The 72,089-nt window shown below is 43.2% G+C and overlaps 2 protein-coding genes across 6 annotated transcripts in view; both read right to left on the reverse strand.

Annotated features, from left to right (window-relative positions):
- Positions 1-19,919: 19,919 nt before the first annotated feature.
- Positions 19,920-55,283, reverse strand: Mettl3 (methyltransferase like 3). Its single transcript, XM_045732856.2, has 11 exons — positions 54,985-55,283; positions 53,163-53,427; positions 52,603-52,733; positions 49,302-49,429; positions 46,972-47,098; positions 40,207-40,384; positions 35,684-35,853; positions 31,291-31,435; positions 25,639-25,786; positions 21,646-21,821; positions 19,920-20,453 (listed from the first exon to the last, which is right to left on the reverse strand). Exons 1-11 carry the CDS (start codon positions 55,169-55,171, stop codon positions 20,342-20,344), a joined length of 1,767 nt encoding a protein of 588 aa, XP_045588812.1. The 5' UTR covers positions 55,172-55,283; the 3' UTR covers positions 19,920-20,341.
- Positions 55,284-64,354: 9,071 nt separating this feature from the next.
- The window catches only part of sona (sol narae), a 213,665-nt gene continuing 205,930 nt past the window's right edge, over positions 64,355-72,089 (reverse strand). For 4 of the 5 annotated variants that reach the window (XM_069334325.1, XM_045732874.2, XM_045732868.2 and 1 more), the window contains exons 15-18: positions 72,059-72,089; positions 71,594-71,692; positions 70,738-70,952; positions 64,355-67,547 (exon numbers count right to left, since the gene is read on the reverse strand). The exon at positions 72,059-72,089 is cut by the window's right edge and continues 139 nt beyond it. In XM_069334325.1, the coding sequence (XP_069190426.1) occupies positions 67,396-67,547; positions 70,738-70,952; positions 71,594-71,692; positions 72,059-72,089 (497 nt within the window). In that variant the 3' untranslated portion in view covers positions 64,355-67,395. The remainder of the gene's footprint in view (positions 67,548-70,737; positions 70,953-71,593; positions 71,693-72,058) is intronic. The other variant, XM_045732882.2, reaches the window with a different exon arrangement.

A 72,089-nucleotide genomic window follows, 5' to 3' on the forward strand; every position in this document is an offset into this window, starting at 1 on the left:
TTGGTATCTCTCTCGTCTTCTTTCTAGCGAGTACATTTGGAGAACTTTGGGACGATCCCAATAATTTAGGTGCTTTATCTCGTTTATGCGTGCCGTATATGTTCTCTGTATTCCCTCTATTTCAGCAATCTCTCCTGCTCTGAAGGGGGAAAGTGAGCACTGAGTAGTATTCAAGACGGGACAACACAAGTGACTTGAAGAGTACAACCATTGTGATGGGATCCCTGGATTTGAAAGTTCTCGTAATCCATCCTATCATTTTTCGGGCTGACGCAATATTTACTTGGTTATGCTCCCTAAATGTTAGGTCGTCAGACATCATTATTCCCAAATCCTTTACATGTTGCTTTCCTACTATGGGCAAATTTGATTGTGTTTTGTACCCTGTAATATGTTTAAGGTTCTCATTTTTACCGTATCTGAGTACCTGGAATTTATCACTGTTAAACATCATGTTATTTTCTGCTGCCCAGTCGAAAACTTTATTAATATCTGCTTGTAGTTTTTCAATGTCTTCAGCAGAGGTAATTTTAATGCTGATTTTTGTGTCATCTGCAAAGGATGATACGAAGCTGTGCCTTGTATTTGAGTCTATATCTGATAGAAGAATAAGGAAAAGCAGTGGTGCAAGGACTGTACCTTGAGGTACAGAGCTTCCCCAAATAAGAACGAGTCTTTAATGAACCTTTTTTTTTTTTTTTTTTTTTATAAATTACACAAATACAAGAACACACAAAACAACGCAAACCTGTACACATCAAGTACACCAATGAAGGAACAGTACACAGGAACAGTACACAGGAATAAACAGTCTGTACACTAAACAATAACAGTAACCGCAAAACAAACACAAGCGCTGAACAAAATAAAAACGCATTGAAGCAATGGGCTAAACAGTACAGGGAAATAAGTGCTAAAACAGTACATGGAAACAATAGGCTAAACAGTTCATATCTACATAGCAACACAGAACATGGCCAAGAAAATTACATGAAAAATAAATTAACAATAAAGTACATAAATAACATTTAAACACACCTGTAACCAATAACACAAACATACACAGACGTGGATATATAATCACGTGCACAAAACCACGCCTACCACACACCCAGAAGAACAATGGAGCATAGGACCATACACGCGCTACCCAGGAAAATGACATACACCAAATGAGAAGAAATTATGTACACACACACTAAACACACTCTAAACAACAAGACAAACACACTCATACCACCCACACCACCACGGCACACCACACTGCACCCAAGCACGCAAAATAATGGGTTACAGGCCAAAGCGAAACACGGCCACAAAAGGAACAGTAGAAAACAGTACAGCAGAAAACCCAGGCCCACGCAGGAGCCAAAACCCCCCTCAAAACCACACACCCACACGCATACGGACACAACCGGCACCCGGAGGTACGGAAAACACACCACACACACACAGGAGCAGCAGTATCTCAAGGGGGGAGACACAAACACACGCAACCCCCGCCAAGGACACCCCAAGAAGCGGAAAGGGAGCGCATAGCAAAGCAAACCCCGAAACCTCCCAACCCCTCTAAACCCCCCCATCAACACCCCAACCTCACCCAAGACGAGAACATCACCTTGCCACCAAGGCACCCGCCGACCCAAAGGCAACCCCACGAACATAGGCATCTGTGAACCACCGACCAAACTCCTCCGGAAAAGCGCGCTGCAACCACCACCAGGTAAACCGCATGCGCCCCCGCAAAAATCCTAAAATTCGGGCAATCCCAAAACCCTCCCGCCTCCCAACCCACACACAAAACACATAATCAGCAACCAAAACACATAATGTATTACGCACCCGCAGCGGATAAGCCGGAAAATACAAAAACAAAAACTGCAAAACATCACCCCGACAACCCGGACCACAAAACACCTCCAGGACATCCCGAAACCAGTCCACCAACCCCTGTAACCGGACACAAAAATAAAATACATGCACCTGCGATTCACATAAACCACAATGAACACACGCCCCAGAATCACCCCAAATAAGAACGAGTCTTTAATGAACCAATAATGATCCCCAGCTTGAATGTTTGAAGTTGTTAATTTCAAATCTAATTCACAAACCAAATACAACATTCTATTGCTGCAAAAGAACAACAGGTACAACAGAGCAACATTTGCAACAGAATTGGCAGTGAAGTAGTAATCGTCCGTCAGTCAAGAACTGTTAATGGCCGCTCCACAACTACAATATACAGTATATGCAATAACAGACTAAGAAACCCAACAACTTAAAGTTCCTGACACAACACTGGATGATGATAAATATTTGCTTTCAATTGACTTAAAATATTGCTCGTTAAAGAGGATCTGGTCTGTACAGAGCTACTAAACTCAACCAAGGATGTGGTAGAGGTACTTGGAATCAAAGTAGAACAAATAAACCCTAGTTGTTATTCTAATATATAAACCGCCAAATGCAACAGCTGAGGAATTCAAAGCAGATACACAAAATAGAGAATATTCTTGATAACCTGGCAAACCCAGTACCAGATATTATCGTCCTTGGAGACTTCAACCTGACCATTTTAAGATGGAGAATAACAAACAACAATATCACAGCAGGAAACCAACCTGGAAATAATCCACCGCAGGTCAGAGAACTGTTGAGTTTATGCGACAAATTCTCGCTCAACCAACAGATTACAGAACCAACTAGGAACGAAAACACAATAAACCTGATATTCACAAACAATGATGGTACAAAGGGTTGGCTGTTCGATGGGCCACATCGACCCTATCACACACATCTGACTTGATGATCACCCAATCCCATACTTCTGACTATAAGTATCCGCCGCTTTGCACCTTCAGTAAGAGCAACGTCTCAACTTTCTCGCCTTCAACATTCTTCAGGATAGGAGGAACATTTCCTGTAATTCACAGTTATCCTCACAAACCAGCTTCTGGCGCTGGGTCCTGGGAAGTCAAGGTCTCTAGAGGCTGAGAAAAGCGACCCGTTCTCAAACATGTGTGCGCGCTCCCTGCCAGGGCTCTTTATTATTCAGGCCAATTATTCAGGTACGCTTATCAGCCTTTTACGGAAATATATATAGATAGAAGATAGGCAATACAGAATGGTCCCATACACATAAGCTAACAGTGCACTAAAATGATTTATTAGAGTTAATAGCTGATGTTTTGAATAACTGTATAATGTTAAGTGAAAACGACGATTTGTCATTTTACCCAAATCCACCTGCAGTTTGAAAATTACTATGAATATTGGAAATATGACTTTTGACTTATTTTTTAGCGGAATTCTGGGTAATTGCACATATTTGGAGTTTTAAATTACGACTTTTTATACCGAAAATATGCAAATTAGTATAAGAGTCGCAACGTGGCTAATGATATGATGACCAAACCACTCCAAAAGATGATAATCTACTTGATAATGGCCCAGGCCGGACCGAAACGTCGTCGTCTCCTCTTCTGGTGTGGGGGGTTTGGTCATCATGCAAATTAGTGAAAACAGCGATGTCATATTTTGCCCAAGTAAGTAATTATCAAAAAGCGCCAAGCCAGGAAGACCATGTAGCACCGTCAGATGTGCGGGATATTCAAAAGGAGCTAAATATCACCAAGGATGCCAATACTAGAACAAAAGTGCATAAGATGAATTATATCAATGGTATCCGATTCACCAAGGATTCTAACGAGTGACAGGTGACTGCGAGGGACAGTAGGGAAGCATGACGCACGCACATCCTGGAGGTCAAGACATTCAACAAAGGTAAGGACAATGCAGTTTGGACAATAAGGAGCAGGGAAGTGCTCCATTAAGTGTTCGTGAGTTAAACGTGTATGGCCAATATGTAACCTCGCCAAAGCAGTTTCCCACCGCCAATTACAGTGGTAGAAGGAACACCATAGGAACACACTATCCTGAAGAGCAAGCAATTTGTTACCAGTAATAGAAAACCAACGACCCTGCCAATGGCCACCAACTGAAAATGAATAACTGGGTAGAAGTCGAAATAAGAAACACCTTTGCGGGAATTGAAACAAGTCCAGATGCTCCTTAGACTCAAAGTCCAAGACTCCTTAGCGGCAGCATCTGCACACACATTTAAGGAAACGCCAATATGGCTGGGAACCCAGCAAAACTTGACTGTCTTAAAATGCTGGAGGGAAGGGGGAGAAAGAAGACCATCGAGTAGTTTGTTGATACGTGTATGGCCGACCTAGCGCAGGGTGGCACGGTGACCGCGCCTCAGTTTACCAGTGCCTCCCACCTAGTGACAATCCTGCTTTAATTCTTTGTAAAGAATTTCAATGTTTTTCGGATTTTTGGGTATTTGAACATAAAAGTTATTATTATGTATCTTGCCATGGGTCCCAAGAAAGCTAGTGGTAAGGTTCAATTCAAGAAAACACACGTGAGGATGACCATAGAGGAAAATCAAGGGATCATTTGTAAACATGAAAATGGTACACGGGTTGTTGAACTGGCTAGGCAGTACAACAAATTTATGTCAATCATATGCACTCTTAATTGCTTAGAAAACGATATGCACTGTTATTTGCTTAGAAACAGGACATTATGAGTGCTAAAGTGGCAAAAGGCATATCAACAACCTTAACCTTTTTAAGGACACTGTGATGCCTTACTATGGATAAGTGTTACAACGTAGGGAAAAACAAGCCTCTATGGATAGATTTTTGGTGAGAAAAACCAAGCAGTGAGCCACAAGCAGGTCCTAGTGGTATGCAGGCAAAACATACCAAAAAGAGAGAGTACCCTAGAGAAGTCATCATGATGATCATAACATCAGGCAGTGCACTGCCTGATGTTATGATGGAAGGGGACTCCCCTTCCAAACACTAACACCTCTCCTCCCCCCCCCCCCCCCCTCCCTCCTCACCATCTTCCATACACCAACAAGTCATCAATAAAGGTAAGCAATAACGTACATACTTTAGTACTAAAGATTTGGCTGAATTATATAAAAAAAAATTCTTTTAAGTTAGATAAAATTTTTGGGGGGTGTGGAACGGATTAATACAATTTTCATTATTTCTTATGAGAAAATTCACTTCGGCTTACAAATTTTTGGGTTACGAACCATCTCTGGGAACGGATTAAATTCGTAAGCTGAGGTACACTATTTGGAGTCTTAAATTACCACTTTTTATACCGAAAATATGCAGATTAGTGAAAATGACAACTGGTCATATTTTGCCCAAATCCCCCTGCAGTTTTCAAAATACGATTCCTATCGGAAATATGATCCTTGAGCATTCTTTTTTTTGTGTGTGTGTGGGGGTGGGGTGGGGGGGGGGGGGGAATTCAGGGTGATCGCACATATTTGGAGTTTTAAACTGGGAAACATGGGGTAATAATAAAAACTATTTTTCTATATTTTTATTTCTCCTGAACTTTAAGCAACTCTATAAAAAATCATCTGCCGAGGCGTAGAAACATGGCATGTTTACATTCTGGGCTGTCCTCGGGTAGATACTTGTCATGGAATCCAGAGAGAAACTCCTCCACCTTGAAGCCAAAACGCTGATACAAAATGATACACATTTCATTGTGTATGAGTTATTTTTTTTTTTAATTCTACTTAAAACTAACGTAGATATATGACCGAACCTAACCTACCCTACCTAACCTAACCTAACATACCTTAACCTAAGCTAAACTAATATAACTAGGTCAATAATTTATGTTCTTAATATAATAATAATAATTCAAATTGGAAACAAATTACTGAAAATAAAGAAAATCACTCGGCCTATTAGGCAAATCGGGCCTTGCATAGTAGGCCGAGAAGTGCGTTCTGGCTACTAGGTACGACATATATATATTGTATATATATAAATAAATAAATGGTAGCCAGGTCATTTTTCTATAACTTTTATATCCTGCAATATTTAATTATCACTTTATTAATACTTTTAAATAATTAACACTTTTTTTTGGTAGTTTAAAGTTGAAGCAGAATGTCATAGGCTGTGTGCCTATGAAAGATGATTTATCAAGTGGGTGGAACCTTTAGATCATCCCTTCCTGTGATTGGCTGTTGTGGTGCATGTCAACAAAGAGTTCCTACCAATGACATGCCAGCACGGGAATTTTTACTTCAAGACCTTATGGGCTGCTGTTGCGCTATTAATGGTGCATGGGTGACGCAACAAATGGCGCTAGGGTGTAGGATGGCGCATTTTGTAGGGTGACTTGTTAATGGTGTAATTTGATGTCAATAGATGGCAGAAGCTGTATCTTATGGCTACTGTTGACCAGCTGGTCAATAGTGCTCTTTTCTGCCGAGAGATGGCATCAGCTGCATTATTATTATTACTTCCGAATTGCATTTAAACATTGACCTACAAATCCCGTAGCTAGATAAGGTTTTATATTACGTAACTGGAGTTCTGCAATTACCTTTTTTTATATACTGTTGAGTTAGAATAATATAATGTTTGGTTAGGTTGTTCGTCGTATATCCGTTGTTAACTGTTGCTGGATTTATTGTAAATTATATTAATTGTTCAGTTAATTGTAATTACCTTGTTTCATTAATTGTTGTTCTTAACTCCCTTTAGTTGGCGCCAGTGTAGTACTCTAATGTACTCCTCTGCTGCACTACTCTACTGTACTACTCTACTGCACTACTCTACTGCAATACTCTACTGCAATACTCTACTGTACTACTGTGGGGGAGAGTGGGGGAGTATGGGAGAGTATGGGGGTTGGTGGGGGAGAGTGGGGGAGTATGGGGGAGAGTGGGGGAGTATGGGGGAGAGTGGGGGAGTATAGGGGAGAGTGGGGGGAGTATGGGGGAGAGTGGGGGAGTATGGGAGAGTGGGGGAGTATGGGGGAGAGTGGGGGAGTATGGGGGTTGGTGGGGGAAAGTGGGGGAGTATGTGGGAGTGGGGGAGCATAGGGGAGATTGGGGGACTATGGAGGAGTATTTGGGAGAGGGGGGAGAGTATTGGAGAGTATATCCTAGTAGGATTTGTAAAATTTCTAGTAGGATTCCTAATAGGATTTCTAGTAGGATTTCAAGTGGACTCCTAGTATGATTTCTAGTAGGATTTATAGTAAGATTTCTAGTAGGATTTCTTTGTGATTTCTAGTAGGATTTATATGGGATTCATTGTATGATTTCTAGTAGGATTCCTAGTAGGATTTCTAGACAGATTTCTAGTAGGATTTTTAGGGGACTCCTAGTAAAATTTCTAGTAGGAATCCTAGTATGATTTCTAGTAGGATTTCTAGAAGTATTTCTGGTAGGATTTCTAGAGGATTCCTTTTAAGATTTCTAGTAGGATTCCTAGTAGGATTTCCAGTAGGATATGTAGGGGATTCCAAATAGGATTTCTAGGATTCCTAGTAGAATTTCTATTAGGATTTCTAGGCAATTTCTTGTAAGATTACTAGTGTTGTTCCTAGTAAGATTTATAGGGCATTATTTGTAGGATTTCTAGAAGGATTCCTAATAGGATTCCTAGTAAGATTTTAGGTGGTTTCTAGTAAGATTTCTAGGGGATTACTAGGAGGATTTCTAGTAGGGTTCCTATTAGTATTTCTAGTAGAAATTCTAGTGGATTCCTATTAGGATTTCTAGTTGGGATTTCCACGATATTGTAGGATTTCTAGTAGGATTACTAGTAGGATTTATATTAAGATTTCTAGGTGATTTCTAGTAAGATTTCTAAGATGAATTCTAGTGGGGTTTCTAAGGGGATTCTTAGTAGGATTCCTAGTAAGATCCTACTAGAAATCACAGAAATCCTACTAGAAATCCTACTAGGAATTTCCTAGAATTCCTACTAGGAATCCCATTAGAAATCACCTACAAATCCTAATGGAAATCCTACTAGAAATCCTACTAGGAATCCCCTAGAAATCCTACAAATCCTACTTGGAATCCTACTAGAAATCCTACAAGGAATTCCCTAGAAATACTACTAGTAATCTTTCTATAAATCACCTAGAAATCCTACTAGAAATCATACTTAGATTCCCTTAGAAATCCTACTAGAATCACCTAGAAATCTTACTGGAAATACTACTAGTAATCCCCTAGAAATCCTACTAGAAATCCTACTAAGAATACCCTAGAAATCCAACTAGAAATACTGCTAGGAATCCCACTAGAAATCTAGAAATTCTACTAAAAATTCCCTAGAAATCCTATTAGAAATCACCTAGAAATCCTACTAGGAATCACCGAGAAATCCTACTAGAAATCCTAACAATCCTACAAGAAATCACCTAGAAATACTACTAGAAATCTTCATATGAATCCCCTAGAAATCTTACAAGAAATACTACTAGGAATCCAACTAGAAATCACCTAGAAATCCTACTAGTAATCCCACTGGGAATCCTCTAGAAATCCTACTAGAAATACTACTAGGAATCTTAGAAATCACCTAGAAATCCCACTAGGAATCCCCTAGAATTCCTACTGGAAATACTACTAGGAATCCTATTAGAAATCACCTAGAATTCCTACTAGAAATCCTACTAGAAATTTCCTAGAAATAGCCTAGAAATCTTACTTGGAATCCTACTAAAAATTCCCTAGAAATCCCATTAGAAATACTACTAGTAATCTTTCTATAAATCACCTAGAAATCCTACTAGGAATCCTACTAGAAATCCTACTATGATTCCCCCTAGAAATCCTACTAGAATCACCTTGAAATCCTAGTAGAAATAATACAAGTAATCCCCTATAAATCCAACTAGAAATCACCTAGAAATCCTACTAGAAATCCTACTAAGAATCCCCTAGAAATCCTACTAGAAATTCCACTAAGAATCCCCTAGAAATCCTACTAGAAATACTGCTAGGAATCCCACTAGAAATCATCTAGAAATTCTACTCGATATCCTACAAAGAATCCTACTAGAAATCCTACTAAACATCCCCTAGAAATCCTATTAAAAATCACCTATAAATCCTACTAGATATCCTACTAGGAATCACCTAGAAATCCTACTAGAAATCCTAGCAATCCTACTAGAAATCACCTAGAAATACTAGAAATCCTCATATGAATCCCCTAGAAATCCTTCTAGAAATACTACTAGGAGTCCCACTAGAAATCTTACTAGAAATCATCCTAGAAATCCTACTAGAAACCTTACTAGGAATCCTAGTAGAAAACCTACTAGAAATTCCTTGGAATCCTACTAGAAATCATACTAGAAATCACCAAGATATTCTACTAGTAATCCTACTAGAAACCTTACTAGGAATCCTAGTAGAAATCCTACTAGAAATCATCCTAGAAATTTCTATTCTAGCATAATATAGCATAGCTTAGCATAACATTGCATCACTCTCTCCAAACTGACTCACGAGAGTTCAAATTATTAAAAGGTTAGGCACACCACAAGATCTTAATTATTCAAATTGACTGATGACTTGTTATAAATGTAAAACATTTCTTTATTGCATGTTAAATGTGTTCTTTATTATATGTTGCAGTGTGCATCCATTGTTTTATTCAAGTATATAAATATTCATTGGTGTTGTTTAGAGAGTTAAATGAACTGTTGGAAGAGTAAGGAATTATCAAAAGAAGGCACCAAACCGGGAAGGCTATGTAGCACCATCAAAGTGCGAAATAATCAGAGGGCGCTAATTATCACCAAGAATGCCAATACGAGAACAGAAACACATAAGGCGAACGATATCAAAAGTATCCGATTCACCAAGAATTCTATCGAGGGACAAGTGACCACGAAGGGGCGGTCTGAAAGCAAGACACACACTTGTCCTGGAAGTCAGGACATTCAACAAGGATATGCATGACAGTAAGAGGGACAATGCAATTAGGACAATAAGGAGCAGGGCGGTGCTCCATCAAGTGACCATGAGTTAAGCGAGTATGGCCAATACACAACCTCGCCAGAGCCGTTTCCCATCGCCGGTTACGGTGGTAGGAGGACAGCCACGAGGACACACAACTCTTAAGAGTACGCAGTTTGTTACTAGTAACAGACGACCAACAAGCCTGCCAACGGGCAAGAATGGAGGAATGGATAACCGGGTAAAAGTTGAAATAAGGAATACCATTACAAGAGATGGGACAAGAGCGGACAGCTTCCCTGGCGGCAGCATCCGCACGCTCATTTAAAGAGACACCAATATGGCTGGAAACCCAACAAAACTCAACCGACTTAAATTTACTGTGAACAGGAAACAGCCAATGCTGGATCTCGACAACCACTGGATGAACCAGATTAACCCTCAAACCGCTAGGGGTCCAAATGGATTTAACACCCACAGGCGCAACAAAAAAAAAATTCAAAAAAATTCTTTTGTCTAATAGATGTGTTCATTTTTGTTCCCTGATCACCGAAAAAAATAACAAAAAAATCGTAGGTGGCACATTTTAGCCGCAATGGGGTAGGGAAGTGTGGCAAAAAAAGGGGCGCTGACAAAGCCTTCGCCAGACGAGGTCTACTCCGCTCGAGCTGTCAGGCGGCAGTTGCAACAAATATATTATTACCTAATAATTTCAATGTCTCTGATTTTTTCTTAGTTTTTTTGCAGTAATATTATTCAATAGAGTGAATTGTGATATATTTATATAATAAAATGTGTGAACCATCACTGTACTCAAAATTATGGTGTGCATATTAGTGATTCAATTATTATGTTCATAAAACAATAAACAAATAGTTTTGCTGTTATCACATTATATACACAGGTTATATATAGGTATCTGCATGTTTTGCTCACCATAACGAACCACTAAGTTGGTATTGTGAGTCAAAATGTAACGAGGAGTGACCGCCACACACCAGCCAGCCACTCGCTGCCATTCCCTCCCTCAACAACACCTCACTCGCCCTCATTCTCCTCCCACAATACTGTTTTTGCATTTATTCACTATACACAGACGTTATATATAAGTATTTACATGTTTTGTTCACCATAACTGTACATCTACGCTTGTATGGTGAGTAAAGGCACAAAGACGTAGCTACTCACACAGTCAGCTGGTGGCGGCCGCCCTCAAGGCCAGACGCACTAATATTTTTCCTCCAACAATATTGTTTGTGGTGTTATTACGCTATATACACACATTATATATAAGTATCTACCTGTTTTATTCACCATACCTGTACAAATAAGCTGGTATAGTGCCCAAAGACCACAGTGGCCACCAGTAAACAACATGACAAGTCAGGTGCGTCGTACAGACGACACACTTCCTTCACCAAAATGGCGGCTCCCAACCTACTCCTCTTGCTGTTATTACACTCTATACACACGTTATATATAAGTATCTACATTTGTGTTCACCATAGCGAACAACTAAGCTGGTATGGTGAGTGCAGTCAATAAAAGGTGGCCACACAGTCAGAAGACGACGCCACCACCCTCCCTCCCACAGCATTACTCCTCCCTCTATGGAGCACAGCGCTAAATATCACCACAATCCTGCTATCAGAATCCTGGTCAGTTTTATCACAGTCAGGGGACTTCTGTAATACTATTCTGTAATACTATTCTGTAATACTTCTGTAATACTTCTGTAATACTATCATCGCTAAATAATAGCAATATTATATTATTGTATTATATTATTGTATTATTATTGTATTACTTATATTATTGTATTATAGAAGTATTACTTCTGTAATACTATTCTGTAATACTCTGTAATACTTCTGTAATACTTCTGTAATACTATCATCGCTAAATAATAGCATTATCATTTATATTATGGCATTTGTAGGCGATGCTGTGGTCACAAGCTGAACAGCGGTACTGTGACCTCGTGCTGCGTGCGCCAGCCTTGGTGGCTTGCTCAATACTCAAGCTCTTACACCCAAGAATGTTGGCCTTTATTTTTTTTCTAGGTGGCATCTGGTAACTATTGGTCGTGGCTGTACTATAGCTGCCCCTATCCCAGGCGGGGTGTTTAAATTATAGCGCTAGACACGAAATCATATATATATGATATGAGCGGTTTAAGGGTTAAAGGACCCGAGAGCCATGAGGGCACTACGAGAGTCGCCAATCTTCCTTTGTAATTGTTGTTAACGAGAAAGCAGGAGACAAAGAGCATAGAGAATAGCATAAAGTTCCGCTGTGAAGATAGTCTCTGGAGGTAAGTGACACATAAAAGTGCAATCAGGAAAAACAACAGAGTAGCCAACACTGTCCACAGACTTAGACCCATCGGTGAAGACGGAAACGGAGCGGGAGTGAGAAGAAAAGTGCTCAAGAAAAAGGCGTTTTAGAACCGTAGGAGGGGTAAAAGCTTTAGTGACGCGGGTTAAGGACGTACAAAACTGCAGAAGGGGGACTCTCCACAGGGGCAAAGAAGAAAGAACACGAGGAGAAATATTAGAAATACGAATGGAGAGAGAATCCGGTTGTCTCACTTACAATGGTGTGAGACAACCGGACAGAAAGAGAGAAAGGTGGTGAAGAGGAACAGGAACCGCAGGAGGGGTAAAAGTTAAAGCATGACAGAGGCGAGAGGAAGGACGTTGCATGGACCACACAAGATAGCGAAGACAGTAGCGATCACGGCGGTCCTGGAGGGAGAGGAAGCCAGTGTCAACATACAAGCTGAGGACGGGAGTCGAACGAAAGGCACCAGAACAAAGGCGCAACCCAGTATGGTGCAAAGCATCAAGATGGTGAAGAGTAGAAGGAGAAGCAGACGAGTAAGCAGGGCAACCATAATAGAGCTTAGACAGGACGAGAGAGGAATGTAAAGCGAGTAGAGTGCACCTATCCACTCCCCAAGAAGCATGGGACAACACCCGAAGGAGGGTAAGGGCCTTAGAGCATTCAACACGGAGGTAAGAGACCTGGAGCGACCAAGACAAACGAGTGTCAAAAATCAACCCCAAAAGCTTCGCTGAATCTTTGTAGTCAAGGGGATGACCATAAAGTGACAAAGAGGGACGAAGAACGACCCGTTTCCCCGTAAAAGTCATGGCACAAGTCTTAGTAGTAGAGAACTTGAAGCCATGATCAGTGGCCCAAGACGACACGGCATCAATCGAAAGTTGAAGCCAGCGTTGAAGGAGAGGCAAATCATCACCCCGACAGCAAAGGGTAAGATCATCGACATAGAGAGCAGAGAAGACACCTGAAGGAAGAGAGGAAAGAAGACCATTGAGGCCAACCAGAAAAATAGTAGTGCTCAGAACACTACCCTGGGGCACACCCTCGCATTGCTGAAAAGAGGCAGAGCGGTACCAAGCCTCACCCGAAAGGAACGACGAGAGACGAAGCTGCGGAGAAAGAGAGGGAGATAACCACGAAGGCCAAAAGAATGAAGCTGGGATAGAATATGATATCGCCAAGTGGTGTCGTAAGCCTTTTCCAGGTCAAAAAGGATAGCAACAATGGAGGTCTTCGCAGCAAAAGCAGTACAAATATAGACCTCCAAGTCCACCAGGACATCTGTTATGCTGCAGCACTTGCAGAAACCAAATTGAGAAGGGGAGAGGTGTTGATGGTGTTCTCAGAACCACATCAGACGAACGTTAACCATACGTTCGAAGAGTTTGCAGACAACTTGTGAGGGCAATAGGGGGAAAGTCCTTAAGGGATGTTCCAAGAGACCCTGGTTTGCGAACAGGGAGGACAACAGCATCGAGCCAGTCCTCGGGGACTGACGACGACTCCCAGATCCGATTATACAGACTCAGTAAATACCGAGACGTGCATGGAGGGAGATGGCGAAGCATCTCATAATGAATGCCATCGGAGACCGCTGCAGTAGAACCGCAGAGGGCCAGGGCAGAACGAAGTTCAGAGAGAGAGAAGGGATCGTTAAAGGGAAGTCGAAGATGAGTACAGAAATCTAAAGGACGAGAATCAAGGACAGGTTTACGAAGAAGGAAAGATTGAGGAAGATGAAAACCAGAGCTAACAGAAGAAAAGTGGGAACCCAGTTCGGTAGTAACCTGCAACTGGTCCGCCACAAGAGTACCACGGAGGTGAAGGACCGGTGAGACATCGGGAACAAACTTACCCGCTATCTTGCAGGATATGCTTCCAGATCTGCGGCAGAGGAGATTCAAACGTAATGGAGGAGACATAAGATGCCCAACATTTATGTTTAGCCATACGGATGGCCCTTCTGGCCACCGCACTTGCCTTCCAAAATAAAAGAAAAGAATCGGCCGTCTGCCAACAGCGGTGTCTCTTCCAGGCTGCACGCTTACAGCGGACAGCCCGAGCACAGTCTGCATTCCACCAGGGAACGCACTTCCGTGGTCCTCGAGAGGAAGAGCGAGGAATAGAGCAGAGGGCAGCGTCGAAGACGGTGTCGTGAAAAAGGAGGAGAGCGCGAGGAAGAGGCAGAAGGGAGAGGTCAGAGAGAGCAGCACTGAGGGTAAATAGGTTCCAGTCTGCTTTAGCAAACTGCCACCTAGGGAAGGAGAGGGGAGGGTGAAAAGAGAAAAAGGTAACAAGGATGGGGAAATGGTCACTGCCATGAAGGTCATCAAGAACCTGCCACGTGAAATCTAAGTACAGGTAAAGAGAACACGAGCAAAGAGAAAGATCAAAACAGGAAAGGGTACGAGTCTGAGAATCCAAATGCGTGGGCTCACCAGAATTCAGAAGAGACAGGGAAGAAGAGAGGATGAATGGCTCAAGAAGGCGACCCCCAGGTGTTCGTCAGAACATCACCCCAAAGGGAATGACGGCAATTGAAATCACCTGGCAGGAGCACAGGCTCCGGCAAGGAGTCCAGTAGGTGTTTCAGATCGGGAAGAGAAAGCGGGACACTTGGGGAGAGATAAATGGAACAAACGGTGTACCATTTCCTCACAAAGATACGAGCAGCAGAACAATGGAGAGGCGAAGGAAAAAGTAAGGGGACAAAGGGAACATCAGAGCGAATCAAGAGAGCAGAAGAGTTAGGAGCCCCAGCAACAGCTGGTGGGGGGAGGGGGGGAAGAGACAGAAAGGAATAGCCACGAAAGCAACCAGGACAAGCACCAAGCATCGGCTCCTGGAGACAGACACAAAGGGGCGAAAACCGCGAAATCAGAAGTTGGAGTTCAAGGAAATTGGCATAATAACCCCGAACGTTCCATTGAAGAATAGACATCGACGAGAAGAGAAAAGACAACAACAGAAAACAAGGTAGAAACAAAGGTGAAAGAGGAACATAGCACATTAAAGATCAGGGTCAGGATCAGAGTCAGCAAAGTCAGGGGGGAAGGCCATGGGTAAACTGAGCAAAGACGGAGGGAAGGAAGCGGGAGAACAGACCAGAGGTGGACGGGCGAGGTCCAGAGAAGGGGGAAGAGGAGGAGACAACCGAGAGGAGCAGTCAAGGACAGCAGCAGGAGGAGTAGAAGAAAGAGGGGAGCGCATCTCAGCAAAGGCAGCAACCGAGAGGGAAGTGGGGGCCAAAGAGACCTCCATAGCAGGAACTGGGGGGCGCAACCACCAAAATGGGAGGGGAAGGAGTGAGAGTCAGAAGTAGGGGCCAAGGAAGAAAGCGAAGCCTTCTTACCTGCCAGGGAGGAGGAAGGAGAGGAGCCAGGCTTACGCTTCTGACTCAAAGAAACGGGTGTCCCGGCAACAACGTACTGTACTGGGCAACAGATCCTAGCGTCTCAACAGAAGCAGACACAATGGCCGTTGGGTGAGTGATGGACATCAGCTCACACCGACAGGTGGCGTGGAGAGTCAATAGACTGAGGAGAAGAATGGGAAGAAGGATCAGAGGGAAATAAGGAAGAAGACACAGGAGACACAACAGACTGGGTAGAAAGAAGGGGAACCCCAGACAGAGAGCCATAAGGGGGACCCTTCGGAACAGAACACAAAGGAACAGAGGTGGTGGCGGTGGGCACGTCTGGGTCTAAGGCCCGGAAATGGTTGTGAGACGGAGGAAGGCGGGAAGGACGAGGAGAGGAAGAGCGCAACACGCGAGCATAAGAGACGTTAGCGTAAGGAGGGAGACGGCGAACTTGGCGCCTCGCCTCAGGAAAAGACAAACGTTCCTGGTGCTTCAAGTTGAGGATGGCCGCCTCAAGTTTGTAATGCACACACGCGCAGGAGAAGGCAGGGTGGGCCTCACCACAATTGAGGCAGCGAACCTGGGGAGAAGTGCACTCCGACTTAGAGTGACCCCTCGTCCCCACACACACACACGACAGAGAGAGACAGTACTGGAGCAGCGGAGGATTCCATGCCCAAATCTCCAGCACCTATTGCAGAGCCGAGGAGAGTGAATGTACTCCTGGACAGAGCACCTGGCACCAGCAAGAATGAAAGAGGGCGGAAGGGTCCTACCATCAAAGGTAATCTTCACAACCCGAAGGGGTTGACGGCGACGACCATGAGGGGGACGAGTAAACGTGTTTACCTGGAGGACAGAATGGCCCTGGGCCTCAAGGATATGCTGAATATCATCGTGGCAGTCCTGCAGATTCCGAACACCGGTTGCAACATGGGGCGGGAGGAGAAGAGTGCCAACACTGGCATTCAACCGAGCGTTCTTGGAGACCCGAACAGGGGTCTCGCCAAGGCAGGATAAAGCAGCCAAGCGGGAGGCTGCATCCCGAGAAGGGGCAGCAACGACACGTGAGCCGAGACAGGTGGGGTTGAAGGTAACAGAGGCATCTATGGAATCAACAAGATGCCTATGGAGGGAGAAATCGTCAGGAGGCATAGAATTAAGAGGGAGGAGATCAAAGTATTTGGTCCACGAAGCGGGACCAAACAAGGCTTGATACGTATCAGTACGGGAAGGAATCAAGCGAGGGCGGCTGAGGCGGGGACGACGTTGAGAACCCCCAGAGAGAGGGGGGGGGGGTTAAAAGGCACAGTAGTCACAACGAGAGACTGAGCTGTGCCAGGGGACAAGGTGGTCACCACTGGGGGGCTTGTGGCTCAACCCAACCACAGAGGAGGCAGGGGAGCCGAGGGGAGTAGTCAGGGGGGGACAAAGGAGGAGCAAGGTCAGGGCCCAACGCAGCGGGGGCTACAGAGGCCGGTCTTCCAATACAGTCCGACTTGGGGGCTTGGTCGCCCACCCCACGAGCCTGAGAAGGTACAAGAGGCACATTCATCAACATAAAGACAAAAAGAAACAATTTCATTCACGAATGTGCCCCCACATCTACCATGGAGCCACAATTAGAGGCAGGACACCCAACAAGAAGCTATCGCCGATCATGCCGGGGCCCCCTAGAGGTGCGTCATGAGAATACGCCCCACAAACGCCACCTTAAGAACCGTCAGTCCGTCGAGATCGGGTTCAGTGATGAAAGGGGGATTGACAATAAAAGGTTCCCCTCGCTCGAGACGTCGGGTACTACAGTTCTACGGGTGCAAGAGTATGCCTCCCCAAGCACCCGGGCATCAAAATAGAAGAAGTCCAAAAGAATAACCAAAACAAGCAAAAGGTCGGCAGGAAACGACAAGCAGATAGGAGAAGAGGGGGGAGAAAAACGAAACAGAAGGAAAAAGAAAAGTTGTTCAGCAAAATTAGAGAGGACAGCAGCAGGAGCACAAGGCTACAAAGGGACAGAGGAGTGTCCCAAGAAGCATCACTCCGGCAGCTGCCCACCAAGCCCCCCCCTCATGGCAACAACGACCTGAACAGGGAGGGGGGTAAGTCAGCTAATCATTAAAAGCAAGGCCCTCTTGCTCTAAATTTCTCATTTCGTAGGATACTGTTTGGAATCCACATGAGTGATCAAGTACAAGTTTCTTTCATTTCTATAATTCAATGGTAAGCTATTGTCTCACAAAGACTGAATAACCTTAACTTACTTGCGTTTCTTTTAGTGCTTAAAAATTCCATCATAATATTTGTCTCAATTTCTTATGACTTCAGTTAAATCTTTAATCATTAATATACAAAAGCCTAATTGTCTGACAGACACAATGCTTTCTTCTGCTGTTAGACCAAGAAGAGAATGCCATACTGTGTAATTAAAGTACTATACATTTAAATTGGAACACTATATCCTATCATGCCTCACACCTTCAAGAAGCATCTTGAAATTAATTATCGATATTCTTTGGTATTTTTTTTTTCTAACCATGCTCCAGTGAAAGGCCAAATTTGCCCTTGCTGTTGCCTATTCTATCAATTTGGATAAAAAAATTGAGTCTCTGAATGTACGAAACACTAAAGTTGCGGTCACAACTGCAAGAAAAATGAGAGGTTGGATAACAAGAACCTTCCAAACAAGAGATGCCATGCCAACGATGATACTTTTAAGGCATTAGTGTTCTCTAGTGTGGAATAATGTTGCACACTAACAGCCCCAATTCAAAGCTGGAGAAATTGCTGACCTGGAGAACACGTGAAGATTCTTTGTCACTAGAAACCACTGAATAAAATATCTAAATTATTGGGACCCCCTAAAAACGTTCAATTTGTATTCCCTATAGCACAGGTTGGAGAGATACCTAATGATCTACACTTGGAAAATATTAGAAGAACTGGTTCCAAATCTGCACACAGATATAACATCACATGAGACCAAACGGCATGGCAGGATGTGCAAAAGAGCCCCAACGAAGAGAAGAGGTGCAATAAATATGCTGAGAGAGAATGCGATCAACATCAAATGCTCAGGCCTTTTCAATATTCTTCCACTACACATACAGGACATAACTGGCCAACCTCTCGCAGTGTTCAAGAGAGAACTCGACAAGCACCTTCAAAGGATACCCGGTGACTCATATGTCAGGCTGCAAGCAGCTGCATCAAACAGCCTAGTGGATCAAACCAGCAACCAGGAGGCCTGGTAAGAGACCGGGCTGTGGGGACATTGATCCCAGGAACCTTCAATAAGTTGTCAGGTAGACCCTTTTCTAGGGAAGCCTCAGTTGCTCCCCGTAGGTAAGTGCTGGTCCAGCCAAGCCTTAAAAAGATGCACTGGGGCTCTGAGACACAACCTTGACTACCAGGAACCAGGACCAGAATTTGGCACCCTGAGGAAAGTGGAGTTTGGGGATCAGAGATAAACCCAAAACTAAGAAAACACACAAGGAAGCACAAGCTAAACAGAACAGGCAACTCTTTAAAGAAAATTAGGTACCCATAGATAAATAATTGTTGTTGCAGGGTAAATGTTTAATGGTGATGCACCTGACCACCACCAGATAGCAGCATAGGTTACATGAGGCTCCCATCAGCCCGTTGCTCATGAGCCACCCTAACCAGAACCTTCATCCTTAGGGGAAGAAGGAACAGGGAGGTGGCAGGAAGCTGTCAGAAGAGGCCACCTCATTAAATTCAACAGTTGATTTCCAGGAGGGGCCCCTCAGTAGCTTCCTATAGCTAGTTTAATTGAAAACAGACTTCAGAAACAGAAACAGTAGCATATGACTGGCAGTAAAAATGTTAAAATAAAAGAAATTTCAGGACACTAGAGGAGCAGAAGCCACTCTCAAATGCTTGAGAATGGTGTACAAGAGACCCCTCGCCTCATCAAGGCAACACCCAAGAGAAAGCTCTTTCCTTACCTTCTAGAAAGAGCTACATTCTGGTCCTGATTCCAGGTAGGCAATGGTGGATTTTAGAGGACTAGTGCATCTCCCTAATGCGTGACTGGACCAGCACTTAGCTATGGGAATTAACTGAAGGGCCCTGCCCAGAAATGTAAGTAAGATTAATATTTAAATAAATATATTTTAAATTGACAATATTGCATTTCAAATGCTAACTAGAAGTCAGTATTACTGAAAGCTGTCTAGAAAATAAACTACAGTGTACAGTACATTATTTACCAATATACTGTATAGGCAATTTCGATCAAACTGAAGATGACTGATAATTATAACTAATCACTGATAAAATTATAAGTAATCGCTGATGCTCTTAATTAAAGTTGTAAATTATTTACCTTATTAACTATTTCCAGGATATTTGAAGGAAAAGACATTTAGTTTTCAGGGATTATTTTCAGCCACTTAAGATATATTTTTTCATCAGAGAAATGATGTTAACTATTTCTATATCCAATGTTTAATTAAATAATTCTTATTTTGTGATCATTATCACAATATTTAATAAAAGTTACCATTATAATTATGGATTAAAACCTCATAAATGTATTCTGAAAAGCTATTACAGAAACTTTTGGTCAATTTCTAAGACATTACAGATACTTTATGCACATACTGTAAATATATTAACAATCACAGAAAATGAGAATATCTAGTCTACACAAAACTTAAAATAAATTTCAGCACTTATGTGCTATAATCATATTAATATATATATGTATTTTTTTGTACTGGTAACCCCCATGCAAATCAGAGGTGCCAATACTGTCAAAGATGACGAAATCAAAAACATGCCGATTATTGTGAAGATGGTTTACGACAAATGCCATCTGGATATCTCTCCTTGAAGGCTTTTACAAGATCTTCCTCTAATAAATTGACACCTTCTAGCTGATTTCCAAGTGTGACCCTGAAACAGAAATAAAATGTGTTAATGACCATGAAAACTGCACTCTTCTACTTCACTGGGAATACAGCTTCATACAGATAGGGAAACAGTTTCATACAGATCTGGATGTACAGTACATAAATACATAAAAATATTAGCTTTGAATGTAATGAAATGCCTCTTTGTGGTAGAGCCTTGATGGCTTCTTGTAGTTATCTCAGATTGCTCCATATTAGAAGTCACATCAGTCACTGGAGCTTTGTTTGGCCTACTGAAGACCAGAGCCAGAACCTGGTCCCCAATCAAAGAGGCACAAAGAGCAAATTACATTCCACCATTTCACTGGGAAAACCTCCAGAAAGTTAGAAAAGCTTTACAGACAACTGCTGGATTCACAACACTGAAAGCCTCAATACTGCCAAACAATCCCATAAATGATTCAAGGAAACAAAATAATTTGCTGGAACATGCCAGCCAAACAAGATTTTATCACTTCTGGAAGAGATAAAAACCATCCTAACAAACCAACAAACCTGGAAGGAAGGAAGGGAGGGAGGGAGGGAGGGAGGGAGGGAGGGAGGGAGGGAGGGAGGGAGGGAGGGAGGGAGGGAGGGAGGGAGGGAGAGAGGGAGGGAGGGAGAGAGGGAGGGAGGGAGGGAGAGAGGGAGGGAGGGAGAGAGGGAGGGAGGGAGAGAGGGAGAGAGGGAGAGAGGGAGAGAGGGAGAGAGGGAGAGAGGGAGGGGAGGAGGCAAGGTAGGGAAACAGGGGCGGCCACTGCAGCTCTACCAGTATGAGGCATTTCATTACATTAGATACTGGATTTCTCGGGAACCCCCTTGGTGGCTCCCTGTGGCTAAATAACCAGAGAAAAATGAGGGACCAACCAGGGAGGAGGAGGAGAGGCAGCAGATAATAATTCAAAGAGGAGACAATCGGCTCAGAAACCCAGCATAGCCACGCAAAAAAAAAGTTTTCCAGTTTGTCCAACTCAATAGTGCCGATTTCTACTGTCTAATTTGGTTGTACGTCAGTATATATAGTATGGTCCTCAGCATTACTATAAGTACTAGCAAAACAGGAGGATGGGCCATTATATCCCACAGGTGATGACACAAATTAGTAGAACAATTTTGTGCTTCTGTTCCTTCCCAGAACACACTACTCTAACAACCAATGAAGAAAAATATTAAAGGATAGTATGAGGATTACAAACCAGTTTGGTTGAACATTGTGAGGTCGTCCAAAGAGTTCTAATTTCCGTGTTCCTGGTGAGAGACGTTCAATTATGCCATAAATTTCATCTGGCTTGTGACTGGTAGCTCGAACCTCTGCTACAATGACATCTCCATCTAAACCTCGATTTATCTTTGGATTTCCTTTCATGCCAACCTGGTGAATAGAAATCACATACAGTTAATTGTGTGCCCACTATTACAGGCATTTCACACAAAATAAAGAGGGAATCCAAATTATAAGACTACAAATTATTAGTCTGTCACTACCAGTTCTTCCCCTGCTATCTCCTCTAATCTGTCATTCACAGAAAAGGGGGACACTGTTATTGACTTGGGCTCTATAGAGTAAAACAATGTCTAAGTCTGTGCCACTATGTCTGTTGTCAAATTCTTTATATAACAACAACAACATTCATTTATGAAGAGAAACTTGACTGTGGTGATACCAGGCAAAATGCATACACAACCTGTCAGCAGAGAACAACATGGAGTACGTAGAGGTGTCTTGAGACTAAGTGGAAAAAGTGCTCAAGGAGCTAGGTTGAAACGAGGCAGTTGGCCTACTTCGTGTAGCTTCTGAGGATCAACAGCCCTGCAGCCCGGTCTCTGACCAGGCCTCCCAGTTGGTCGTCTGGTAAACCAGGCTGTTGAACGTGGCTGCTGGCAGCCTGATGTGTGAATCACAGCCTGGTTGATCAGGTATTCTTTGAAGGCGTTTGTCAAGTTCCCTCTTGAACACTGTGATAGGCCAGCCAGTTATGCTCCTTCGTGTAGCAGAAGAGTGTTGAAAAGTCTTGGGCCCTTGATGCTGATAGAGTTCTCCCTCAGCATACCTATTGCATTTCCGATTTTCAACGGAGGTATTTTGCATATCCAACCATGCCTAATAATCTCATGTGATGTTATTCCAGTGTTTAGATTTGGAACCAGTCCCTCTAATATCTTCCACGTGTAAATTATTATGTATCTTCCTTGATTGCACTCTAGAGAATACAGATTTATAACTTTTACTCGGTTCCAATGTCCCAATAATTAAGATGACTTAGAGTGAATTCTAGTGGTAAAGGATCTTTGCATGCTCTCTAGGTCAGCAACTTCTCTGGCTCTGAATAGGACTGTTAGAGTGCAACAATATGAAACCCTAGAGAGCACTAGTCTTAAAAAATATCATCATTGGTATGGCATCTCTTGTTTGGAAGGTCCTTATTATCCAACATGTCATATTTCTTGCAGTTGTAGCAGCTACTTTATGGTGTTTTGTACAAGTAAGGTCTTCTGACATGATTACTCCTAGATACTTTACATTTTCTATAGTGTGATTTGATTCTGTTTTATATATGATTTCCGTTTTGAAATTTTCATTTTTCCATAGTGCAGGAGCTGGAACTTATTTTCATTAAACATCATATTATTATCTGTGGCTCACTGAAAGATCCAATTTACATCCGATTGGAGGTTTGCCGTATCCTGTATATTTTCTACTTGCATGAAAATCCTAGTGTCATCTGTAAATGATGATACAGTGCTGAAGTTTGTATCCTTGTCAATGTCTGATATTTGGAAGAGAAAAAGTACCAGAGCAAGTATAGTACCTTGGGGGGACTGAGCTTTTCACAGTAGATGATCCGGATTTTACTGTGTTGATTATTACACTCTGCATTCTGTTCGTTAGGAAGTTGAAAATCCATCTCCCTACTTTTCCAGTAATTCCTTTTGCATGCATTTTGTGTGCAATAACACCATGGGTCACATTTGTAGAAAGCTTTTGCAAAGTCTGTGTATATTTCATCTGCATTTGGTTGTCAGCCAGGGCACCTAAGGCCATGTCAGTGATCTAGCAACTGTGAGAGACAGTTGAATTTTTTCATGCATGAAAAAATGTAAACATAGCTCCAATCTACAAAAATGGTAGCAGAGAAGATTCTCTTTAATTACAGTAATTTAATTACTAATTTAATTATCAACTATACAAGTAAATTATCAGTCTGTATAGTTGATAAGCGTACTAGTCAGGAGACTAGAAAAAATAATTAAAACCAAATAGGTATAATACCTAGAGAAATGACAGTATGATTTTCGAACAAGATACTGTGTAACAAATCTTCTTAGATTCTATGATAAACCCACAGAGATTTTACAGGAAAGAGATGGTTGGGTTGACTGCATTTATCTGGACCTCAAAACCCAGGGTTTAATGTAATGATATGTCTCCTTTTGGAGGAGCCCCGGTGGAAACTGGAAATGCAAATATGTTAAAAGAAATGCAAGGAAATTCTAGTACTGTACCCTGTATAGGTGGTTACAGTGGAATGTACTGAAAGAATAAGCCATGAAAGCCTCTCTACTGACAATTTTAAGGCTACCTGCTCGATACCTGCTTGATGGGGTTGTGGGAGTTCTTCAACTCCCCAAGCCTAGCCCAAGGCCAGGCTCGACTTGTGAGAGCTTGGTCCACTAGGCTGTTGCTTGGAGTGGCCCGCAGGCCCACATATTCACCACAGCCCTGTTGGTCCAGCACTCCTTGTAGAAAATGATCTAGTTTTCACTTGAAGATGTCCACGGTTGTTCCGGCAATATTTCTTATACTCGCTGGAAGAATGTTAAACAACCATGGACCTCTGATGTTTATAGTGTTCTCTGATTGTGAATATGGCACCCCAGCTCTTCACTGGTTCTATTCTGCATTTTCTTCCATATCATTCACTCCAGTATGTTGTTATTTTTCTGTGTAGATTTGGTACTTGGCCCTCCAGTATCTTCCAGGTGTATATTATTTGATATCTCTCTCGTCTCCTTTCTAGTGAGGACATTTGGACAGCTTTGAGACGATCCCATTAATTTAGGTGCTTTATTGCGTCTATGTATGCCATGTATGTTCTCTGTATTCCTTTTATTTCAGCAATCTCTCCTACTCTAAAGGGGAAAGTGAATACTGAGCAGTACTCAAGAAAGAACAGTACAAGTGATTTGTATAGTACAACCATTGTGATGGGATCCCTGGATTTGAAAGTTCTCGTAATCCATCCTATCATTTTTCCGTCTGATGCAATATTTGCTTGGTTATGTTCCCTAAACGTTAGGTCGTCAGACATCATTATTCCCAAATCCTTTACATGCTGCTTTCCTACTGTGGGCACATTTGATTGTGTCTTGTACCTTGTATTATCTTTAAGGTCCTCATTTTTACCGTAGCTGAGTACCTGGAATTTATCACTGCTAAACATCATGTTATTTTCTGTTGCCCAGGCTAGATATGGCAAAGTATTTGAACATAATGAAAGCTAATATAAAATACAGTGAGTACAGCAAAGATTGCATGCAAAGCAAAGAGAACTAGACCTCACTGTCATGTAGACTTAGTTAAGTAAGCAAGAGAAAGAGGTAGAGGTCAGGGTAATGTAATCCTATGACCTCATTTCTTAAGGTCACACTACAAGTTAAGGTCATACCACAGGTTAAAGGGCCTGCGGGGCCGCTCCAAGCAACAGCCTGGTGGACCAAACTCTCACAAGTCAAGTCTGGCCTCGGGCCGGGCTTGGGGAGTAGAAGAACTCCCAGAACCCCATCAACCAGGTATCAACCAGGTACCAGGTACACCCAGTCCACTGCTCACTTCTACCCACAATGTGTCATTTTTACACAAATCTTACAATTTGTTTCTATTAATAATTGATGTCTTGCTTGCCTTTCTTCCAAGCACTTGCAGGCAATTTTTTAAGTGTTATGGCTTGTTTATCTCCCCTATATCTTAAGATAATTATGGAGCCATCCCTAGCAGAGGACATCAAATTTAGCACAGGAATGTGGTAAAATGTGAAGAACATGCTACATATATGATGGGAGACACTGCATGACGTTTCTATTATGCAAACAGAAAATAGCAGATACATGGAATGAAAATTGGAAGAGACAGTTGTAAAGAGCTGTAAGAAAGGCATCTTAAAAAAAAAATCAACATTAATAAATCTTACCAAACAATGTTCCTTCCCATGATTCAGCCAATGTCCTGTTCTACCAGTGCGGATAATTCGCTGCAATTGATTTGTTTTTACCCAAATAATTTCATCAACACGCTCGTAGCCCCAAAGTTTCAGACATTCTCGGCCTAGCTCCATCGCTCTGTAGATCACACACAATTATCAATCCAATAACTTCACTAATAATTTGTAAATATTTGGCCTATACCTATAAAAGTAAAATATTGCATGCAATATACATATATAAAAAAATATTGGCTCCCTAAAGCTATCTTGCTGAGATTACTCCATATTATAAAGTCACTCCATACTAGAATGGCCCCTGCCTCACAGTCATACCCACTTTTGGGATGGGCTTCAGGAGTCAACCTCAAGGAAAAATCCAGAGCTGGAGCCCCTAAGGCAGTTCGTTGTTGGCTTCTACCTCGTTCTGGCAGCTCCTGCGACGGCACTGGAACCAAGTGTATTGGAGTTTGCCTTGCCATTGGATAATTTCAGCGATGTGGAGAGCGGGGACCTGCTGCATGGGTAACAGCTTCTCCACATCGACCTACCCAGGCTTTGCGCCCTGGAGAGGACACTCCAGCCTCGACAACCAGAGCGCAACTCCAAAGTCATCCGAAACCGCAGAATGCCCACTACAGTGGAACCTTGGGTAATGAACGTCCCTCATATCTACATTTGAAACTGTGTATGGAGTCTGCCTCCACCTCATCACTGCCTAGTGCATTCCATTTGTTAACTACTCCTGACACTGAAAAAAATCTTTCTAATGTCTCTGTGGCTCATTTGAGTATTGTGGTACCTCAGTTTTTGTATTTAATCAGCTGATATTATGGGTGCAAGAGTTTCGGTACAAAATCCACTTTAAAATATCTTTCAATAAATGTACAAGTATGATGAAACCTATTAAAATAGTTTTTTCACAAAATATCCTTGTAAAATAGGGGTGCCTCCAAAGCGAGAGTGTCTCTTTAATGCCGGAAAATATAGTACCTTGAGTGGATGGCTTCAGGCATGGGTAAAACTACTGCATCTCTTTGGTGGGTTTCCCGCCATTTTCCAGTCCTGAAACTGGATTTGCCAGACCTCCAGGTCATGCTTGATCTTTCAAGGCATAACCGGTTCATCCTTTGCCCCTTCTTTTAGATGACCATGTTGTCCCAGATCCTTCTCATGCTCGAGGCAGGCCTTTGGATGATCTCCCTGGACATCCGAGACACATACTGTACTGGCACCTCCCTATAAATCTGAGGTTCAGGGATTGGTTAGGCTCTGGGGTGGCAGACTCTTTCAGGTCCTCCCATTTAGGGTCAATCTAGCTCCATGCATGTTTACACATATGGCTCAGGTTGTGGTGGCCCATCTCCAGTTGCTTGTTCTGGGTTCTGGCCTACCATGAGAACTCGCTGGAGTGGAGCTCCAGTCCGCATGTCTACTAGCCTGGTTCTTTCCCAGCTCACCAGGTTCACGTTCCTTATGAACTGGCGCAAGTCCTAGTTCGTTCCATCTCAGGTTCGGACTTTGATGGGCTTTGTTTGGGATTCTCAGTCAACTTTACTTTCCCTTTCTTGACAGCCTTTATCCGGCTACAGTGCCGCCATCTGTCGGTGTTGAGCTGGCCCCAGGTAACTCTGTGGTTACTCGAGCAGTTGTGTGAGTCTCAACTTTGCCACTCTGGTATATCCCCTGCAAAAGATTTGACCTCTGGGGCTGATTTGGTTTCTCCGGGGCAGCCCCCTTTGCCGCTGCCTTGAGTAATGGGTGCGGGCTACGTTGACCTTTCGCCGGATACCGCATCACCAGTTTCCTCTTTAAGCTTCTCAGAGTTTGGTGCCCTGGCACCATCCTCCACCCTCACTTGATGTCTTCATGGACACCACAGCTCTCAGTTGGTGCTTTGTGGCAGCGCTCACCAGGATGGTCAGGGTCATTGGTTTTCCTTCCTTTGTCATATGCACAGTATAGTTCAGGAGCTTGAGGGTATGTGGCATGTGCTGCAGAAAATTTGGATTCATCTCGAATCCATGGCCCAGCTCCATTTGGACACCTTTTGTATGCGGCGCCATTCCCCGATTGCATGGCCCTCGAGGTAAGACACTTTTTGGATGGATTGATCGAGTTGGGGAGGATTCTTTTACCTCTTTTCTCTGGTCCAGCTATTGCTCTAGGTCCTGGCACAATTGGAGTCCTACATGGGAGAGGGTGATCTATCTGGCTCCTTGGTGGCCGGTTCAGTCTTGGTTTCAGGCAGTGTTTGCTCTGGGTTTGGACACAGAAGGCCAGCCCAGTGACATACTTCGCTGGTTCAGCCTTCTCGTCTGATCTTTGCATATGGAGTTTTTGACGCATGTTTATTTATAGTGATCAAGTGGTTATGTTGATGGTGTCCTACCTACAATCCTCTTTGAGGTGGCAGTATGAGGTGTCATGGCACTCACACACTTGTTTCACACTATGTCTCTTCGTAGCTCTTCTTCAGTGTCTGAACAGGTGGTTCTCTCCTTTCTATCTCTACTTTTTCTTGATTGGCATCTTATGCTACATACTGTTGCCTTGTATCGTGCAGTATTAATGGAACCACTGCACCTTGCGTCAATACTACTTTAGTTCCATTTTGCAAGCTGTTTTGTACATTGTTTCACCTCCGACCTGGTCATGTACCACCTGAGCCAGCTTGGTCTCTGCACCCTGTTCTTTCCTTTCTTTCATTGGCTAATTTTACGGTGTTCCCTTCAGTTCAGGATTGTTTTTTGAAGGTGATGTTCTTGGATTCTCTTGCCTCCTACTGTCTGGAGGCAACCTTCATGCTCTCCTCTGGCATCATGGCTTTTCTGGGGGGAGCCCCGTCGGCTCCCCGGAGCTATCCCAGGCTGATATGCTAATGTCAGACTTTGGCATCAGTCATGTGTATGGAGTTCTTAGGCCTACCAGGGACTACGGCCAGAACCGGGCCCCCTCAGAGAGGCAAGGGGAGCAATGGCCTATAGAAGCCCCCGTGTAGTTGGAAGCATTCTATGTCTGCCATCGACCGGAACAGGCACCCAGAAAGGTAAGCGCCCCAAAACAAACCCCTATTCTGGTTAAAATTGCTACCTAAAACCGAACTAGTGGATAGAACTCCCCAACCGAAAACAAGCAAACTAGTGTGACGTCACACACTGCCGCGCCGCTGTCTGCGCAGCTCCCCCCTCCCCGGGAGGGGGAAGGGGGAGCCCCAGACCCCCCGCGCCGGCTACCCACACCTCAGTTCTTGAGGCTGATACTATAGGCGATGGTCGTGTGCTCTGGCTCCGGTGTCGCTACTGCACTGTGCTTTGCGTGTGGTGTTAGTTTTGGGGGTGCATCATGTTTTGTGTCCGGTTGCGGCGATTCGCCGTTATTTGCGCGCCACAGCTTCTGTGTCCGGGGACGCGCTGTGGGTTGATCCGGTTTCCCTTCTTCCCTGTTCGCGGGTTCGGGTCTCTCAGGTCGTCCGCAGGGTTATTAGGTCCAGCCAGCCTGCGGTCTATCCCCGTGCCCATGACGTTCGTAAGTTCGCGGCTCTTGCTGCCGTCTTTGGGAATATGTCTTGGTCTGATATTCGGGCGCGGGGATTTTGGCGGTCGAACAGGGTCCTGGCTGCTCGTTACCTTGTGAATGTCCCTGGGCCTCGTCGGGCCTGTGTTGCTTTGGGTCGGCGGTTGCAGCCAGTTGTCTCGGCTTCGAGTTGAGGGGTGAGCGACGACCGCCTCCCGGGTAAGTCCCTCTTTTTCTGTCTGTGGGTAGTTAGCTCCAGGGAGCCGACGGGGCTCCCCCCAGAAAACCAGCGTTGAATGTAATGAAACGCCATTTTCTGGGTGAGTCCCGGAGGCTCCCCGGCATCCCTCCCTCCCTCCGGTCGGCGGTTTTTCGCGTTTTTGACATCCAGCCTCAAGAACTGAGGTGTGGGTAGCCGGCGCGGGGGGTCTGGGGCTCCCCCTTCCCCCTCCCGGGGAGGGGGGAGCTGCGCAGACAGCGGCGCGGCAGTGTGTGACGTCACACTAGTTTGCTTGTTTTCGGTTGGGGAGTTCTATCCACTAGTTCGGTTTTAGGTAGCAATTTTAACCAGAATAGGGGTTTGTTTTGGGGCGCTTACCTTTCTGGGTGCCTGTTCCGGTCGATGGCAGACATAGAATGCTTCCAACTACACGGGGGCTTCTATAGGCCATTGCTCCCCTTGCCTCTCTGAGGGGGCCCGGTTCTGGCCGTGGTCCCCGGTAGGCCTAAGAACTCCATACACATGACTGATGCCAAAGTCTGACATTAGCATATCAGCCTGGGATAGCTCCGGGGAGCCTCCGGGACTCACCCAGAAAATGGCGTTTCATTACATTCAACGCTGGTTTTTTCCTTTTGGACCTGTTGGATGGCTTGTTTGTTTGTAGCCAGCTCCTTTTCTGGCAAAGAACGAGTCGCTTGGATTCCAAAGGAGTCCTTTGGTTACTGATGCTTCGTTTGTTCAGCCAGGGGGTGCATCATGTGTTGTGTCTCGTGGCAACTCTTTGCTGCTACCTTCATGCCACTATTTCTGCCTCAGTGGATTCTTTGTGAAGAGATCCATTTACCTTGGTCCCCTGTTCCAAGGCTCATCTCTTTCAGATCGTCCGCAGTGTCATGAAGTCTAGCCAGCCTGCAATCTAACCCTCACACGTATGTTGTTTGTAAGTATGCCACTCTGTTGACTCTCTGCCAATATGTCCTGGGCTGATATTCGCGCACAGGGGGTTTAGACGGTTGAATAGGGTTCTGGTATCTAGGTATCTTGTTAATGTTCCTGGTCCTCGGTGCCCTTGTGTGGCTTTGGGTCATATGTCATGGCCAAGTGGCTCATCTTAGTGCTACCTGCAGTACTCTCTCCTCCCTGATAAGTGTCCATAAGTGCCTAACCTAACCAAACCTAAGCTTCAAGGAGGCACAAGGGGGTTCCCCCAGAAAATCAGCATCCAGCATTGAATGTAATAAGATGCCAATTTCAGAGTCAGCCCAGGTGGCTCCCTGAAACTCTTCCTTTCCCCAGGGAGTCAGAGGTGTTTCCATCATCTAGAACTGAGGGTGGATCAGCTGACTGACCCTGGGCTGCCCCCCTCCTTCCACCAGGGAAGATGGGGTGAATGAGCTCACGTTAGTTTCATGAGATTTCGGTAGTTTGTTTACATTGTTGGGGATTATTCTTTCTGCAGTTCTTGAGGCTGCAGTCTACCATATAACCAACAGTGGTCTGTTTTTATTTTCTGACTTTCTGAGTGCTTCCCTGGTGATGGCAGACATGAATAAATTCATAGTAATTTTATCATATTTGCCACTGCCTCCTGCATCCCTTTGGATGAGGCCCAGTTCTGGTGTGTGGTCCCTGGAAAACCTAAAAGATGGTGACCTAGGAAGACCTAGGTGCCACGACTGATGGCACCTAGTAGTTTGGCACATTATCATAGATACTAGCTTCAGGGAGCCACCAGGGCTCACCCAGAAATTGGCATTTCAATACATTAAAATCCATTTTTTTGGTTGGTATAGCTCAACTTCTGCTAACCTGCTACTCAATAAACCTAGACAATACAATAATTGCAAAAATAGAGTAAGTGGATTAATGGAATACAGAAAAAACTAAGCTTAAGACTTCCACACCTGCCAGTGACCCACAAAAAGATGAGTCCTTCATCTTGCATTATAGGAATATTAAGCTGTCTCATCTCATCATCTGACATTGTGCCATAGGGAAGTTCCATGTGGATATCCCACGGAGGATCTGCCATAATCACAGCAAATTTTCCTGGAAAATTTAAGTGTATGAAGCATTTTACTGAAAATAAAAACCTATATTGATGCCAATAAAACTGAAGTTATATTTGAGGATGAATACAAAAGAAAAGTAACCACAGTGACAAACAACTCACCTTAGGTTACCATCTATTACTTTAGAATTTTCTCTATACTCTACACTATTCTATACTGTAATCTGGGCTTTACTACTGTATGCCAACAAAGCAAGTTAAAGAGACATAATGAACAAAAGTCTAAGTTTTCACTTTGCTAAGGAACATTGAATATTGCAATCTCAAACACAGGAAATGTGAAAACCAAAAAACTTAAATAATTTAAAAATACTGCTTTGTACAGTACTTGGATGAGGTTCTGGGAGTAGTTCTACTCCCCAAGCCCAGTCCAGGGCCAGGCTTGACTTTAGAGAGCATGGTCCAACAGGCTGTTGCTTGGAGCATCCCACGGTCAGCAGCCCACATATCCATCACAGCCTGGTTGGTCCAGCACTTCTTGAAGAAAATTATCTAGTTTTATCTTGAAGATGCCCACATTTGTTCTGGCAATATTTCTTACACTCACTGGGAGAATGTTGAACAACCATGGACCTCTGATGTTTACAGTGTTCTCTGATTGTGCCTATGGCACCTCTGCTCCTCACTGGTTGTATTCTGCATTTCCTTCCATATCATTCACTCCAGTATGCTATTTTATTGTGAAGATTTGGAACTTGGCCCTCCAGTATTTTCCGTGTGTATGTTATTTAATACCTCTCTCATCTTCTTTCCAGGAAGTAGATTTGGAGAGCTTTAAGACAATCCCAATAATTTAGGTGCTTTATCGTGTCTATGTATGCCATATACGTTCTCTGTATTCCCTCTATTTCAGCAATCTCTCCTGCTCTGAAGGGGACAGCAAGTATTGAGCAGTACTCAAGACAGGACAGTACAAGTGATTTGTATAGAACAACAATTGTGATGGGATCCCTGGATTTGAAAGTTCTTGTAATCCATCCGATCATTTTTCTGGCTGATGCTATATTTGCTTGGTTATGCTCCCTAAACGTTAGGTCTTCAGACATCACTCTTCCCAGATCCTTTACATGCTGCTTTCCTACTATAGGCAGATTTGATTGTGTTTTATACCCTGTATTTTTTAAGGTCATCATTTTTACTATACCTGAGTACCTGGAATTTATCACTGTTAAACATCGTGTTATTTTCTGCTGCCCAGTCAAAAACTTTATTAATATTTGCTTGTAGTTTATCAATGTCTTCAACAGAAGTAATTTTCATGCCGATTTTTGTGTCATTTGTAAAAGATGATACAAAGTTGTGACTTGTATCTGTCTATATTTGATAAGAGAATATGGAAAAGCAGTGATGCAAGGACTGTACCCTGAGGTACAGAACTTTTAACTGTGCTTGGACTTTATTTGATTTGATTGACTTACTGTTTGTGTTCTGTTCGACAGAAAATTGAATATCCGCTGTCCTACTTTACCTGTTATTCCCATTGACCTCATTTTGTGTGACCATTTTGTGTGACCATTCCATGGTCACATTTATCAAATGCCTTTGTGAAGTTCATGTATACCACATCTGCATTCTATTTTTCTTCTAATGCCTCAGTAATATTGTCGTAGTGGTCAAGTAGCCGTGAGAGGCATGATCTTCCCACTCTAAATAGATGTTGGCCTGGGTTGTGAAGGTCATTGCCCTCCATGAAACTGGTAACCTGACTCCTGATCACTCTTTTAAATACTTTTGTTATGTGGGATGTTAGTGCAACTGGTCTATAATTCTTATCCAACGCTTTGCTCTCTTCCCTGTGTAGAGGCGCTATATCTGCTGATTTAAGTGCATCTGGTATCTCCCCATGTCCAGCTCTTCCTCCACGCTATACCAAGTGCCTGTGCTGCTGACATTTTGCATTTCTTTATAAATACAGTATTGAATTCCATGAGTCTGGACCCAGGACTGAGTGCATGGGCATGTTGTCAATTTCTCTTTCAAAATCTGAAGCGTTTGTGTTGATATTAGTTGTATTTTCAGGGGGTTTAGATATCACGCATAAAGAAGCTGTCCGGATCTTCCACTTTCATGCTGTTTATTGGTGTACTAAAGTGTCCTCATGCTGCTTTTTTAAGATTTCACTACATAGTAGTATCATCTCAAAATTTCAAATTCATATTGATTAGATGGAAATTACTGCACATGATGCCAACAATACTGGTTTCACTGCATACCCACTCTAGAATCCATTTTTTTTTAAGAATCCAAATTTTGGACAGAAATATTCATTAGATCTACTGTTTAGAGCAGCGCTTCCAGACATTTCTGGAGGAAGCCTCTTCTGGTTCCCTGAAGCTACAATCCCAAGATTGCTTCATACTAAGAGGTCACATCAGCCATGGATAGTTCAGTTTGGCCTACTGAGGACCAGAGCCATAATCTGGCCCACAATAGAGGCACAGCGAGCAGGTAACAATCCACCACCTCACCAGAAAAAGCCTCCAGAAAGTCAGCGCAGCTTTACAGATCATTGGAGGGTTCACAGAAAATGAAGCCTCAAAAACTGCTAAACAACTACCACAAACAGGTCAGAAACAACATGGGATTCACTCAAATGAGCTTGAAACTAATTACATTATTACCAATTACCATCACAAGGTACCCCAGCCCCGGCTCCCAAAGTCACTTCTATTCCTGACATGGGTGTCACCACACCAACTTGAAGTGCTATCAATCATGCCAACTCATGGGCAAGCCCCAAAACATCAAGCTAAATGCTGGCCATCCTTGGACTTTCTTATCCTGTGGGAGCCTATTTGAGCTTTTCCTATTTTTAGTGTAGCTTCACATGCATGTTTTCATTCCAGCTTGTTGTGTGGGTTTGGTTCTTTGGCCATTTCAGGATTCAAGTACACAGGGTTCTCTTCTTTGTGTGCCCATTAATGATGCCCTTGCACAGCCAGAATCTCTCTTTTTATGGTGTGCTCAGGTGTTCGTTCCTGTGAGGCAAGCCCACCAGTGTGGGGACCCGCACCTTATGCTGTTCAGAGGTCTTGCTTCCTCTGGTGGGCCCTTGGCATTTTTTGGGTGCACTGGGGGTTTGCACACTTGTTTACACGGGATGCCTCTGTTGCCTCACATGGCTTGGTGGTTAGGCAACGCTTGGTGGCTGTTTCACGGCAAGAAGTCCCAGTGCCTAGGGTACCCACTTTTTTTTCCTTTCGGCCTTGGGAATCCCCTCCGGTCTCTGTTGTAGACCTTGTGGAGCAGCTCAGCAAGGCCGGTCTTGCTGTTTGCGAGTTTGAGGGATGCTCATCATCTTTGCTACCTGTTGATGACTGTTCTTTCTGTTCCGCCATGCTGCATGTTGGGTCGTTTATGTTTACAACCCTGAGTCATATGAGATATGTTCTCATCGGGTCTCTGCCTTGATGGATTCCACTTCCCAGTTGGAGGCTTTTCAGGCAGCTGCCGCTTTACAGGCTAGGTATGCCTATGTAAAGCAATCACAGCATATTAATCGACTGGAAGACCCTGAGTTAGCCTTCTACCTACCTACCTGTTAATGATTTCAAGGGGTGAATGTCCCCATGGCCTAGGGCCAGATTCAAGAAGCAGTTATGCAAGTACTTACAAATGTGTACATCTTGCCTCAAACTTTGATATCTTTAATTAAATTTATTAAATAGTTTACAAGCATAAAAACTTACCAATCAACTGTTGTTGTTATAAACAGCCTCCTGGCTGTTTATAACAACAATGCTGGTGCTTTGGAGCTTATTAACTGTTTAATAATTGTAAACAAAGCCGGCAAAAATTGAGAAAACATGTACAGGTTCACAAGTGCTTGTGTAACTGCTTCGTGAATCTGGCCCCTGGCTCTGACCAGGCCTCCTGATTGCTGGTCTGATTAACCAGGTTGTTAAATGCAGCTGCTCACAGTCTAACGTAGGAGTCCCGAGCTGGGTGCTCCTTTGAAGGTGCTTATCAAGTTCTCTTTTGAACACTGCGAGAGGTTGGCCAGTTACGTCACGTACGTGCAGAGGAAGCATTGAAATGTCTTGGGCTTTTGATGTTCATTGAGTTCTCTCTCAATGTGCCTACCACCTGCTTTTCAGTGGGGATATTTTGCACATCCTGCCATGTCTTCTGGTCTCAATTTAGCACAAATTTGCAAGTTGGTACAAAATCACAATAGTAGTTGCTGGTATTGCATAATGTATCAAAAGGTACTAAACAAGACTCACCTAGTATAGACATATCTAGAAACCTAAGATCACACTGTATCCACTGTGGGGGAAATAAGATAGACCTTTCCTCTGGGCGTGGGCGCTCTTGAGGCATAATGATGGAGGTCGGCTGGTCTTGCTGCTCTTGTCCAGATACACCTGCATAATCAACCTCATAATGAACATAACTGAAATATAACAAATGAACTCATAGGATTGCATCTAATTTATATTCTTGCAAAATGTACCCTTATGCTAGTAAAGTACATAAATAGAAAAAAACTCATTTTAGCAACATCTCATTTTAACTAGACTGCATTAACACAGATTTAAAATATGTTGAACTGGCCTAAAAAACCAGCATTGAATGTAATAAAATGCCAGTTTCTGGGCGAGCCCCAGAGGCTCCCAGAATCTATCACACTGATTAAGTATCATACTACTAGTAGTCATCCATCATGGAGTTCTATTGGCCTACCGAGGACCATGAGCCACAACCTGGCCCCCTCTAGAGAGGCGGAGGAAGCGATGGTCTATGAACACTTTACATTTAAAGTTTACCATCTCTGCTACCACCAGAGAAGCACTAAGAAAGATAGGCAAATCAAAATAAACAACTGCAGGACTTAAAATATTAGATCGAAGCCTCAACATTGCCAAAAGAACCGCCAAACAACAAAAAAAAACAAAAATTTTATGAAACTTGCCCCCCTCAACCCTGCTAGTTTGCCCCACCTCCCCCATCATTTGGGAGAAATGAGCCACCCTGGGTCAGCTAAGCCCCCCCCCCCCACTGTCCAGCTCTATAATGATAAAACCCACCAACAACCTGGATGAGGGAGGGTGTCAGGAAGCCTCCAGGGATCACCCAGAAACTGGCATTTCATTACATTCAACGCTGGCTTTTTGAGGGGAGACCTGTTGGCTCCCTGAAGCTAACTACCCCACAGAGTAGGACAAAAAGGGGCACTTACCAGGGAGAAGCAGCAACAAAGGAATCAAACTGAAGAGGAGATCAATGGCTGTGACACTCCCCAAAGCTGGTTTTTTGTGATCAAAATGTTAATCAGTTCAGAATTAAAACAAGACTCAATTGTTTCTCTACAAGCACAAGTTAAAGTGTTCAAAATGTAGTATAAGCCAACTTCATAAATGTGCCTAAGATCCTAAGGGTAATGAAAGACAATTTAGTGAATGCATCAGTTCCATGCTGATGAGACAATGTACAGGAGAGGCAATGCTGTACGGTGGAAATAACCTAACGGTAGTTTGGCAACTTGCCAGGGCCCGGCTTTGCAATCTGTCACCAAGTTATACTTGGGAGAGGTTTTGGATTTTATTAAGGTAATGCACTTTTTTTGTCTACACTCTGAGCTGGAATGAATATTCTCCAGTGTCTTATTAGCACCAATGTAATCTGTTGCAAGGGTAGTTTGAATGTTTTTCCGTAGTGTTTGTGTGAAATATCGACTTGCCCCATTGTCCAAAGGTGAACAGAAGCTTGCCTTAGGAAGCAACAGAGTAGGCTAACTTTGAAGTGGCTGACGACCTGAGAGACCCAAGCCCTGGAACAGGGAAAGAAATCGGATGAGCCCATGGCGTGCTCACATCCCCAGAGGCCGAGGTGCACAGGTAACAGCACAGAGCTGCAACCGGACATAACACATGATGCACCCCTGGCCTGACCAACAAGGCATCAATAAACCACAAACCCCTCCGGAAGCCCGCCGTCTCATTCTTCACCAGTAAAAAGGAAGAAGGCTGCAACCGAACAAAACATCCATAAGGACCAAAAGAGCAGAAACCTCTGTGCCAGAAAGAGAAGGAAAATAATGAAGGGAGAGAAAATGGCAAAAAGACCACCATGAAACCTCTCACTGTCATTGAGAAGACAGCCACAGGTGGGACACCATGAAACCAGCCACCTGTTCACCATACAAATAGCAATAAATACGTGTCAAAAGGCCAGACTCATAATGCGGAAGAGAAGTTCGAACCAATGAGGTAGAGCACTTGCCCGACCCTCTGATAGAGGCGGAGCCGTGAAAATACGCCCGGGTTCTGACACTGAGCAAGCAGTGCCTGAAACAAAGGCTGGGCCAGTCACCAAGGAGCCAGAAGAATCACTCTCCCCCTGTAAGACTCCAGCTGTGCCGGCACCTGAAGCAATAACAGGACTGGGGGAAATAGGCAATGCACCCCAATTTTGACCAGTCCAGCAGAAAGGCATCCACCATGAGGGCCTCGCAGTCGGGAAACATGCTGAGACCCCACTGACGCAAAGAAGTTGACGTCCGGGCACCCGACCGCCTGGCAAAGCCAGAGGAAGGAACCGTCATCGACTGTCCATTCCATGGAAAAAGGAAGGAAGCAAGACAGATCATCGGCCAAGATGTTGGACACTCCCCGAACAAGAACAGCGCAGAGAAACAAATCCTGAGAACTCAGCAGAAGAGCTATTCGAAGTGACCAACACTAAAGAGCCATGAACCGAAGAGACCTTCCTTTTCCCGGTTAAGACAATGAACCATGGGTGAACAGTCTGAATGGAGCCAGATCACCAAGCCCAGAGGAATCCAAACCTTCCGCAGCACCTGCCATACTGCCACAACTCCCGCACCTCGTTGAGAGCCAAACAAAAAGCAATCACCAATGACCCTGGCCAGACTGGTAAGCACTGGTCACAAAGCCCCAACTGACAGCAAAGGCATCCGTGAAGACATCGAGGGAAGGAGGAGGAAATCACCATGGCACCGAACACTGAAAAAAACGAAGAGAAAGCTGGAGATACAGTAACCAACGCAGGGACACCGGGGACCAAACCCAGTGATCGCGAGAGCAGAGAAAGGGGCCACCCCAAGGTAACCAGAAGAGCCTCCAAAGTCAACCCTGCCCAAAGAGTAAACCAGAAGGGCGAAGTGCAGACTTCCGAGCAGCTGCTCGAGGAGTCCCCCTCAACACCAACAGACGGCAGGACTGCAGCCACAGCAAGGCTGCAGGAGACTAGGAAAGCGATGCCGACCAAGAATCCCAAGTCAGGCCCAACCAGGTCCAAAACTGGGATGAAACCAACTGGGACTTCCTCCAGTTTACCAGGAACCCGAACCCAGAAAAACTGAGAAAGAACCAGATCCCTGGCTAGCAGACAAGCAGACCAGTTGGGAGCCCAAACCCTCCAGTCATCAAGGTAGGCCAATACCTTCAGACCTAACAAACGAAGACAGGTCACCTCGACCTGAGTCAAGCACTTAAAAACACATGGTGCCAGAGTCAGCCCGAATGGAAGAGCCTGAAAGCAGTAAGCATGTCGCCCCACCACGAAACCTAACCAATCCCCGAACTCTGGATGTATAGACATTTGCCAGTATGTGTCCTTGAGGTGCAGGGAATCATCCAAGTGTCTTGTTCAAGGACGAGCCAGACCCGAAACAAAGTAGTCGTCTTAAATGTAGGGCAAGGAATCAACCGGTTCATATTATTGGGCAAGAGCCCATACTAGGTAATATGGCACCTAATCAGTGATGATAGCTTCAGGGAGCCGATGAGGCTCCCATCACAAATATTACCGGCACAAAGGTAAACATCTTCAAGAAGCACAAGTTCTTTTAAGAAGCGCCAGACCAACAGTGTTGTACTGGATATGTGGGCCAGCAGGCTGCTCCAAGCAACAGCCTGTTAAACCAAGTTATCACAAGCCAAGCCTGGCTTCAGGTCAGACTCAGCAAGTAGAATAACTCTCGAAACCCTCTCCAGGCATGCTCCAGGTAAACACCTATAGATGATTATGCTAGGCACATGCAGTTTGAGACCAATAGACAATCAGGGTCCATGCAAGAAGTGAGGTATAAATATAAGTACCTGTATCGGTATATGACCCCACAGGATTAAATAGTCCAGGATGGTCAGTACTTCTCAGAGCTTTGCTGTCTTGTTTTCAAATGTTCGCTTACCTTTTGAGATATATACAAGTGTTACATTCTTGTACAGCCACTAGTACGCGTAGCGTTTCGGGCAAGTCCTTAATCCTATGGTCCCTGGAATACGATCCCCTGCCGCGAAGAATAGTTTTTTCATCCAAGTACACATTTTACTGTTGCGTTAAACAGAGGCTACAGTTAAGGAATTGCGCCCAGTAAATCCTCCCCGGCCAGGATACGAACCCATGACATAGCGCTCGCGGAACGCCAGGCGAGTGTCTTACCACTACACCACGGAGACTGGTAAATGCATAATGCTATACCTAGTTGTCATCTGTTTTGATTTGCCCCCCCTTTCTGGTGGCCTTTCCTGATTAAGGTCATTTACACTCCATTGCTCTTTGTACCTCTACAGAGGATGCCAGGTTTTGCCCTCTGGTTCTTGGTAGGATTATTTATGACTCACTAAGGCCTGTGGGGATTGAATTAGGTAGAGCTTGCCTCAAAGCAAACACAAAGAAGCCACCTATGGATCCCTCCCAAAAATGTAAAACTAACATTTTTTATAAAATGCTTCTATGGTCTACAAGGTTAGCATAGCACTTAATGAAATGTAGTTCTTACCGGCAGGTGTCCATGTGAAAACATGTATTAAGAAAGGAGCAGTCACCTAAGGATTCATCTGTGTGTTTTTGGATGATTTTACGAAAATGAAGGCGGCCACACTGATGTCCACTCTTCTTTGCTGCTCTCTCACACTCCTCTTTGGTACCATGTGGACAAAATTCTTGAACTTTTGCCCCTAATTATATGAAATTAAAAATGATAAAAATTATTATAATGAAAATAAATACTGCCCATGCTAAACATCAGTCTTCAAAATAACTTAAGTTCACCACTTTTTTATTTACAATACTGTACTGTGCCAATATTCCAATCACAATTCCCCAAAGTGGAGTTGCTTTACAAAGAAAGTAAAGGCAAAACAATTCAAATTATGGTAAAAAAAATTTATAATCCATTGACTTTCATTATAGTTAACACAAATGATTACAAAACTTCTGCATTTTTTCCACACAAACCTTTTGAATGTGTGAGATTCATTTATATTTATTCCACTTACACACACAGCTGATCTTTACGTAGTCAACACACACTTTCTTTAGACACAATCCTATGACACACCATCATACTTTCAAAAGTTCAGTTAAATACATCAGTTGTAAGTAGTTATTTATCTCTCATACCTAACATACAACTACTGGTATCATGTATGTTTTTAACAAATAAATGACAACTCTTATATTATATGTAATACACAAGCCACAAAATTTGTCAAATTCATCACTCTGAAGATGAATGCATTGTTTGGAGGATTAACAAACTTTATTACAGATTACATAGACAGTAAAGTCTAGATACCAAAATATGATTTATATAGATGTGATACAGCAAACAAGTGAAATGCTGGAGCAGGTTTGTATATTAATTATTATTGTATTTTAATTATTAAAAGATAAATTTGTATACTTAGAATTCTTAAAACTCCACAAATTAAGTGGTAGAAGTATTGTCATTAACCCTTAAATTGCGCATCACGTCATATGACGTGTTGGACGTTGTTCCAGTCAACTGCGCATCACGTCATATGATGTGTTGGAGTACTACGCAAGATTTAAATGGCCCGCAGATACACGGGGTTCACCACACCTTCATCAGGGCTCTTGTAAACAGACGCCATTTTAAAAAAAAATCGTGGGCCAAACTCTCAGGTGTTATTGGCCTCAGTATTGAGTGAGCAACCAAGCCTGACGCACGCAGCATGAGCTAACAGCACTGCTGTTCAGCTTATGACCACAGCATCGCCTAAAAATGCCAAAATATACTTGTTCATGCTATTATGTAGCGATGATATTATTACAGAAGACCCCTGACTGTGATAAAACTGACCAGGGTTCTGATAATAGCAGGATTGTGGTGATATTTAGCGCTGTGCTCCATGGAGGGAGGAGTAATGCTGTGGGAGGGAGGGTGGTGGCAATGTCTTCTGACTGTGTGTGGCCATCTTTTATTGACTGCACTCACCATACCAGCTTAGTGGTTCGCTATGATGAACACAAATGTAGATACTTATATATAACGTGTGTATAGAGGGTATACAGGCATACCTCAGAATGCGAGTTTAATCCGTTCCTGGATACGCCTCGCCTTCCGAAAACTCGCATTCCGAAGTTAATTTCCCCATAAGAAATAAAGGGAAATGAATTAATCCGTTCCTGACTACCCCAAAAACCCCACATCAAACTAAATTTTTATACCTAATTTACCTAATTCATCTAAATAAACCTACAAAACTATGTTCCAGTTATTACTTACCTTGCTGTCGAGTGCTGTAGGCGTATGGAAGATGGTGAGGAGGGGGGAGGAGGAGAGGAGTTACTGTTTGGAAGGGGAGTCCCCTTCCATAATCACATCACATAACCCCATGCCTTGTAACACTATGGATACCACTTCTCTTTCTAAATTTTTCAAACCAGCCCCTGCTTGCCTTAAACTCTTTCTTATCTGCATCACTCGTTGCAGGGGTCTTCTTTAGAAGGTCTTCGTGCAACACCCTGGCTTTCTCACAAATAATGGCCTCCGAAACACTATCACCCCTCAACTCCTTGTCGTGTATCCAAATTAATAACAACTTTTCCACTTCTTCAAGTATTTGTGGTCTTTGTGCCGTTAATGTTCTTACTCCTTTTGCCACATTAGCACTCATAATCTTATTTTTCTTCTTAAGTATAGTGCATATTGTTGATGTGGCTTTGTTGTACTGCCTACAAAGTTCAACAACACGTGTACCGTTCTCATGCTTCCGAATGATCTCTTGTTTCTCCTCTATTGTCATCCTCACATGAGCTTTCTGGCCTTTATCCTTACCACTGGCTTTCTTGGGACTCATGGTGAGATATATAATAACAAATTGTATAGACAAATCACCAAAAATCCAACAAAACACTGAAAATCCGCGACAAGAATTGATGTGGGGGTAGTCACTGAGCGCGAGACAATGGTAAACTGAGGGGCGGCGGGGCGGAGGGGCGACGATCGCTGAACCACCACGCGCTAGGTCGGCTGTACGCGTATCAACAAACTCGCGTCCAAACTCGCCTCCCGAAGTAACCATCGCCTTCCGGGACAAATTTTTGGAGTAAATACACCTCGCCTTCCGAAAACCTCGCATACAGGGACAATCGCATTCCGAGGTACCACTGTAAATAGCAAGAGAAGGTTTGGAGCCGCCATTTTGGTGAGGGCGGTGGCGTCGTCTGCACGACGCCACCGTGCAGACGACGGTGTTGTTTGCTGGTTACCACGATGGTCTTTGGGCACCATACCAGTTTATTTGTACAAGTATTGTGAATAAAACAGGTAGATATTTATATATAATGTGTGTATATAGCATAATAACACCACACAGTATTGTTGGAGGAGAAATATTAGTGCGTCTGGCCTTGAGGGCGGCAGCCATCAGCTGACTGTATGCGGTCCTACGTCCTTGTGCCTTTACTCACCATACAAGCTTAGATGTACAGTTATGGTGAACAAAACATGTAGATACTTATATATGACGTCTGTATATAGTGAATTATAGCAAAAACAGTATTGTGGGAGGAGAATGTGGGTGAGTCAGATGACTGGAGGGAGGGCGGGAGTGGCTGGCTGGTACACGGCGGTCACTCCTCGTTACTTTTTGACTCATAATAGGTACTTAGTGGTTCGTTATAGTGAACAAAACATGCAGATACTTATATATAACCTATGCTTATAGTGTAATAACCGACAAAGTATTTGTTCACTGATTGATGAACATAATTGAATCAACAATATGCACACCATATTTTTGAGTACAGCGATGATTCACTCATTTTATTATATAAATATATCAAACTACAAACTATTGAATAATATTACAGCAAAAAAATTATGAAAAATCAATCAGACATTGAAATAATTCAGTAATTATCTCTTTGTGGCAACTCCGGCCTGACAGCTGGCGAGCAACAGACCGCCTGGGACGCATGCTGAGTCAGCGCCTATAATTTGCCAGACTTCCCCGCCCTATAGCGGGCAATATATGTCACTTACGATTTTTTTATTATTTTTCCCGTGATCAGTGAACACAAATTAACAGGTTAGGAAGAAAAAATATATATTTTTTTTTCAAAATGACATGCGCCTGTGGGGATGACAGGATATTAAACCCCGAGCATGTTAAGGGTTAAAGAGTAAAACACCAGTGTTCAATGTAATGAAACGCCATTTTCTGGGCAAGCCCCGAGGCTCCCTGAAGCTGTCCAAACTGACATGTGTCATATATTAGTTTGATGTCATTAGTCCCTAGAGTTCTGTATGCCTACTGGAGACTAAGAGCCAGAACCTGGTCCACTCAGAGGCCAGGGAGCAATGGCCATAATGAACACTCTACATTTAAAGTATGTCATGTCTGCCATCGACCGGGAAGGGCACCCAGAAAGATAGGCGAACCAATACATGGCGAACCAATACATGAAATGGCGTTTCATTACATTCAATGCTGGTTTTCTGTGGGGAGCCCCATTGGCTACTTGAAGCTTTATAAACCCAAGCGGAGCAGCTCCGGGTCTTCCAACTGGGCACCCAACCTGGCTTGTTGCAACAAAGAATACCTAGAATGAACCGAAACCACTGCCTGACCCCTAACATCTTCAGACTAGGAATGGGTAAACTGAATGACAAGCAGAGAACAAATCCTGCAAGACTCCGGGTCATAGGTGTCACCGACCCAAAACGCAGCATGACGGAGGCAGGATGGTGATCATCACCCCGAGGCAGGGGCAACAAACTACCTTCAAGATCGCACAAGGCAAGACAGGGTGAGAAAAATGCATCCATGGTACCCGAGCCCAACAGGGGTTCCCACGTAGCGACGTTTATTCCTTTTGTCTCCACCATGTTGCCTGCTGGGTCAGTGACACCTTCAACCCCGAGTCCCGTAGGGTTTGCTACCATCACGTTGCTCTCCTTACTTACACACCCCTTATGAGGCTGGTACTTTTCAGGCTGCAACCACTTTGCATCTTAGGTTTTCTGTGTTGCTGCAGTCTAGGGCATGTGTGCCCAGTATGCCCTGGAGCTGCCCCAGTTGATGTTTAGGGGACTGGAATTGGAGGTGCTGGTTAACTTAATCTTGTCTCTTTCCACACCTCCTCCTCTTTTTTCCACTTCGTGCTTTCCCTTCCTCTGTTCCTCCCCTCCCCCTGCTTCCTGCCCTGAAGCATCCAAGGATTTTTGTGTAGAGGCAGAGTTTAGCTTGGGATGTGGCTTGGTCAGTTTCATGGGTTGCCCCTTCTGATTCAGGCATGGAAGCAGTTGAGCCTACCGGTCCCCCCAAGGCTTCTGGGTCTTCCTTTCAGCCAGCCATTTTTTCCATTGAATCCTCTCCTTAGGACTCGGCTTCTCTATACCAGCCAGTGGGCTCAGATGATGGCTCTGCCCCAGGACCCTCTGGTGCAGTTTCCAGGCCATGGGAAGAGTTGGAGATGGTCTCTTGGGTCCCTTTTGACCCTTCATAGTTCCTAGTACCTTCTATGGAGGGTCTTATGTTGTAAGATGAGGGGGGGTTTTTGTATATCCCCCCCCCTCCCTGTACAAGTTTGACTTGGGTGTGGCTCCACCCAGAATTCACTTTGAGGGCCTTTTGGGGTCATCCTTCTGGAGGTTTCCTTCCTCTTGGGTCCCCTTGGCAGAGGATCAGGAGGCCCATTTTTACATGCCTCCTGCATGACCCAGTTTATGCTGATGGACCCGGCCTCTTGTTGAGTTTGGGTCTTCTTCTCTTTTTGGATGCATTACAAGGTTCAAGAGTTGTCCTGGCTGGCAGACAATCCTATGTTGTTGCTTAGGGCTTGACACAGTTTTTGTTGTGCCGTCATGTTTGACTGGCATGTGGTGTCGACCACATTGCAGATGTTTCCGAGGAACTTTCCTTTGAGCCTCTTAATGACTACTCGTTTACCCCCTGTGCTATCTCAAGACATGGGTCACCATTCCCTTATTTTCCCTGTTGTCAGTGGCACTCATGGCAGATGACCTTAATGCCCATCTGAATTTGGTTTCCATCGTGTGCTTTCTGGGCCTCCTAGAGCTGCATTCTGATTGGCCCATGGAGGATGTTGGGGCACTCAGTGGTGGCTTCTTGCAGGGGTCTTTGCCTCTGATGCGTAGGTTTCGGTTACGTTTCTCAAGCTGTACACCCCTATTCTCGCAGTGGCCACATTCTTTGCTTGTCAATTTGCTTGTTGACAATCTGTGTTGGCCCAATCTCTGGATTCAGCATGAGCACTTGCTCTCCTTTTCGCCTCTCATTTTTCTCCATTTTTGTTTCTGGAGGAAGTCATCACTCGGTTCTTGTTGTCTGCAGCATGTGCTTGTCAGGCGATCATGGACCTCCTTTGTGTTCAGGTGGTCATTCTCAGTTTTCGAAGTGGTTTAGTAGAGCTGGAGCAGTGCCTGCTGTTGGTCGGGATAGGCCATATGTGGAGCCAGATTCTTGCTAGAAAGTCGCTATGATTTCAGTCACTATGTCATTATGTACTATGAAAGCTAAATACATCAGTTTTTGACCTTAGGGGAATTATGTCAAAATATGATGTACACTTCGAAAGGAAAGGTTGAGGCTCACCCAGGGAAGGTAACCCTGAGCACATGCAGCTCCAAGCACCCTTAAAACTGGGCTCATGCTACACTGTAGTGCACAGTAAATGCCACCAAGGGCAAATGCCACACCATTTAGCTGAACAGGCAGAACACCAGAGCCAGCACAGAAAAGAGGTGACCTGGTACGCACATCTGCAATAGAACCGACAACCTCCTCCTGCCCCCAAAAAGAGTGATGGAGGTGGGGCAAACAAGCTCAAGCAAGTTCCAAGAGAGTTAAATCGTTTGTTTACATAGCTAGGGGAATTCTTGAGGTGGGTTTTGAGGCTTCAATCTCTATTGAATCCAGCAGTAGTTCGCTTTGACTGGCTGGCTTTCTGTTAGCCGTCCCTGGTGAGGTGGCACCACTCCCTGCACCTTAGGGGGGCCAGGTTCTGGCTCTGGTCCTCAGTAAGCTTATAAAACTCCATAGCTGATGCAACCTATAGATGGTACCATCTCCGCATATAGCTTCAGGAAGACACCAGGGGCTTTCCTCAGAAAATACAGACAATTAAAGCATTAAAACACAATTTTATTTCAATGTAATTTATGTTTTCAATTTTGACATTTATAATGTAGGTAAGTTGTGACTGCTCATTTTAAATTAACATGCCAATCATTTACATCTAATCTTGTCTAAAACAAATAAATCTTCCTTACCTCCCTGAGATCTAAATCGTTGAGCAATACTCTGTTCTTTAGCTGTAGGTTTACTCAATAATTCCATAATTTCTTCACCAACCTTTTTTGTTTCCCGTTCACGAATGCTCTGTGCTGATAACAAGCTCTGAAAGCATCATACAACAGGATCAGTATAAAAACTAACAATGACAGTAGCAAATTTAAGTGTTAATATCAGGGGAGGAGGAAAATGTGTGAAAGTTTTTACATAGATGTTCATGCTTGTGTGACAAAGTTAAGACAAAACACAAAGAATGTAGGGGTAAGTGTAAGATAAAAAGAACAGCGTTGAATGCAATGAAATGCCATTTTCTGGGCGAGCCCTGGAGGCTCACTGAAGCTAACTGCGAACTGATATGTGCTATATTAGTTCAGGGTCATCAGTCACAGGAGTCCTTATGCCTACCTGGGACCACGAGCCAGAACCTGGCCCCCTCAGAGGGCTGCAGGGAGCAATGGTATATGAGCACTTTACATTTAAATTTTGTCATAATTTCCATTGACCGGGGAAGGACCTAGAAAGGTAGGCGAATCAAAATAGACCACTGTCTCTTGATCCTGTGTAATCTACATCCTAAAAGATCACAATAACTCCTCTAGAAAAAAAAAACATCATTTCATGCAACTAGCACTCCCACTCGTTAAAGGGGAGCTGGCCCAATGGAGCCGGCAGCCCACCACTTCAGTTCTTGAACGATGGAAAAACCGCCAACCGGAGGGAAGAAGGGTGTCAGGGAGTCTCAGTGGCTCCCCCCAAAAAATGGTGTTTCATTCCATTCAATGCTAGTTTTCTGTGGGCTCCCCGATGCTAACTACCCAAAGTAAAAGGAGGGACACACCCGGGAGGCGGCAGCACCGTATGTCTCAAGACGAGGAACAGACAGACGGCAGCAAAAGGCGCCCAAAGGCCACACACAGCCAGGAAAAACCCCTGTGCCCAAATGTCGACCCAAGACATATTGCTGAAACCCGCTGCTAAAGCACCAGACTTCCTAACGCCACGGGCACGAGGGTAGATCGCAGGCTGGCTAGACTTGATGACACTACAGACAACCGGGGACACACAAGCCCTGGAACAGGGAACCAGGGAAACTGAAATCACCAAGAGAGCGTCCACCGTCACAGAATCAGTGGCCCGCAGGTAGCGGCATAAAGCTGCCACCGGACACAACATGTGATGCACCCTTGGCCTAACCAACCAAGCATCCAAAACCAACAGACACCCCCCAGAAGCCTGCCACTTCATTCTTCACCAGAAAAGAAAGAAAAGGCAGTACACGAACAAAACGACCACCTGGACCAAACGACAGAACCTCCAGCAATGGAGGAGAGCATGAAGCTCCCCAACCCGACCCTCCCAGATGCCAAGGCCAACAAAAGCTGAGCTGCAGGAGGGAGAGAAAGGGACACAGACTGAGACTCCCACACGAGGCCAAGCCAAGTCTGAACCTAGGAGAGAACCAACTGGGACAGAAACGCCAAATTACCAGGAAGCCGAACCCAGAAAGCTGGGAAAGAACCAGATCCCTGGCTAGCAGACAAGCAGACCGGCTGGGAGCCCACACCAACCAGTTGTCGAGGTAGGCCAACACCCAAAGACCTAGCAGATGCAGACGGGCTACCACGACCAGAGTTAAGTGCTTAAAAAAAGAGATATGCCAGATTCATGCCAAATAGAAAACAATGAAAGTGGAAAGCCAGTCGCCCCACCTTTGGGGCGCCTGACAGCTGGGCGGACAGTGCTTTGGATTCGTAGTCCTGAGGTTCCGGGTTCGATCCCCGGTGGAGGCAGAGACAAATGGGCAAAATGTTTTTTTCACCCTGATGTCCCTGTTACCTAGCAGTAAATAGGTACCTGGGAGTTAGACAGCTGCTACGGGCTGCTTCCTGGGGGTGGAAGCCTGGTCAAAGACCGGGCCGCGAGGACACTAAGCCCCGAAATCATCTCAAGATAACCTCAAGATAGACAACCTTGAAACCCAACCAATCCCTGAACCCCCAATGAATCGGGAGGTGCCAAGAAGCGTCCAGGGGCCAGGTTCTGGCGCTGGTCCCTGGTAAGTCTGAACTCCATAGCTAATGTCCCGGTCTAACATAACATACATTAGCCCGACAAGCTCCAGGGAGCCGTAGGGGCTCCCCACAGAAAATATCATAATAGATAGGGAAGACTGCACAAACTACTCATAGTTTGCTGCAGTGGGATGAAAATATAGAATACTGTATAGACATACAGTACATACCTGTACTGCATGTAAGATCTGCACTCTTCCGTACATAAATTAAATGCATATTTATCTTCAACTTACCATGACATCGTCATCTCGTGTTTCTTTTCGTTTATCCTTATCAATCTTATTCTCTTTATCTTCCCGTAAAATTTTCACAAGGGGTTCATCAAACGAAACTGAAATTTTTTCAGTCACAACACATTCACCTGTGATAAAAAAAAAAAAATTATGCCAGTTTCTAATATTAAATATAATACCTGTAGTAAAGCTTGTTATGCTGAAACATTAGTAAAACAAATTAAAGTTTGTTTAAGTTTGAAAAGGTATTAAAGAACTTGGCCAAAGAAAGAGATCTGAGGGTACAGTGGTTCTGGAGAGCAAATTGTCACTGGAGGACCACACAAAGAACCACACAGAGGAGCACATGCTAAGCTTTGCAGCTACAAAATCACTTTTATAAAACAGAGAAAAATATTTAAAAAATACAGAAATTACACTTGGGTAATTACTACTGGTTGAACCTTGCACCATAACATCAGCAACAGAACTGGCTGGTCAGGGGGCTGCATACTATAGACTAGGGCTGGGCCACTTAGTGGTGGCGATACTACTAATTAGATTCAAGTTAATTTGAGTGAATTCCTTGTTCAACTCCCCGACCAAGGAATGTCGAAGTTTGAGGAGAATGCTCATTTATCCTGATTTCTGGAAACTGTGAGCAGGGATCATCATCCCCAAATCAATTATATGGGTTGTACTTTATTATCACCTACAAAATTCTCAGAGGAATTGACAGGGTTGATAAAGACAGACTATTTAAGCACAGGTGGTACACAACAAGAGAACACAGGTGAAAACTTAGCACACAAATAACCAGAGACATTAGAAATTTTTTCAGAGTGGTTAATAAATGGAATGCATTAGGAAGTGATGTCGTTATTTTGAGGTTATCTTGAGGTTATCTTGAGATGATTTCGGGGCTTTAGTGTCCCCGCGGCCCGGTCCTCAACCAGGCCTCCACCCCCAGGAAGCAGCCCATGACAGCTGACTAATACCCAGGTACCTATTTTACTGCTAGGTAACAGGGGCATAGGGTGAAAGAAACTCTGCCCATTGTTTCTCACCGGCGCCTGGGATCGAACCCAGGACCACAGGATCATAAGTCCAGCGTGCTGTCCGCTCGGCCGACCGGCTCCCCGACCGACCGTCGTGGAGGTAGATTCCACACACAGTTTCAAATAGAGATACGATAGAACTCAAAAGGTTGTTACTAATTCCCAGCATAGGAGAGGAAACTGTTTCTTCCTATTCACCTTCATGTACATCATTCTGCATATAACCTATACACCAGCCAACCCAGATGTTCCACCCAGACGTATATGCCTGGGAAACACCCACCGTCATCCTCCACCCAGCCCCAGAGCCCCAGGCAGATGTTTTCCGCAGGCTCTGGTTATCCATGGGTAATTAGTAGTTACGCCGGTGGCCTGCAATTCCAAGCCTCATTGACAATAGACGTGACATCACCAGCAGGGGTATAAGTACTCTAGATCAACACTGTTCCTCCACACGACATGTGCCTCCTCGCCGCCTCATGTTCAGGTGTCGGTTTCACAAATATTTCGTGTCACCATTATTTCTTGTATTAAAGTAAGCTTATTCACGTTATTATTTTGTTTTCTCATGTGTTAGCTAAGTATATGTTAACACTTTCGCGGCCCAATACCGCATATTCCATCATAAAACAAAAATATGAAGTACATATGCCCAATGATGCAAACGGCATCAAAAATTAAAAAAATTGTAAAAATTTAATTTATTGTCTGAATACTATGGGACTTGTTTTAAAGTGCGCGCTAACATTTTCCCATGTTCTGTATACCCCATGTGGCATCCCCACCCCATGGCATGAGCGTCCACCCACGCTGATGGCCCATTGTTTTCTTGACCCCGCTCGGGACCGCCCGGCCTCCCCTCGCGTCAAAAAGTTTCCCCCTTTTCGGTTGTTTAATTTCAGCTATTTGTTGTTACCGGCATTATAAACACTGCTAATTGACTTCAAGATAGATAGGGATCAAGAACAGAGCCAAATACAAGAAGAAAGCAGTGAAAGAAATCCACATGAGAGAAAAGTTATCAAGTGTTCATCGAAAGTATAGAAACGTTTTACTCACACCAACAAAATTTCAGGCTGTAGTTGATGAATTTTCAGGCAGTGATTTTGACAGTGCAGAAAGTGATAGTGATGTAGATAGTGAGGTGGTTTGACATCAAAAAGCTGATAATATAAACATTTAAATGTGGAGGTGAGCTCATGGGCAACGCATGGACTACTCAGCGGTGTGCGGTGGGTCTAAAGTACAGTATAGAAAAGTGAGACTTTTATGTTCTTATATGCAAATATTCCCTTAGAGCATTCTATTGACACAATTTGATACCAAATTGAACGACATAGCACGAAAATTAATGTCAGAAAGCTGAAAAGAGTATAAACATTTTTGTGTGGTGGTGAGTTTGTAACTTATGATTATGTTATTCTGTAGCGAGTACAAACAATATACTCACTACAAGTTTACGTTCAACGCTCGGCATACCTTCAGGTGCGCTGGGGGTCGCGCAATATGGTTTACAGGATTTCAGGTATTATTTTTCATGTGTTTGTTCATATATATTAAGAGTAAATTGTGTTATGTTTTCATTTGATTATTCTTTATATCCTGTGCAATCTTCACACTGCAAGGGCCAAAGCAGCAATTTTTTTTTAATGCGAGGTATGTGACACGTTACATCTGCCCAGTATAGCTACGCTACTGCGTCACGTCACATTAACGGCTGATGGCCGAGTGGAAAGTGCTCTGGGTTCGTAGTCCTAAGGGTCCAGGGTCGATCCCTGGTGGAGGCAGAAACAAATGGGCAGTTTCTTTCACCCTATTGCCCCTGTTCACCTAGCAGTAAATAGGAACCTGGGAGTTAGACAGCTGCTACGGGCTGCTTCCTGGGGATGAGAGTGTGAAAATTAGAATCAAGGACTTGCCCGAAACACTATGCATGCTAGTGGCTGTACAAGAATGTAAGAACTCTATTATAATAATAATAATAATTAAATGGGTAAAGATATGATAGAGCTCAATAGACTAAAGAAACGTGTACACCAGTTGATTAATAATTGAGAGGCAGGATGAAAGAAATAAAGCTCAGCCTCTGCAAGCACAACTAGGTGTACAGGCGATGAGTCACAATAACGTGGCTGAAGAATGTTGACCAGACCACACACTAGAAGGTGAAGGGTCGTCCCTTCACCTTCTAGTGTGTGGTCTGGTCAACACAACTAAGTGTACATGAGACATGACCAAAAATTACAAGAGATAATTTGAAATACTTTTTTGAGAGGTAGTGACAGACCGAAGTTTTTTTTCTCGATACTCAGCACCCAACACTGCTGAAACTCTGTTGTGTTGAACTGCTGTCACAGTTATAGCTGTGTTGCCGTCTGTAACGTCTTGTGTCATACTATAATTTAAAAAAAGACAAATAATTTAATTAAAATATGAAACTTTACAAAGGCAATGGGTTAAATTACAGTAAGGTTTGCTACACTTATAATATAGTCAGACTATGGTACAGTATTTACAACTCTCTATAAATAGTGATTAAGAATTTGTATTTTTTACACAATGCAATAAACATTATATAACTATTATAAATATATTAGAATAATAATAATAATAATTATTACTTACAATGCTATATTAATAATTAATAGTTTACCATCATTATTATACTACACTCAATTATTTATATTATTAAATATTATTGTGACATTCAACATCATCATTACAATCATTAAAACTGTGCTTGTGTGTATTTCAACATCTGATCATACACTAATAAGGACAAGCAAATTCTGTATGCTGCCTGAAGTTTGAAGAGCACTAATACCTTATAAGCTCCTTGTAGGCAAATTTTTGCAAAAGATTATTGATAACCTTAGGTTGTAATGTTTTTCTTAGTTTTATAGACAGTGTCTGAGTGAGTTGAGTTGACTGGACAGGTGGTAGGGCTCCATTTAGACATTCTAACAGGGCACATTCTAAACTGGATTCATCACTTCCGATTGGTGTCACTGCTGCTGCTGCTATTACTGCTGCAGTTCCTTTTGCAGCTGCTGATGCTGCTGCTGCTGCTACTGCTGTTGTTGCTGCTGCTGTAAAATATAAAATGGCATTTGATTGGAGAAATTTATGAACCAACAATTTATTTGGTACGTACCGGTATATGCTCTTTCTTCCCCTCTTGCCTCCCATCCCTCTCTCCAATTTATATGGATAAGTGAGTACACTCACCTACCCATATGGTACGTGAGTGAACAAGAAAGTTGTGGTACAAAATTTTATGAACATGTTCACCTTTGGACTTTCCCTGTAATGTCTGGCTTATCCAGTGGGAGGGTGGGGGTCTAACGAACTATATTCCATATACAGTAGTTCGGGTAAGTGAGCTTAGTCAGTATTTACTGTAATGTATTTTGCTTTATGAATGAAGTATCATATACATATTTATACATCAACCCACTCAAGTTATTTTATTAAAATAATGCAAGATGGAAATATAATAAATACCGGTAAATATTCAGGGAACAAATTCACCAAAATACACCAAATAGGATAATTTTTCTAAAGCCTTGGGCTTTCCAATTCAGAAAAGTGAGTTATTCATTAGCTCCTGGACCTGACCCCCCCCCCTCTGAAAGTAGTATATTTGCTTGTATTATTATTATTATTTTTTTACAGTATAGTACTGCAGAATAAGTCACATATAAGAGTGTCACAATACCAAGGCCAAAACAAATAATCCAGCCCACATGAAATCAAATGAGAGTAACAACACTTCAGTCCGTCTAATGAATTATTGCTATTATAAGATAGTAGTGAAAGCAGGCATTTAAATCAACGAGTGCAAGCCAATGAAGAATGATTTGCATCCATGAACTTTAATAATGATCCTATGAGTTGGATATAGCTTTCAGACATGTTCATTAACCAATCCTACATGTTTTGTGACTATTTTTGCTAATTGTTGTTTACATGCATTCTACCTAATAATTGCATCTATGAAATGTGCAACAATTTGAGCAGAGAAGTGCGATGATTTGCTCATTGTGTGCAGATCGAGATGCCAGCAAACACTGTCAAAGTAACAATATATCTTTGGGATAAGTTACTCTATAATGTAGGCATTTAGATCAATTGACTTCCAAAGTTGTCAACTGCCACCTACTTTCATCATAATTTGTTGAGATTATTTCCAAGTAAAAATTTTTTTTCACATTCTACATTCAGTACCACCATTATAGCAAGCATATGTTATATTTCTTTACTTGTGAGGCTTGGAGCTTTTTGGTAATTCTATGGACCTCTAGGTGATGGAGAAGTTGTGTGAAATTAAAATGTGTTATAGCAATAACAATCCCCGTAGACAGTCCCCGTGGCGTAGTGGCAATACACTCACCCGGCATTTTGCGAGCGCTTAGGCCTGGGTTCGTATCTTGGCCGGGAAGGATTTACTGGGCGCCAGTCCTTAACTGTAGTCTCTGTTCACCCAGCAGTGAATGGGTACCTGGTTGTTGAACGATTTGGCGGGTTGTATTCCGAGGAAACTTAAGATTATGGACCTGCCTGAAACGCTATGCGTGCTAGTTAGTGGCTGTACAAGAATGTAATAACTCTTGTATATATAAATAAATAAAACCTATATAAATTACCTGGTGGAAGTGAGGGAGAGGGAGTGGGAAGGACAGGGGGAATGAAGGGGCTCGGGCTACTGGTCCCGCCTGCACCCACTGAACTTAGGATCGTCTCCCTCTCAGCCTTCCTCTTCTTGATCTTCTCCCTAAATATCTCCCTCTTACTCTTCACCAGCTGGATGCTGGCCCAAGTCTCGTCGCCCATCCTGGGTGGTGTTGCTCTTGGTACTGATGGTGGTGTCCCCGGGTGTAAAGTGTGTACACTCAACACTCACAACTCTCCCACACAAACAACACAACAGCCTTGCAGAGTTGCCAGGTCCATACTGCTACAAGTAGCGGGTTGACGCTCTAAAAGTAGCGGATTTGCAATAACAGTAGCCCAATTTTTTGTTTAGTGACTAATACGGGTTTCAAAGTAGTATTTTTTTATATATACAGTACACTACACGATTTTAATTGTTTTATTAATATTATGTCTGAATATATATATTTTAAAAATATGATAATAGGATAATTTACCAATATTTGCTGTATTTGAAGCATAATGGGTGTGGAGTCCTTCCACGTCTTCACAGTTGAAGATTATCAAGAGGATCTTCTTCGTCTGCATCCATAACCTTGTTCTTGTATATTGCAGACTCATTTAAACATTGACATGGGTGTTTCAAATGATGAGCAACAAGTTCCGTTTTCTTCAAGATATGTTTTGATTCTCAAGACTGATGTCAAAAGCTCAAGTTCCATTCGATTTCTGTTTAGTTTTCACAGACGTTACTCTCGAAAATACCCGTTCAACCAGGGCATTATTGATTGGTAAGCTGTATAGTTTCAATACAAACTGGGCGAGGTCAATCAGTATGGGCTCGCCAGCAGCGTTCTTGACAGTTATTGTCTTGGTCCACAATGATGATCAACATGTTGGAATTTGTCCTTCACAAATGTTGGACCAGTCAATGGTTAACAGTAGGCGCCACTGACTTTCAATTTCACTACGCTTAGATTGGTCAGCTAGTACTAACGGAAGTTCTGAATATAATGCCCGTGTGTGGCTAAGAAGGCATATGCTAGGACTCAGGGGTCTCCAAACTTTTCAATGTAAGGGCCACATTATATATTTCCCATATTTATGCGGGCCGGAGGAATAAAAAATGAAAAAAACAAATTCGTCATTGAACCGACGGCACTCACTGTCCACTTTTCTTTTCTTTATCTTTTCCATATCTGAAAACATAAGGGTAAAATAAATTAAATAAATTCTACAGGAAAAAAACAGCTTGTATGTGGTGTTAAAAAGCATAGCATATTATTAGAAAGTGGTAAATATTATGGCAACAGCTTTCGTTGATAAACTTAATGGTTACCATTTTAACTATTTTAAACATGCAATATTTTTGGCTACAATAGTATTATTGCTATTTTGTATAACTAAGATAAAGGCATTGTCAAAGTACAGAGAAAAGAATATTGTACAGTGTTTGTGCTCCCTGAAACGTAAGCAGCGAAGCCCCACTCGCCCTCCATCCCCACAATATACAGTTATACACAACTGATTGGTTGTAATGCACAACACATACCTACCAGTATTAGTATCTGTGCGTCACACTATCGAGAGAGAGGAAAACTGACTCGGGTTGAGCGCCACCAGTCAGCAACCCCAGCTTTGAATAATTCTGCGATGCCATTCGTACGATAATTATTTTTTCAAGGCCACCACACAGGGATTTGTTTGGAGGGCCGGATGAAATTATGTGGCGGGCCGGATGTGGCCCGCGGGCCATAGTTTGGAGACCCCTGTTAGGTGACAGATTTTTCATTTTTTTTAAAGTTTCAACATTACTTAGAATACGAGAAAGAAGCTATTTGCAAGCTTTCACTAAAAAATTATGGCATCTTTCTTGAATCTTCTGAAACTTTTCCTGGGTTATAAAATTGTTTTGTCTGTTACTTGCCAGAAGTGTTGAAAATTCGCAACCGAAGTCAACTTTCTCCCGGGGCAGATATTTTGAATTGTAGTCCAAATTATCATCAAGCTTTGCATAATGAGGATGCACAATTCTTCTAAGCATTTCTAGAGTAAAGTTTTCTAAGACAGTGTGAAGTTAGTTTAGTTTAGTTCATTTATTATGCACCCCATACCCATCTTGTGGGCGGTAGTGGAAAGGGTTACAGAGGCACATAATGGGCTCAGGGACTGAACCCCACAATTCATTTAGCTAAGCAAGTTACAATCTTGATGAGCTAGTTACAAAATTCAATATAAGTCATCACATCAACAATGGGTTCGAGATCGACCTCAAGTAAAGGTTCTAAATTAAGCAACTGACATATGTGGAGAGCTAGTGTCAAAATTTATATATTTGTCCTGCACACCGCCCCCCATCCAGTGGGCAGCGGTGGATAGCTTACAATCACTCAGTTACTACCCACAGTTAGCAAACTGGGGATATTTGGCTAAAATTTCTGGTAGCAGATCATTTTGAATGAAATATTTACACATCGCTGGAACATTGGTTATAGAATTGTCTCTAAATTCACGTATCTTTTCGCACTCCATCATATAGTGACGGAGGGTGTGCGAATAATTTTGTTGACACAGTTTACATTTGGTCAGGTCTACATCAGCAGATAATGAGAATTCCCAGAGATACTTGTAACCGAGTCTAAGCCGAGCAGTAGTAACATCTAGAAGTCTTAACAGTAATAGCCCAACTTGCTTTAAAAATATCCCAAAAAGTCGCAAGTAGCGAAATAAAAAAATTGGGAGCGCGGGGCTCCCCAAAGTAGCCCAATTCGCTACTTGTAGCCCAATTTGGCACCCTGCAGCGCTGCCACATCTGACATGCTAAAAGTAGCGATCTGTAAGACGAAAAGTAGCGAATTTGTAATAAAAGTAGCACATTATTTTATGTTTAGCGATTGATACGGTTTCAGAGTACTGTAATATATTTTAAGGCATAGAGTACACACATGATTTTTAATACTTGTGTTATCATCATTGCATGTATTTAATAAAATAATGTGATATTTGGATAACTTTCCAATTTTTTCTCTGCATGAAGCATAATTTACGGATGGACCAAAACGTCGTCGTCCCTTCACTTTCTAGTGTGTGGTTTGGTCAACATATTTCAGCCACGTTATTGTGACTCCTCGTCTGCATATTATTATTATTATCATCATTATTATTATTAATAATGATAATAATAATTTTTTTACAAGAAGGTAAAATATTTTTAGTCTTGCAAAGCCATAACACGCATAGCGTTTCGGGCAGGTCCTTAATCTAACAGATAATTTTAAGTAGGTAATTTGTAGCAAAATTGAGAAATGTTAACAGATACATTGGAAGAAAATTTGACGAAGATTAGTAGATACATTATAGTAAAATTTGAATATTATCAACAGCTACATTGTAGCATAATTTGAGGATTATTTCTAGGTATAATGTAGTAAAATATGTGTTCAATATAACAACCATGATACAAGATGATAGCAGTCATTACAATGGTAAAGTTGAATGGCTTAGGCACATATATTTGGGGAGTGAGTAGCACAAGATACAGTTTAAGGCACTAAGTCCGTTTTCTGTTATGGTGTATTTTTTCCATTTTCAATATTTATGTCAAGGGGAATTGAAAGGCCGCCTTCCGTCAAGCCATTATTATATAATGGAATGTGAAAAAATCGCAGAATTCAGAGATAACACCATCAATGGTGTCCAAGAAATGTGTATTTCATTCATAATGATGTGCTGCCCGAAATCTTAGCGAAGTATCCAAAATTTGCTGACTGTTGGTAATGCTGCACATGACTGTAAAGCTGCCGCCCAGTTGGGTGGGTGTGGAGCACATGACTGTAAAGCTGCCGCCCAGTTGGGTGGGTGTGGAGCAAGACTAGTAACTGTGTGACTCACAATAGATGTAAAGTGCCTTGTATAGTGACTGTTGTGAGTCTCTTGTTGAATCACTTGTGATACAAAAGATTATTGACATGTGTATTTGTGTAGGTGATTAAATATGTATGTGTATGTATATATGTAAATGTTTATATGAGTATGTGTACATGTATATATAACATTAATAATTGTGTAACTAACGTCAAAAGATTGTTATTTGCTTAGCTAAACGAACTAGAGGGTTCAGTTCCTGAACCGATTATGTGCCTCTGTAATCCTTTTTACACCACCGCCCACGGGAGGGGTATGGGGTGCATAATAAAGAAATAAATTGAATTCCGTCAAGCCTAATGTACAATGACGTCATCCATAACGTCATCCTTTAGCTTTGATGTCCAAAGAGCTTGGAGAGGATGTGGGAGGAAGAATGATGGGGCGGTGAAATTCTTGGAAGAGGATCTGGATGTGGAGAGTGGCGGCTGGAAAGTTCGGTGGCCTTTCCACCTCTGATTGGAGATGTTTTTTCGGTCTAAGCCTGTAGCTTGAGTTCTTCTTAGGCTGCAGGAAATGTATATGTTTATCTCTCAGAATATTCGGTAATATGTTTATTGCTTGTGATGTGTATCTATGTATGTATGAACACGATGTACTGAACGGGGTGAGAATAGCATGAGCTACCTCATCCCTTTGTGTGTATTTTACCTCAATAAACTTATTTCAATTTCAATTTCTTAGGCTGCAGGAGGCTAGTGGCGAGGCGGTGTGATGACGGCCTGGTTCACTTGAGGTGTTCTATAATCTTCCCATAATAATAATAATTCCGTTTTCAGTAATAGCATATTCAAACCCATTTTCTTATTGTTCCCATTTTCAAAAGATAATTTTTTCTAGTCAAGACGGCATATTGAATATGATAAATGAAATTGCAGACGATGTCTCCAACTTGTGTTAACATAGGAACACATAACATAGGGAGCAGAAGGCTGAACACAAGGTACCATCTGGGAGGTGAAATCCTGCAAGTCAAATAGAGAGAAAGATCTGAGGGTTACACACAGAGATCACACTAACGTGATGCATCATATGAACAAGTCGGCCCTTGTGGATTTGTTCATCTGGGGGTTGATATCACACCGAACCTGTTCCCAGAGGCCCACAGCAAAAGGATATCATCAACGGCATATGCTAGGTTGGCCAACATAAGAACTGCCTTTAGAAACTTGTGTAAGGAATCGTTCAGGACCCTGTATACCACTTATGTCAGACCAATCCTGGAATATGCAGCTCCAGCCTGGAGTCCATACCTAGTTAAACACAAGACAAAGTTAGATTAGATTCAGCGGTATGCCACCAGGCTCGTCCAGGAACTGAGAGGAATGAGCTACGAGGAAAGGCTAAAGGAGCTGAACCTCACATCCCTGGAAAACAGAAGAGTAAAGGGAGACATGATAACCTCAGTTACAGTCACTCAGTTACTACCTACAGTTAGCAAACTGGGGATATTTGGCTAAAATTTCTGGTAATAATTTTGTATGAAATATTTACTCATTTCTTGAACATTTGTTTAATAATTGCCTCTGAATTAATTATTTTTTTTATATATACAAGAGTTTTTCATTCTTGTACAGTCACTAGAATGTGTAGCATTTCAGACAAGTCCTTAATCCTATGTTCCCAGGAATATGACTCCGCCAAATCGTTTAACAACCAGGTACCCATTATACTGTTAGGTTAAACAAAGGCTACAGTTAAGGATTTGCGCCCAGTAGATTCTTCCCGGCCAAGATACGAACCTAGGATGAAACGCTAGACGAGCGTCTAATTACCACTATACCATGGTGACTACGCCATGGGGACATGGGGACTACGCCATAGGGACATGGGGACTTTCACACTCCATCACATGTGCGAATAATTTTATTGACACAGTTTACATATGGTCAGGTCTACTTCAGCAGGAAATGAAACTTCCCAGAGCTACTTATAGCCAAGTCTAAGCCGAGAAGCAGTAACATCTGGGAGTCTGCTGATTTTATTGGATGATCCATAGATGTGTGGCTCCTCTCGCATAATAGTATGATGATAGATGAAATGACTATAGTAGCGTCAATTTCCCGTTGCCTCAGATCTACAAGGTTTTGTCGAAGGTCTTGGTGTAATATTGCTCTCAGACTGTTCATAGGCAATCCAAGGTTATAATCAACTTCTTTAAAAGGCAGATTCATTAGCTAACTCATCAGCTCTATCGTGCATTCGGAGGCCAGCATTAGATGGAATCCACATGAAATGGACTATTACCAATCATTAATAATGTTGTATTTGTGTCTAGCTTCAGACACGAGCATGTTATAGTTACGTCTTGAAGAGTTGAGGGCAATTAAGGATGATAAAGAGTCACTTATAATTAATGTATCAAATTTGGAGACTTGTACATATTTCAGTGTAAGAAGCAAGGCAAATAGTTCGGTCTGAAAGGTAGAGGCCCAATTGTTTATACGGACTCACCACTCTAAATACAAGCCATCACCCATTGTCAGGAGAACTGCACTTCCGCCCCACAGGTGCAGCTGGTGTAGGGAATCATCAGTGTATATGGTTTGAGAGAGAGAGAGAATGCTCTGTGGACAGAGCATCAATGTGGCTTAAGGCGTTGAGCTTTGCCTCAAGACGAAGCTTGGACTGATCTTTAATTTGCTTCTTGGGTGGAAAGGGAGGGATTAAAATTGGAAAGGGTGTAACCTCCCACGGTGCAGGAAAGTGCCGTTGTTATCTCTTTTGGTACAAATTAGAAATTTGATACCTTCTGAGTTTAGTTCCAATTTTAATTATCCATTTTGAACAATGTTTACCTCCAATAAAAAAATTATGGAGGGCTTTTCAAGGGTTAGGATGAGCTAGCCTAGTTCATTTGCAGTCAAATTCATATCTGTGCCATTTTGAAACAATGATATTATAAATAATTCAAAATGCAAATAAATTAAAACAAAAGTCGGAAATATAAAACATTGTTATAGGTTCAATAAAAAGCTTTAAGATTTTCAGATCTTAACATTGAATTACTCTAAAACTAATACCAAGAGCTTCGAACCTTCTCTGATATTCTTAACAAGGCCAGAGTAATATCATCTCATAGAAGTGGTGATCTCTCGAAATTCAATCAATTTACACCCATATCAATCCTCCCCACCATATCCAAAATATTTGACAAACCACAAACACCTTTACTCATACCAAGATAAACATTACATACTTTGTTCTTGCCACTATAGCTTCAGCCCCCATAAAATCCCTAATGATGCTCTAATTAATATACTTAACTTGATAAATGTAAATCTTGACAAGGATGAATACCCTGTTGGTTTATTTGTTGACCTACGTAAGGTTTTTGATACCATTAACCACAATAAACTATTCAAACTGCAACAATGTGAATTCAGAGGTCACTCCCTTCAACTCTTACATTCTTACTCCAGTGAGAGGTACCAGTATGTGTTTGTAAACGATGCTCTCACTCTGCCAGTTAACACTGGCCTTCAGCAGGGTAGACAACCCGTCCACGACTCAAGTCCATTACATCCAGCGGTCGACCCCACAGACGCATTCATAAATTTTAACATGCTGTTCATTCAAAACAGGAATTTTCTCAAATATAAATTAATATTATAATATATTAGCATATTGTGCATATATAGGCATAGGTTAGGTTAGGTGTTTAGATTCTGTTGGCGATTATTTTATTGGTAGTACGTGGGTGAAGCATTTATAGCGTTGTGATTCGAACAAAATTCGTCAGTGAAGCACTTGTTCCGGATATGTTCGAACGTCAGCAGTTGTGAGTCGTGTGTAAACCGCTTTTCATTCATAAACAGGGGGTTTGGCGGGTGCATGGAATTACTTTTGGATCTTTGTTTGGAGGACGTGCTGCATTTACAGCGTTGTGGCTCGAACAAAATTCGTCAGCGAAGCACTTGTTCCGGAAGTTTTCGAACATCAACAGTTGAGTCGTGTGTAAACTGTTTTTCATTCATAAACAGCTGGGGGGTTTGGCGGGTGCATGGAATCACTTTTGGATCTTTGTTTGGGGGACGGGCTGCAATAATCTTCCAAATGCCACTCAACACTTTACGCCAATTCTATTTGCTGATGACTCAAGCTTCATTTATCCCATGCTAACTCACTTATTCTAAACGACACACTGAAAACTGAACTAAATAAAGTAAGTTTATGGTTGACTGCTCAACTTATCCTTAATATCGATAGAACGTTTTACATAATGTTTGGTAAAAAGTCCAACAATCAAATTTACTTAAGAATTAACAATATTCAAATTATAAGCATAATAGATGGAAAGTTTCTTGGTGTTCATATAAATAAACTGAATTTCCATTGCCATATACATATCCAAAATGTTTTCAAAGTAGCATTATCTCCAAAATCAGATACTACGTACCTCGCCCTGCCTTAGTAACTCTTATTCACTTATTTATCCATATGTCACATATAGTATCTGTGCCTGGGGATCTACCACCCTTAATTACCTCCGGCCTCTAATTACTCAATAAAAATCAGCAATTGGAACAATAATAAACTCGTCCCAACCACTACTCTTCTTCCTTACTGAAATCTTTGAACATGTTGTTGTTGTTGAGTTAGGGGCGACGACGATCGTGGGATCGGATGCGCCCCGGCGTACCCGTGAAGGGTGAATCGCAAAGCCAGGAAAGGCGTAATGCTAAGCCAAAACGCGAAACGAGTGACGCCAAGCACTAGAAACTAATATGCCACACGGCAAAGCTACGCACAAAGGGAGAGGCAGAAGCCCATAATAGAACATTTGAACATGTTAATATCAAATTACTGCCCTCAAGCGTTCTCTATATCTATAAAACTCTGAACTTCAATGCCAATTCTAACCTTAGGCATTCCTAGAGGGCTGTGACAGAACTCACGGTCACCACACGAGAAACAAACATCTTTGATATACATAGAGTGAGACAACCAAAGCAGAAATGCTATTCAAATTAAGGGTCCCAAATTAAGGAATGACCTCTCGAATGTCATTAAAAGCTGTGCGTCTCCCAACCAGTTTGAAAAGAGAAGAAATATGTGCGAAGTATCATGCAACTAATTTCACTCATTTTCCCTCGTAATAAAAAAAGTTATTGTTATCTTAAATTGTATTTACAATTTATGTCCTTTCTTCATTGTCATCTAATTACTGTATCTACATGAACCCAGGAGAGACCGAGGCTCAGGAAGGTACAGTTCAGGAGACCGAGGCTCAGGAAGGTACAGTTCAGGAGAGACCGAGGCTCAGGAAGGTACAGTTCAGGAGACCGAGGCTCAGGAAGGTACAGTTCAGGAGAGACCGAGGCTCAGGAAGGTACAGTTCAGGAGACCGAGGCTCAGGAAGGTACAGTTCAGGAGAGACCGAGGCTCAGGGAGGTAGAGTTGAAAAGATTTCAGGAAAGTTAGCAATAAGAAACAAGGTCAGTGGGGCACATTTTTATTGTCTTTTCGGCATCTGGCACAGCAGAGACGACGCCCCTGGCCGACAGGTGAGCCGGTCAGCTGAGGGCCAGACCTCGCACACAATAGCTGTCATAGATGCTCAGGCTCACACAGGAACCTTCGGGCGAACATACAAACATACTCGAGTACAAACTGACAAACACATTTTATGTGCACATGTTCATACAGACATGTCTATGCTCACACACGCAAATGTGAACGTTTGTTCACCTCTATCATTACATACATGCTTATAATAGTACAAGTTCATATTAATGACTTTTACAATCACACACACACAAGGATCCTAAAGTACAAAGGAATATAATTTTATACTTAATGGCTTTAGAATATTCTATGTACAGTACCATAAACATTATAGTTCAGAGGGATGATGAATTTAACAGACCAAATGTATGACATTCATTATATATTTTATTCTACATTTTAAATTATTTATAACAGCTTGACTTTTAATTATGAAATATACGTACTTTTTCGCTTAATGAGGTATAATTTATTGTTATAATTAATTTGATATCAACTGCCAATAAATCATTTAACATTTAAAATGCTTAAAAAGTATTGGATTTGCAATGTTGTGTTCTAAATGCTGACGACTGCTATATTGGCTGTGGCGTTGTGTTCCACACTACTGTTGTCATCAAGTCCCCCAGTTTTATGAGAAGTCTGGCAGCGGCAATCGTACTCTTCAGTAATAATGAAATGCAATTCTTTTGGCGAGATAATTTAATTAGACGAATGCTTATTTAGATTTTGTTCCATTTCACATGCGCGTGGATGAATGTTGCATCACAGAATGCTGAGCACCCAACTGGCAAACTTTACACGCTTTATAAAGCAGTAACTTTCTCAGTTAAAATAAGAGCAGTGATTACAAATTCTTACCATGAAGCTACACTATTTACGGAATAAATAATAATAACAATGCTAACACTTAAAAGGTAGTTTAATGTTTAATTTAAATGTATTGATAGCAAGAAAATCTTCAAAGTTCTTAGTTCTAAAAGTGGGAGCTTGATTATCCGCTGAAGGCCTCTTCTGCCATACGTGCTAACAGACACACGATCAATCCATCACTACTTTTTGACAAAATCTACAAATTATTCACTTTTTAATTATCGGAAAACCTTGAAACATATTAACATAGGTGAGAAGCGCGCTGCTGCTGGGAGTCTTAGAGAACCAGAACACTTGTCCTGCAGAACTTCGTAACTTTTGGCAAAGAGAGTTGTGAAGGTTTAGTTTCAAAGGAATATTTTCAAACTTTAAACTAAGTTAAGTAATGAGTGACTGTCTCCATCATCATCATCATGACATTCCACCTATCATAATACTGTTGCAACCACAGACCAGAATGCACATGCAAGAGAACAACAGTTTTGCTTCGCTGCAAAAATGCGGTCTCGGTGATGAAGGTATGAATTGGGAGCTTCAAATACTTAAGGACACGGTTCTTAAATTTCCCGAAACAATTTAAAGAAAATAGTGTAGAAATATGAAATAGGCTTGTGTTAAACATAGCCTGTACACACAGCAATGTGGTGCTGAGGACACGTGAGGAGCTTCTCACTACTCGCTGACCATCATGGTCGACGGCACACACATCCGTTCATCACTCTTACATATAAATATTACACTTCTAGGGTAATTATGTACAATAAAGTCACATTGTTCTTTTATAATTTATGAGAAATAAAGAGATAGTTCTTCAATTAGTAAAGGAAATATTTGTTCTAGGAGAAATTGAACCGGGAACTACCACAACTGATGAGTGAGATTCAGTGATATAAAAATTATGATACATCAAAACTGAAATTTATGTATAAAAATCAACAACTATATACATTGCACACATTCTTCTGAACAGTTAATGTTTAGAAGAAGGGCATCCGCACAGGCGAACACCTTAGGAAAGACTGGGCTGAGTGGCCAATCGTGACCTCGAGTACACACGTGGGATTGGTTGATTGGGCGACACACAACATTAACCCTGTCCACAACTAATGGTAATATAAAGGCCATCTACAGTACAGTATTTAGATTGCAATATTCATGGTTTCTTAATAAATAAAGTGCAACAGTTTCAGTTCGGTACGATCTTGATATTTGTTTCTGTAAGTACACCATAAATAAATAATAATTCGAAATTACCGAGGCTTTCGAGTAACTTAAGACGTGTTGAGTTGCATCACCACACACACGTTAGTGATGGCAGGCACTGAGTGGAAGCTGCACCTGGCGCTGCTTGTCTGCTGTGCGTCGTTCATGTCTGCTCTATTGTTTGGAGCAGTGTTGTGTGGCTCTTGGTGTATGGTAAGTGGTGCGTGATGCTGCGAGGCGAACTCAAACAAGTGTATGTTGGGTAGTAAGTGGTGATATGTACAGTGGGTAGTGTGATAGGTGGTTGGCTCGTGTGTATATGTTGGGTGTTACGTGGTGAAGTATGAGGGAGTTATGCAGGGTGATCGTGGCTGGTGACACCCTGCAGTCGTGGATGTGGGTTGTGATGTCGTAGCCCTGCGGCAGCACCAGACCCAGTAGGGACACCACCCCGCGCCGTCGCCTTGCCAGCAAGCCGCCGCCGCAGCTCGGAGGGCCTGGTGCCGCCGCTCAGGTGACCCTCCAGGCTACCGCCATGGATGGGTTTAAGTGGGTTAAGGACGAGGGAGAAGCACTGGACATGTGTAGCTGTCGGTAATGATGCATTCTAAATTAGGAACACCTGATTGTTGAAGAATGTTTCTTCTTGTTTGAACAGTCTCCGAGGTGTGGAGACATTCTTAGCGTGGTATGAGGCCCCCGGGCAGGTAAAGTAAACAAAAAATGGAGGACCTCCTGGGATATTACCTAACACAAGGTACAGGTATGTATAGTATCTGGTGTGCAAGGCACACGAACTGGAGAGTTCTGTGGCTCCGGGTCACAGTGTGTCCGGGGCCACAATACTGAAGCTTTTGTCTGGTATTGTCGGCAGCCAGGGAGCCACCACACTGCCACTAGTGGCCTTGACACATCTCCTGCTGAGAGCGACAGCAGTTCTTCTGGATGTACCGGTGACCACAGTAGCGGAACCCATAGGAACGTAGAAACTCTTGGCACGTGAGGCTTCCCGCGATGTTGGCGATGCGGTCCTCACATTCCCCATCTGCTGGAGAGGTTGCAAAGGGTCAGCACAAATGTTTTCACTAAGTAAAGCACACACAATTTTGGATCACAGTATGATTATCAGTCTGGGACTAATTCCTGGGATGAAAATGGAGACAACATTGGAAAAGGAGAGGATAGAGAGGGAGAAGAGGATTGAACTCCAAGTGGAGTACAAGGTTCCATCTTGGGGCGAACCCCTTTTTGTCAACATCAATGACAGATCAGAATGTTACAAACAAAGGTTATCAAATTTGCAGATGACACTAAGATCTAAAGTAGGAAATGAAAATGATACTGAGGTCTTACAAGGATCTACGTGAAATCCACATATGGTCGGAAGACTGGCAAATGCTGTTTAATAATGACAAATTCAAGACTTTGCATAACAACACACAACACAACATCACAACACACAACACAACACACATCACAACTTTAAAATCAATAACACTATCAAGCAGCAGACTGGAGAAAAAACCTAGGAGATAATTAGGTAATTTTCAGAAGAAAACACTAAGCCATTACGACTATATATCACTTGGAAGGAATATGACAATAAGGATTTAGGATAGGACGGAGGGAAGAAATAGTGCCCAACCACTTAGATGGTCGGGGGGGGGTTGAACACCGACCTGAAAGCGAGACCGTTGCTCTACTATCCAGTCCAAGTGGTTGGGCGACCTAGGAGTCAGAATCCATAAGCCATTGAAAGTTGCTCAAGTGGGAGTTTCACTACAAAAACAAAGCCAACTAAACCCCAGGAATAGTCAAACGAACCTTTGACTTCATGGAAAAAGAAAGTGGTCAAGTTTCTGATGCGGCCACATTTGAACTACTGTATTTGTAGTTGAACTACTGTATCTACTGAACTACTGCATGGAGGAAATACAACACTGAGCAACATTCCTCAACTGGGGTTTCTCTGAGCCCTATGGTTCCACGAGAGGTCACTAGGGGTTCCACGAGTGGCCGCTAGGGGTTCCACGAGAGGCCGCTAGGGGTTCCACGAGAAGCCACTAGGGGTTCCACGAGAGGTCACTAGGGGTTCCACGAGAGGTCACTAGGGGGTTCCACGAGAGGTCACTAGGGGGTTCCACGAGAGGTCACTAGGGGGTTCCACGAGAGGTCACTAGGGGGTTCCACGAGAGGTCACTAGGGGTTCCACGAGAGGTCACTAGGGGTTCCACGAGAGGCCACTAGGGGTTCCACGAGAGGCCACTAGGGGGTTCCACGAGAGGTCACTAGGGGGTTCCACGAGAGGTCACTAGGGGGTTCCACGAGAGGTCACTAGGGGGTTCCACGAGAGGTCACTAGGGGTTCCACGAGAGGTCACTAGGGGTTCCACGAGAGGTCACTAGGGGGTTCCACGAGAGGTCACTAGGGGGTTCCACGAGAGGTCACTAGGGGTTCCACGAGAGGTCACTAGGGGTTCCACGAGAGGCCACTAGGGGTTCCACGAGAGGCCACTAGGGGGTTCCACGAGAGGTCACTAGGGGGTTCCACGAGAGGTCACTAGGGGTTCCACGAGAGGTCACTAGGGGTTCCACGAGAGGTCACTAGAGGTTCCACGAGAGAAAACAATGCCAGATTTTGCCAACTGCTTTGAAGATGAAGAATGATTGCAGAAACTAGCCTACTTAGCACACATTTTTCATCGTGTGAATTAGTTGAACAAGTCACTGCAACGTCCTGGAACGACTTATCAGAGAATAATGCCAAGCCATCACGACTATATAGCACTGGGAAGGGGTCAGGATAAGGATTTGGGATGGGACGGGGAGGAGGAATGGTGCACAACCACTTGGACGATCGGGGATTGAACGCTGACCTGCATGAAGCGAGACCGTCGCCCTACCGTCCAGCCCAAGTTTTTGGGTGCAAGGTCCTGGAGAAAATGTATTAACTTCAAGTGAAAAGATTCTTTGGTTTAACAGAAGACAATCTTCGGAAAACTCATACTGCAAAAGGAAATCTTTAAATGTTTCAATTACTGCTGGGACTTAAGACTGAAGAAGGATATCAATACATTTCGAGTCTTATTTGAAACCCATCTGGAAGACCTGTTAATTAAACTCAAGCATTATTTTTCCCTCCCTTTCAATTCCTCTGAGAATTTTGTAGGTAATGATCATGTCTCCCGTTATTCTTCTGTCTTCCAGTGTTGTGTGTGTGTGTGTATGTATGCAATGTTTGTTAGATAACTGTGTTTGCTCTTATTCCTGTGAGGGTTCTAATTGAGAGAGATAAATAGGTGACCTGGGGACCGGACAATATAGAGTAACTGAGGGAACTTTGATGGAGGACACCCGAACTGAGAGAAGGGCAAGTGACTGTTCCCTCAGGTCAAGGGTGTCAACACGTGACAACAAGAGGTTACTGAGCCACAGTTGTCATCTTGGTTGCAGTAATTACCTTCTCCACAATGTGGTACCATTCCGGGTGGTTCACGAGTGAGCGACCTGACACAGTGCAGTGTCACAAGTGGCAGCACGAGGGGCGTCAGCTCTGCTTCCGTTATGTTTTTTGTCTGTCTGATAATTTTGGGGATTCTTGTCCGGAAGTTCCTCACCCAATTGCAGTTGTGATAAATTGGAGGGTGTGTCCGGGAGGACCTGCCCAGTTACAACAGTTGTGATACAACCTACCGCGGGAGGGAGGCAATGGTAGCTGGTGCAGGAGAGGGTGGGTCATCCCAAGCAGGGCTCCCCCTTGTTAACAGGGAAGTCCTACTGCATCATTAATTCTCCCTCACGCCCCAGCCCGACACCAAGCCTTTCTCTAAGGGTCGGCCCTTCATGGGCGACCCCCACCTGCAGGTGCTCCTATCACCCAAATGGAAGCTCCACGTTTAAGTCATTTAGCATGAACAGCGGCCGGAGAAGGCCCAGGTGCCCCCCGCCAGCCCCAGGGAGTCAGCCTAACTCAACACAACAAGGATAAACACTCGTGTGTGTGTGTGGGGGGGGGGGGGGAGGAACACAGGGATATAAACCCATGGATTCTTCTACCTGCAGAAACCGCAAATACAAAGACAATATTTCAGTTCAAAATTCACCATAAAAAATCCTAAGGAACAAGAGAGACGCTTGACAAGCCATAGGGTTCCTGTCCCCATCATGGTCACTAGAGATGTTGGCTCGGGGAACTTGACAACATTTTGGTACACTGGTGTAACTCACTCACTCACTCACCTGTTGCCTTTACCGGATCTTTAATATTCTTCTTTAAATCCTTTGGTGGTGATGGCGTGGTGGTTGTTGAGGTTCTGGTGACTAAGGAGGGGGTGTTGGGAGAGGTTCTGGTGGTGAAGGAGGTGGTGGTGGTGGTGGTGGTGGTGGTGGTGGTGGTGGTGGGCTTAGTGCCTTGGTCCCACGTGTTCCGGTCCCACCTGTTCCACCAGCTGGATCTGGGAGCAGGCGCACGATCCCGATTATAATAATAATTATTATATTATATGCACAATGAAATCTCATTAACGTGCTGCATCAATGACACAATCAGTTGGAGCGGTAAGGAGGATTCGAACCTATGCTCAGGGTACTCTCAAGCAAACATCTTGGACAACTACACCACGACATGTAAAAGCATTGCAACCCGAGACTCAACTGAATCCACAAGAGTTTCCGAGGCTTCCAGTGAAGCCGGAAATCAGTGTTTCACACAATGACCCCATTCAGGGTTTCCAGTGAAGCTGGAAAACACTGATTTCCTGCTTCAATGGAAGCCTCAAAAACCCTTGTGGATTCAGTTGAGTCTCGGGTTGCAATGCTTTTACATGTCGTGGTGTAGTTGTCCAAGATGTTTGTTTAGGAGTAACCAGATCATAGGTTCGAATCCTCCTTACGGCTCCTACTGATTTTGTCATTGACACTCACCTGGAGGTGGCGGGGGAGGGGCTCCGGGGTGGTGTTGAGGGGGGGCGGGGTAAGACTCACCTGGTGGGGGAGGGGCTCTGGGGTGGTGGAGGAGGGGGGTAAGACTCACCTGGTGGTGGTGGGGGAGGTGGGGGAGGGGGCTCTGGGGTGGTGTTGAGGGGGTAAGACTCACCTGGTGGTGGTGGGGGAGGGCTCCGGGGTGGTGGAGGAGGGCGGGTCTGTGTACACAGGCTTCACTTGAGTTGACTGGAAGATGAAGTGTTCGCCGGACCTGTCAAATTTGCATCGATTTACATAGATAATTTACGATAGAAACTAATCTTCAAAAATTAACTTAGCATAGTTCGTTATTTGACGCCCTACAATCTGTGTAGGTGATTTAAATTGCCAATTGCCATACCTCCCTATTATCACACCATTAATACACACGATGACTTACATGGTCTATGATACACAAGCTGTGTGATGTGTGAAGGTACCTGGTGTTACCAGGGATGTGCGGTGTAAGGGGGATGCATGGACGCACATCCCGTCTCCCACCATCCTTCCCACTATCGTCAGTTTCATTTACGATCTTCTGGTTTGGCTCTCACCAAATAAGAGTGTAGCTCACACTTACTGAAAGTCAAGGACTTACCGGTTGATGTCGAAGTCAGAGATGGAGTTGC

The sequence above is a fragment of the Procambarus clarkii genome, chromosome 4 (genome assembly GCF_040958095.1).
Source record: "Procambarus clarkii isolate CNS0578487 chromosome 4, FALCON_Pclarkii_2.0, whole genome shotgun sequence".
Taxonomy (NCBI): Eukaryota; Metazoa; Arthropoda; class Malacostraca; order Decapoda; family Cambaridae; genus Procambarus; species Procambarus clarkii.

Excerpts from the sequence above, each read along its gene's own strand:
- Mettl3 (XM_045732856.2), bottom strand. The coding sequence starts at position 55,171 with ATGGGCGACGAGACTTGGGCCAGCATCCAGCTGGTGAAGAGTAAGAGG. Across the intron at positions 35,854-40,206 it reads TTTCACATGGACACCTGCCG|TTATGTTCATTATGAGGTTG; the intron begins GTAAGAACTACA and ends GTTATATTTCAG. Across the intron at positions 31,436-35,683 it reads TCTAGATATGTCTATACTAG|GAAAATTTGCTGTGATTATG; the intron begins GTGAGTCTTGTT and ends TAAATTTTCCAG.